This window comes from Elaeis guineensis, chromosome 13 (assembly GCF_000442705.2).
Source record: "Elaeis guineensis isolate ETL-2024a chromosome 13, EG11, whole genome shotgun sequence".
NCBI lineage: Eukaryota > Viridiplantae > Streptophyta > Magnoliopsida > Arecales > Arecaceae > Elaeis > Elaeis guineensis.
In genome coordinates this window covers 50,043,592-50,115,680 of record NC_026005.2, presented here as the reverse complement: position 1 = coordinate 50,115,680, position 72,089 = coordinate 50,043,592, and the positions used below count along the sequence as shown (strand labels likewise).

The window sequence follows — 72,089 nt, the reverse complement described above, 5'->3', positions numbered from 1 at the left end:
GACTAATTGATGAATACTTAATTTAAATCGCTAGAAACACTAAATATTATAATAATTGATGTTATTTTATTAAAATTTGATGCTCTCTAGTCTATTTTACAGATAATTAAGAGTTTGAATTTGTATGACTCAAATTAAACTCAAATTGGATCAGACTTGAGTGAACCAAGCAATCAGCTCCTATTCTAGTGTGAACACGACTTAAAGATCAACAGAGAAGAATCAATATAAAGATCTAAGGGTCCTTATTCACACTTTCACCTCTCTTTTCATGAAATCCTAATCTTTTCACTCTATAAATAGAACTCCAAGATCTCCATCTTCTTCAATCAAGCCAACCCTAAGTTCTCTTCAAGCTTCTCTCTTTCTCTCTCCTTTTTCTTCTTCTCCATAAGTCTAGGAGAGGTACTAACCCTAGCACGACATCATATTCCTCTATAGATCTCTTTTTCACATCCCATCAAATATAGAAGAGGTTCAAATCCTAGTGCCGCTATTCTTTCTCTTCTATATACCCACATCCATCAACTTTTCTTCCTTGGAGTTTCTAGACCAAACCTTTCAGCCATCCTGTCGCTGTCTGCATAGAGAAAGATGAAAGATTCAAGGAGACACATCCATCATCGGATGCAGTAAGAAGATCAACTTGGTTTAGTTGTCTTATATCATAATTTTATTTCTTTTCTTTATGTACGCTTCTTTATTTGATTAATGAAAAATAATTTTATTATAATTTTTATACTTCTTTCTTAGTTTCTTACAATCTATTATTCTGTTCTTTTGCATTTTCGAAACAATCAACTAAGATTCCTGTGGATACGATCCTGACTCACCCTATCTATATCATAATGAGTAGGATTAATTTTGATGTGTTACAACATGCATCACTAATCCAATAGAAAAACCTTAGCCCGAAACTGGTACTAAAGCTGATTTTAATTTGAGTGAAAAAGATAAAGAAAAGAAGAGAGTAGATGAGTTATCCAAGATATATAAATTAAGAGTTTCATTTTCTTTAGTCCTAGAAGCTGATTCTTCCCACAAAAAGCAAGGAGCACGCAACGAGAAACTAATAGAGTTGTTTAAGCAAATTTACATTAATCTACCCCTCCTTGATGTGATTCAGCACGTTCTAGCTTACGCAAAATTTTTTAAGAAACTCTACACCCAAAAGCGTGAGTCACAAACCATAATGAGAATTGTGCTGTTTGAGGATGTTAGTGCAGTCCTGTTGAATCCATTACCTCATAAAATGAAAGATCCTAGTGCTCCTTTGATTTTATGTATTATAAGAGGCATCACCTTTGATCGAGCCTTGTTAGACTTAGGGGCTAGTGTGAACCTACTTCCAACCTCAGTTTATAAAAAATTTGGGATTGGACAACTGAAAGCCACATCGATTATTCTGCAATTAGCCGATAAATCTGTAAAAATGCCACGTGGTCTGATTGAGGATGTCTTAGTTAGAGTGAATCAATGTTATTTTTTAGTAGACTTCCTCATACTTGATATGGAACCATCCCAAGAGCTGAATTAAAATCGCATAATTTTAGGACATCCATTTCTAGCCACTGCCAATACCAATATCAATTGTAAAACAAAAGCCATGGATATTTTTTTTTGAGATCAAAAGGTAAAAATTAATATTTTTAATGCCTCAAAATACAATCAAAAGGAGAAAAACTATTCGGTAGTTGACTTAATAGATGAAATAGTTGAATTCGATTTCTCTTTAAAATTAATAAAAAATAATTTTTTGGATGAGCTTATTGAAAAAATTCAAGTCCAGGAGGTAAATGCCCAGTTTGATTCACCTCACCTATCTTACCCACTAGAATTTATCAATCTAGTATTCAACACGAGGTAGGTGAAAGAATTTGCATTGGTCTGGCTGAAGACAATAAACTTAACACTTTCTGGGAGGTAATCCAGCTCTGCTTTTTGATATCTTTTGCATTTTATTTAGGTTAATCGAGTCTTGCTTAGTATTTTTGATAGAGATTTGAAGATAATATTGATCAAATTGGGAGGAGAACCAATTTTGAAAATATTTCTGGATCAGGTGACATCTCTCTTTTTTTTTCTCTTTGTATGCATCTTTTATTTTTTCTACTCTATTGAGGACAATATCGATTAAGTTGGTGGAGAATAATAATAATAATAATAATTTTAAGTTCTCGAGTAAGTTAGTATTTAGCATTTAAGTACTTGATTATACTTAAAAATCGAATCAAACCAAATATTTTTAAAAGAAAATTGATGCACAGACCAGAAAGTTTGTGAGATATTGAGGGATTAAATATTAAGAAAATCTAATAAAGAGTTAAATTTAGAACTTAAACAGTTTTCTTTGAGCATTTCTAAATATTCCTACCAGTATCAAAGAAGAGTTTACTTTCTATGAGCTTATGTAGGATAATTATATGTTTCTTCATATACATATATAAAAGAGAGAGAAAAGAGTTTTCAAGTACTTCATGCTGAGTAACCGGGCTTCTTTATTTAAGTAAGCATTGAGCTTCATATCAAAAGATATGAAGGATAAAGAAATTTTGTTATAAAATTAATTTTAACTCGTAGTCTGTTTAATTCGAGCAAGTAAGTCCGAGGAGTATTCTATATCTGATGCTCTAAAGCCATCTGATTCAGAAGTCATTGGCTGAAAATATGATACATGCGTCATACAGAAAGCTTAAGGGATTAAGATACTCAATAGCAGTACAATATTAAAAAAAATATAAAAAAAATTAATAAATGAAAGATGGAAGTAACAATATACTTGTCCATGTGAAGATTAATGATTTAGAGATAAAGGTAGGGATAATTTAAAAAAGGTTCAAAAAAAATTTAGTATTCTTGGCTTAACTTTCACATTGATTAGTATGAATACCCTAATGACATACCTTACTCACGCTCTACTGAACATTAGTGGCCTTTTTAAAAATTATCTGATAAAATTAGAAACTCTAAGTTAAATAATACTTAATTCTAAATTCTTTCTTTACTCGAGGACGAACAAAGATCAAGTTAAGAAGTGTGATAAGTCATATATTTTTATATTTATTTTAGATATTTTTGATAATTTATGGTGCTAACATCTTCCAAAAAAAATTTAATTTCATAAATAAATTAGATTTTTTTACAAAAATAAATAATTAAAAAAAATAAAATTAGAACATATTTATGAAAAATAGATGTCAAGTTAATTAAGTAATTTAAGCATCAAAATAATAAAAAATTAATGAGTAATTTAATTTATATTTTTTTCTATTTTTCAAGCACAAAATCTGAGCAAAATTAAGTCAAAATACCCCAAAAAATTATTTTTTAGCCTTCAATGCATGGTGGACTGACCAATCAGTCCATAGAATCAAGGATGTGATTCACGAGCATAGTTTGTGGTGCATGATGTGGTTCACAGATGAGCAACTCATTTTTGCACGATCGGACAGTTGAGATCACTCCAAATACGAGATCGGACGGTCCAAAATGTGCTTTACCATATCCAGCGATGGTGGCCCACTTTGAGTGCGCGATCCGACGGTCCAAATTGGTTTGAAGCAAGATTGGATGGCTGTGGTTGGCTACCGACTGAAAACTAAATGATGAAGGATTTCTATGCATGATCTGATGGCCGAAACTCGATTTGATGTCTGATCCGACGGTCAGAAGCGATCCCGACTGTGAATAGAAAATCCGATGCACTGATCAACGGTCCAAATTTAATCAATCATGTGATCCAATGACTGTCGTTGATCCCGACTATGATGAGGAGTTTAACGATGATTTTTGGGCTGATCTGGACAGTCCAAACAAGATCCAATGGTTAGAATTAAGGGACACGGGTTTAACATAATTTTAAGAGATTTTAGGACTCCTTTTACTACCAGAAAAGGATGAAAAATTCATCTACAAATAAGGAGATCTAGGAATAAGAGAAAAAGCAAAGAAAATTAGTGAAAAAAAATAAAAAAAATAAAAAAAAATTAAGAGAGATTTAGAGATCCAAGGAGAATAAGGAGAGAAGTCAGTTCGCTCTACAAAGTACGAAAGAAGAAGGAGAGGTTATTAACCATCTTTTCGATGAGACTGCATCGATCAATATCAGATCTTTATTACAGTTTTATTTTATTTTATTTTATTATTTTTTTAATTTTTTATAATTAAATTTTAATTTTAATTAATATAAAATTTATTTTTTTATACTTTAAATTTTTATCTTTTATTTTTATTGCAAGTAGATGCTAGGATCTAGTTAGTAGATCTTAGTACCAATTTATTTTTATACTCTTTAAATTCATATCTTTTATTTTTATTGCAAGTAGAAGATAGGATCTAAATAGTAGATCTTAGTACCCAATTTATTTTTCATACTTTTAATTTCTATTTTCTGACTTAAATTATTTTTTTTTTAATTTTATTTTATTTTTATAAAATCAAAGATTTAAATCAAAGTACTGTCTTCTCTATGGATTCGATCTAACTCACTGCTCTCTATGTATTTTTAATTTTTATTAAAGTCAAAATTAATTTGATAATCACAGTGTCCTAACGACAACATCGCGACCCTATCACTTACCTCCACGGGGTATGCAAGTTTCACTTATAAGAAAGAAATAAATACAAGAGGAGATACACTCTTAATTCTTATATACTAACCCTCTCTTTCAACCTAGAAGCACTCATCCATGCAATGCTCTCAAAGATAACTCAATGAGACCCTCTCACAGACCTATCATATTAGGATCCTCAACATTCTTGGATCCTGTGAAGCTCTCAACCACTACATCATGCCTCAACCTTTATCTCTAGACCACTCTCACAGCCATTCTAGGACACTCCTGATTGCTGTTGATGCCCTTGGCATTCTCATGGTCTCTCTCTGACCCACAATCTGCCTGAGACACCCTTGATCTCCCTGAGATCCACCCACGATCTCCTTGAGATGCCCTCGATCTCCCTGAGACCTGCTCTCGATCTTCCTGAGACGCCCTCATTCTACCTGAGACCCATCCTCGATCTCGTTGAGATGCCCTCGATCTCCCTGAGATGCTTTGCTTCATGCTCTTGGTCTCCCTAAGACCTGCTCTCGATCTTCTTGAGATGCTCTGTTGCACGCTCTCGATCTCCTTAAGATCTGCTCTCGATCTCCCTGAGATGCTCTGCTGCATGCTCTCCTGAGACCCGCTCTCGATCTCCCTAAGACGCCCTCTGCTATGCGATCTCTGTCTCCTTGAGATGCCCTCGATCTCCCTGAGACTTGCTCTTGATCTCCTTAAGATGCCCTTGATCTCCCTGAGATCCACTGCTAAGATGCATTGAGCCACACTCGCTTTGATCTCCACAGGCCATCAGGCCTCCTTTATAGAGCCAAAACCCACTCCAGATCAGAATCACAGCCCTGATCGAAGTCCAAAAATTTTCTGACCGTCCGATCACTTTTCCATGCTTTTCTGACCGTCTGATCGCACTCCTGTCCACCTGATCACGTGCGCTCATGACTGGCACCATCGAACTACACCCCGCGAGCTTCCTGGGCCATTGGATTGTGCAAAAACTCTCAAACATTGCGATATTTGTCATTTAGACCGACGCAATCCATAGAGGTCGCACGGACCGTGACATCCCATGCAGTCCATGATTCACCATGCCAAATCTCTTTGCCTGCATGCATGGTGCATGCCTGGACTGCACGCCCGCCTGGGCCACCTGCATCCATGCGCTTGCCTGGGCCTAGGCCGTGTGCTGGGCCAGCGCACACCTAGGTTGTGCGTCCTGCAAGCCTACGCATGCTGCATCTCTGAGCTTATTTTCAGGCTCCTCACATTGTGCACTGTGTGCTAGACTTCTCTGCATCTGGATCAAATTCAAGGTGCCATTTGACCTCCATCTAACTATGAGAGCTTCCATATCATCTCGCCTCTATGCCTTAGGGCAAATGCCGACTGTACATGGATGGGCAAACATGAGAGTCGAGCCACACCGCTCGATCCCATCTCTATCATGTGCTGTGACCTGAGACCTACTCGGAAAGCCTTCTGATGACATCATGTATCATCCTTTTGAGTCTCTCATCTCGTACCCGATCCATCTCCACCTAAAGCTCTACCTTGCACTGGACTCCCACTAGCATCCTCCATAATAGATGGTTTCTGTTTGCATAAAAGAGCATGGAACAATCCTTCATGATCGATCTTCATCTTGATTGTACCAGACTTCTTCATTTTTTTTAATCTTGATCACCACCGCTGTAACTTGGGCAACCGCACACTTTGATACCACCTGACTCTGATATCAATCACGCACTCCGATACCAACCTGGCTCGCTGGTGCCATCTGGCTCTGATATCTATTGTTAGAGATTTGGTATCACTTGTTGCAGTAGAAAAAAAGAAAAAATAAAAGGGACACACAATTAAATGCATGGCTCAGCTTGAGGCTTACCTTCACGGGACATACAAGCTTCACTTATGAGAAAGAAATAAATACAAAAGGAGACACACTTTCAACTCTCATATACCAACCCTCTCTCTCATTCTAGAAGTACTCACCCATACAATACTCTCAAAGATAACCCAAGGAAACCCTCTCACAGATCACCATATCAGGGTCCTCGATGTCTCTGGACACTTCCTGTGAAGCTCTCGGCCACTACATCATGCCTCCGCCTCTGTCCTTAGGCTACTATCACAATCGTTCTAGGATACTCCTGAGATGCCCTTGGTCTCTCTGAGATCGCTCTCGATCTCCCTGAGACACCCTCGATCTCCCTGAGACCCGTTGTTGAGATGCACCGAGCTGCACTCGCTCTGATCTCTATAGGCCGTCAAGCCTCCTTTATAGAGCCAAAACCCATTCTAGATCGAAATCACAGTCCTGATCGAAGTCCAAAAAGTCCTTGACCGTCCGATCACTTCCACACACTTTTTTGGCTATCCGATTGTGCTCTTGCCCACCTGATCACGTTCGCTTATGACCACCACCGTAGGATCGCACCCCGTGAGCTTCCTGGACCGTTGGATCGCACAAAAACTCTCATACGCCGTGATATTTGCCATTTAGACTGGTGTGATCCACAGAGGTCATGTGGACCGCGACATCCCATGTTGTCCATAGTGGACCATGCCAAATCTCCTCACCCGCACGTAGGGCACGCACCTGGACCGCGCACCCGCCTGAGCCGCCCATGTCCGCACGCCTACCTAGGCCTGGGCCACGCACCTGTGCTGGCCCGCTCATGCCTGGGCACCCCCGCATTGGGCCAACGGGCACCTGGGCCATGCATCCCATGGGTGGGCCTGCGTGCACTTATGGGCCCCGCCCTACTGCGGGCCTGTGCACGCTACGTCACCTAGTTTATTTTCAGGCTCTTCGCATCATGCGCTGTGTGCTGGACTTCTCCGTATTTGGTCTTCATTGCTATGGGTCAAATTCAAGGCATCAAATTTTAACAACAAAGTATCGAAATGCCAGCATATAACTCCTACTGACAGGATATCGAAGTACTAGTGTATAACTCTCACTGGCAGGGTATCGAAATACCAACGCATAACCTTCATTGGTAGGATATCGAAATATCAACATACAACTCCTACTGGCAGGATATCGAAATATCAGTGCATAACCTCTATTGGTAGGATATCAAAGTACCAGTGTTTAGCCCCCACTGGCAAGATTCGAAGCATAGTTAGGTTACAAGTCAAAATCCACCTCAGATCAAACACAAATGCACATTCTAATTTGAAAAGTCATAAACCAGATGATGTTGAAATCAAATAATATAATCGATATTAAAATCAATACGATCAATCACAAATCATTTGATATATCGAAAAAAAGGGCATATCAGTAATCCAAAATATAATGCATCAAATTTATAAATCATGAATAATTTAATATAAAAAATATTTTATAATTTACTGATAAATCTAAAAAAAATCGTATTACTTACCTCATATGTATTCCAACAAATCCATACAATTTCATAAATTTTTTTTCAAAATCTTCGATTGTTAGATCATATCATAGTATCTTTCTATTGGATATTTTCTTGTCAAGATAACTATACCCCTAAACATAATTGAGTCCAATAATCAGAAAGGATATAAATAATTAAGGAAGACATGATGAATCTTAATCATATCCTATAGTTTTGGTTGGTCCAATCATATTAACTTTATCTAATCAAGGATGATTAAATATAAAGAATCTAGATCTAATCAAAGTGGGTGCCAACACACTGTTCGACAATTATAGATCTAGAACCTTCACTAAGCTGGATCAAAAATTATCAAAAAAAAAATTCTTTACTCAATTAATCTTAAAGAGATTACTTTTAGAAAGAGAAATCCATGAAAAGAGATGAATATTTTAAAGAGAGAAAGAAGAGAGGAGAAGTAAAATTTTAAGAGAGAGAAAGTGCAAGCCCTTGAAGAGAGAAGGGAGATAGGGAAGAGAGAAGGGAGAGAATCACTCTCTTTCTCTCTTTTTTTTCTTTTCCTTTTTTTTTCCTTTTTTTCTTTTTTTTTCTCTTCTTTCTTTCTTCCCATGACTTCTTTGGCAAAATAAGGGACCGTGTGGTCCCTTTTTGTTCTTTGGATCGAAAACTACATCCGACATGGCGGCAGTTGGTTGCTATTGCGGCTGCGATGGCCCAGCCTAAGAAATCCAGATCGGCGATCGGCAGTGACCACCGGAGCCAGAAAAATAAAAAAAAAAGGGGTGGAACCACAAAAACAACCCGAAATAGGAGAAGATTTGTCTTAAGAGAAATCTAGCGATTGTCGAGTGGAATTAAGACTCTGATGGTTGGAAAATCTAGAAAAAAGATCAACCTAAATTTCTTAGGTTCTTACCTAGCTTTTCTGACGATTTTTATGCTGAAATCTGGTGGCATAGTGATGGCTTCCATGAGAGAAAAGTCTAGATTAGCGGCGAACTTCATGAACTCTGGCTTGGGATCGAAAGGGGGTGGAGGGGCTCTTAAATAGAGTGGGAAGGAGGTGCCAAAATCCTTCTTGGATTCGAATTCCATCAATGTAGTTTGAATACGATGGGAATTCTTCTTCCCATCATGTTCTTTCTTTCTTTTGTGCTTTTTTTTTGCTTTAAGATTAGTACATCTATTTTGATTGGATTGGGGTATTATATTTTCTTCTCCTAAAAAAAATTTCATCCTCGAAATTTTTTTGACTTGAGTCCTCAAAAATTCAAATTATTTTTGCCTCAAGTTATAATCATCCTCTAATTTTCAAAATTGAATCATTTATCATCATATCTTTCAAATCAAATTGCTGTTCTGATTAGTTAAACATAATTCAGGCCACTATATTTCTACTGCGCACTCTGATTTAAATCCATCAATGCACTCTGTATCAATCTAAGTTTCTTAGTTGTATTACAATCCATACAAGTTATCATCCTAATATCCTAATGTCTTCCCACCTACACTCATATTTGATTCTATGTTTTATAATTTGTCCACTTATGCTCTAATATCATATAAATTATCATGCTCGCGATCTGAGATCATAAGTCGAGGATCATGGCAATCATCACATACCTATGGAGAACTTTTTCCACAAGCATGCAAGGTATCTCATCACGATATTATAAAGCAACAGCAGAATAAAATTCAAATAATTTATGTTTAACATTATTTTTAAATAACTAAATCAATATCTTACAAAATAATATTTCATAATTTTTCATCGACTTTCAATAAATTTTAATTTAAAATAAAATATCAAAGTCTGCCTCTAACTCACTCTCCCATATCGAATCTCCGAATCAAGCTAATCCTCTGAATCTGTAAAAATAGTAAAATATAGAGTAATGAACTAGACCGTCTAGTAAGCAATGTACACTTTAGCTAGATAAATTCAATAATAATAATATATTAAAAATAAGCATGTAAGTTGTATCAATTCAAAATATACAACATTAATAAATCTATTCAAAAATTGATTCCTTTCAAAACACACACTCATCTCGACAACCATGAACTAAATCAAAATACCACTGCATAACCTCCAATGGCAAGGTATCAAAGTACCAACGCACAATCTCTACTGATAGGATATCAAAATACTAGCATATAACCTTCACTGACAGGGTGTCGAAGTACCAGTGCATAACCTTCACTGACAGGATATCGAAATACCAGCACATAACCCTCACTGGTAACATATCAAAATACTAGCATACAATCTCTACTAGCAGGGTATCAAAATATTAGTATTTAACCTCCACTGATGGGGTTCGAAGCATAGTCAGATTGTGAGTCAAAATCTAAGATCAAACACAAATATACATTCTAATTTGAAAAGTCATAAATTGGATGACATTAAAATCAAATAATATAATCGATATCAAAATCAATATGATCAATCATAAATCATTGACATATCGAAAAAAAAAGTATATTCAATAATCCAAAATACAATGCATCAAATTTATAAACTATGAATAATTTAATATAAAAAATATTTTATAATTTACTGATAAATCTAAAAAAAGAGTCATATTATTTATCTCACACGTATTTCAACAAATTCATATAATTTCATAAATTTCTTTTCAAAATTTTTGATTCAAAATTTTTGATTCAAAATTTTTGATTCAAAATTTTTGATTCAAAAAGAGTCATATTATTTATCTCACATTATTTATCCCTCTGTTGGATATTTTTTTTCGAGACAACTACACCCCTAAACATAATTGAGTCCAATAATTAGAAAGGACATAAATAATTAACGAAGATAATGAATCGTAGTCGTATCCTATAATTTGGATCAGTCCAATCATGTTAACTTTATCCAATCAAGGATGAACAAATATAAAAAATCTCAATTTAATCAAGACGGATGCCAGCACGCTGTCCGACGATCGTGGATCTAGAACCTTCACTAAGTTGGATCAAAAATCATCAAAATAAAGTTTTTTACTCGATTAATCTTAAAGAGATTACTTCTAGAAAGAAAAATCCATGAAAAGACATAAATAATCTAGAGAGAGAAAATCTTAAAGAGAAAAAATATAGAGAGAAAATAATTTTTTTAGAGAGAGAAAGTGCAAGCTTTTGAAGAGAAAAGGGAGAGAGGGAAGAGGAAAGAGAGTGAATCACTGTCTTTCACCTTTTTTTTCTTTTTTTTTTTCCCCTTTTTTTCTTCTTCCCCTTTTTTTCTTCTTCTTTCTTTCTTCCCATGACTTCTTTGGCAAAATATGGACCATATGGTCTTTTTGTTCTTCAGATCGGAAGCTGCATCCGACATGGCAATGGTCGGCGGCTGTTGGGGCTACGGTGGCACAGTCGAAGAAATCCAGATCGACAATCGACAGTGACCATCGGAGCTGAAAAAATCAAAAAGAAAGACGGGCGGAGCCACGAAAACAATCTAAAATAGGGGAGGGTTTTTCTTAAGAGAAATCCAATGATTGTCGGGTGGAATCGAGACTCTAATAGTTGGAGAATCTAGGAAAAAGATCAACCTAAATTTTTTAGGTCCTTATCTAGCTTTTCTGATGATTTTTAGGCTGAAATCCGATGGCATAGTGATGGCTTCTGTGAGGGAAAACTTTGACAGATCAGCACCGAACTTCGTGAACTCTAGCTTAGGATCGAAAGGGGGTGGAGGGGCTCTTAAATAGAGTGGGAAGGAGGTGCCAAAATCCTTCTTGGATTCGAATTCCATTGGTGGAGTGGTCGAATACAATGGGAATTCTTCTTCCCATCGTGTTTTTTCTTTCTTTCGCCCCTTTTTTTGGCTTTAAGATTAGTACATCTATTTTAATTTGGTTGGGGTATTATAATATCGGAGTCTACTCGAAATCTTCTGAAGTCGGCTCCAAACCTTCCAACTTCATTCTTTTTCATATTTTAGCCTTTCAAACTTGAATTTTTTGTCTCTAGTGCTTCTAAATGATATTTGTTTCTTTCAATTTCATTTATCTTCACAATGAACCATCCAAACTTGTGAGAACTTATTCTTTTAAATACTTTAGTTTGACTTCTTGAGAAGATTTGTTCTTAAGATAAATTCTTCATTTTGGATACTTGAAAAATCCTGTATTCAACCTGGAAACACATGATTAGAATCAAAATTACTCAAAGTTAGGTAATCATCAAAATCAATTATAAGATCAACAATCTCTTCTTTTTTGATGACGATAAAATTTTGAGTATATGTGCACTAAAAATATAATATATTGCAATTAATTTACTAATATGAATCATGAAGTGAAGAAATAAGTACTTATTAACATATACTTCATGAATGCTTCAATGTATCTTAAATTCATCTTAAATTTAGATTTCAAAAAATAGTATACTCATTTTATATAATTGCAATTCAAGCAAATGAGTATTACAAGTATTTCAATCATGTGATCAATATAAGCATTTCAAGCCTATAATCATCTCAAGTATATACTCAACATCATACTCATATGATCATCTCAAGCATATACTCAACATCATACTCTCCTCCTTTTTGACAGCATCAAAAAGCTTAAGAAAAAGATTTAAAATGAATTATCAAAATCAAGCAAGACGAAAATCCAAGACATTCAATTTTTAGAATTTAATTTGAGTTCTTTCTTTTTCAAATTTTCTCTATGCTTTGAGCTTTAAAGATTCAATGAAGATAGAGTTTTTCAATACTAAGAATTTTCAGTATCAAAACCAAGCAAAAGATATGTTAAATTTTTTAAAAGACATCTCTTCCCCTTTTTTCCAAAAGGTATCAATCCATTAAGTTCAGAAAAAGATATACATTTTTTAAATTTATCTAAAATGATATCATATCAAGAATATATCAATGCAAAATATATTTGAGACTAAATATTCATTTCTTTTGCCAAAGATGAAGCAATAGAGTTTAAGACAAAAATAAACTATTTTATACCAATTATAAGAGTTATGATACCAATTGTGATAATATTTTTAAAAAATTCTACTTGATACCAATTATAAGAAGTTTGAGTTTGTATCTTTGAAAATAATCATTTAAAGTAAAAAATAATTAATTTAATTCTTCTTGATTCTAAATATTTTGAGATTCAATCTAAATAGCAATTATCTTGATACAAAGTAGAAATTTTTAGCTTTTCTTCAAAAAGATCATTTCATCCTTTTTATAAGAAGTATTAAGTAATTAAGTTCAGAAAAAATATTAATTTCTTAGATTTATCTCAAATAATATCTTGTCAAGAAAATAGCTTTGCAAAATTAGATTTGAGATAAAGACATTCTTCTCTTTTTGCTAAAAAGTAGATTAATGAAATACAAGACAAACAATAAGTTATCTGATACAAATTGAATAAAACTGAAGTCTTCTTTAAATATTTAGCTTTAAGAATAAATAATAGCTTTCTTGAGATATTTTGCTTGATGTTAATTTCAAAAGATTTAAGAAGAGTAATTTTTAAGTTTATTTTTGATATCAATCAATCGAAATAAAGTATGAATATTCACTTTTAAGATTAAAAATAATTTTTTGATGTCAATTATTTATCAAAAAGAAAGATGACATGATCAAAATATACGAAGTATGAATAGTTACTCAAAATGAAGCAAACGATCGAAACCACATAAATGCTCAATTAAATCCATAACACAAGCAAAGTGCAATTGTTTGTCCATGATCTTTCTTTTAAGATTAATAATGATTTCTCTTATTAAGTTCTAAAATAATAATAATTTCTCCTATAATTTTGAATAGTGCTTTCTCCCTCTGTTTCATATAATAAATGTCAAAAAAATTATTTTTCTAAATTCTCCCTCTTTTTCTTTCAAAATATGCATAATCATTTAAGCACTCATTTCTCTCCCTTTGTTTTACAAGCAAGGCATAATTTCAATCAAATAGATAAATACAAATATAAGCATCAAATATATTGAATTTTCAAAAAAGATCAAATTTTTATGTATTAGCTGAAATATAAATACAGAATATGATAAAAATATGAAGACATACAAAATGTATGAGAGCTAATTCCTATATCGATATCAACAATGGATTGCTAGGATCACTAATGCTTTATGAAAAACATCCAAGCATCTTAAGGATAGGTCAAATTAATCCTAAGATGAAGGTTCAAGCTAGATAGAAGGAGAGGATGGTCTAATGTCTCCAAATGACTGATCTCGATCGTCAGCATTCTTTTTTTCTGAAATAAGTGCTTGAATCAATCTTACAGTCTCCAATCTAACCAAAAATAATACCTCTGTCAGATCTCATCTCATCTGTTGCGTCTCTAAAGTGTACTTCTGAAGTTTTGCACAAACTGAAGTCACGATCTTAATGAAAATTCTCTCGAAGGATGCATCATCATCTAATCTATTAGATAGTCATGAGCTGCTCTTTAGGTGACTAGTCTGCTAACTCCTCGATCCTATCATCTGCTGGCTCTGCTAATCTGATATTTATAGTTAGTACTACTTCAAGAGCCTCATCATCATCATTTGTTGTACCCTCAATATTATTTTGATTCAATATAAGTCTCATCCCATTGTTTTGCTGTAAGAGATGATCTGAGGTGCTTCCATCAGTCTATAAATATAGCATGCATCCAATACTATCAACATCCATCTCAATCTACATGTCTTTTACTTTAAATATTAGACTTTCGATCATTTTGATGCTTGATCCTTTCTTGCATGAGAAAACGACTTGGAGAAGTCCTAAATTCTTGAATTTTTACATCGGACTTTATCTTCTTTTGGACGAATCACTTTCGAAGTGCCATCGGAGAACAAGAACCATAAGAATCATGTAAAAATGGAGAGGAGAGGTCCAATTTTGAAGGGAGAGGGGTTTGAAAGAGGTTCAGCTTAAAAGGAAAAATGAATAGAATGATAGAGCCATGGAATGTCTTCAATTAAAAAACCCATCCCAGACACGAGTTTCAAATCTATTGAGAAAATATTGAATATGAGTTGACTCCTTATAGAACTATTTTTCTTCAAGAAGCCATGAGTCAACTCCTTGACTTCAAGAGTTGACTCTTTGATACAAAAAATAGTTTAAAAAATTTCAAATCAAGAAAATTGATCAAAATGAATAGAAATAAATAGACAATCAAATCAAGGATCAAGAATGGTATTCAACTCAATTTGAAAAATCAAGAATTAATCAAATAGGAGTTCATAATTAATCTAAGCATATAGGATCAAATCAAAATAATTTGGCAAATCTAGATGAAGGCTCTAAGTATTAGATTCAACTAGGAGATTTTCAAATCCTTAAAAGTTCAAGCTAAAATACAATGCAAATCAACACATCAAGTATGTGATCTTTTATGATTTGATGATGTATCTTGATGTTTTTCAAATTCAGTAATTTTTAAAATATTTCAATAGTTACATATTTTATGACAATGTCAAAAGTTGATTAGTGAGATTTTCACTCAGATATTTTCAGATGCAAACAAACTTATTTTAATTAAGTTTTTCAAATATTTAGCAAAATATGAAAAATTAAAAGAATAGCTAAATTTAGGATAAAACTTATGCTCATAGCAATCAAAATGACACAAAGACTTATGAGAGCACAAAGCTCAATATATTAAACACTCAAGTCAAGAAATTATAGCAAACACTGAAAAATTATCAAAATCAATCACTAATAGAAAATAACTTCAGCAAACAATGATAGTATGATATGTGAAAAATTTAGCACTTACCAAATATCATCATCCATCTATTTCAAGTCCAAAGCATCCATTTTTAAAAATTTGCTCTTTTCATATCCTTGGATGCTTGGCATTCCTACAAAATTACTTCTTAATTTTTAGTACCTAATCCATCTTGAGTCCAATGGAGTTAAAGCACATGGTTTCTTTTGAAATCTAAATTTGTTTGAGCAAAATATGATCAATTCTCTTAATATTATATTTTAAAATTTTGTGGCCTACTTGGTTACATCTAAAATAAATAATATGATAATTTTTATGAAAAACTTTTGTAAACATATTTTTAATATGTTGCTGTTTTCTTAAAGAATTAAAATCGATTTCAGCTTTTATTAAAAATAATATTTTTGTTATTTAACATTGATTGAAAATTTTGAAAATTAAAGATAAACTTTTCTGCTATATATTTCAAAATTTCAATCTTTTTTCTTAATTTTTTATTTTTTGCTATAAGCTCTTTCCTTTCTTTCAGAGATTTTTTTTTTCTTTAGGAGAAAGTTTTAATTTTTTAGATTACTCTTTTAGCTTAATGTTTTCTTCAACCAAAGATTTTTCAGATTTTCATTATTTTTTTTTCTTCAACTAAAGAATTCTTTTCTTCTACTAAAGAAAGATTTGATTTCTTAAGCTCCTTATTTTTCAGTCTTATATTCTTGAATTCATCCATTAAATTAGTAAAGACTTCATATAATTCATCAAAAATAAATTCGAAAGAGTTTTTAAGGATTACCTCATTATCATTAGTCATAAGGCAAGAATTTGAGATACATTCTTTCTATTTCTCAATGTTCTTTTTTTTTTGTCTTGCTCTTCCTTATTTAATGCTTTCTTTCTCTTTTGTTTCTTCTTCTTCTTTTTCTTTTCATCCTCATGAGTCATGAGGCATAAGTTGGGGAGAGCTTCCTTATCTTTTTGATTTACTTCCTCATAAGTTGCTTCCAATTTATCCCATATTTGTTTAGCTAAAATATAAGAGAAAATTAAATTAAATTCATTTAAATTCAATGATTAATAAAGTATATTCATGATCTTAATATTTAGCTGGATCATTTCTTTGTCATTCATCAATGTATTGAGTGTGTGTGGATCATTGATTATAATCTTCTACAAATTATAATCATATGCTTATATAAAGATTTTCATTCTAGCTTTCTAATAAGTATAATTTAATCCATTAAATAGTGAAAGATGATTTATAGAATGTTCTTTATTAAAAAAAGATTTTATTTGGGTTGCCAAGATCTTTGGCTCTAGATCGTTAGGTCAACAACAAATAACAGAGCACCTGCTCTGAAATTAATAATTGTCTAGAAAGATAGCAACCCAAAAGGGGAGGTGAATTGAGTTGTTTAAAAATTTTAATCAAATCTAAAATCTAAGATAGTTATATGCTTTAAATTAATCTAGCTTAAGAGATTGTGGGATGAAAGCAATACGCAACAATGAAATTAAAAGATAAAATAAGCTATGCAAGAATTAAGACAATACTAAATAAGAAATAAAAGCAAATCAAATAAGCACAATAATGCACAATACAAATATGATAAATTTATAGTGGTTTAGTACAATCCTGCACCTACGTCCATTTTTCAAGAATTTCTTAAAAATTTTACTATATTTCTTTTGATTACAGTATGTTTGTTTTATCTGGGATCACAAACAAATCCAATTAATTTTTCAGGATCACCAACCACAACATATATCCCAATTATTTTTTGAATTCATAATTAATCTAATTATTTTACAGACTCACCAATCAAAATCTAACAAGTCCATTTTCAGACTTGGACGGGCTTAATCTCTAATTTTTTTTTCTTCAAAAAAACTTATAAAGAAAACAAAATACATGATATAATTTTCAATATAAAATAAAAATAGAAAAAAAATTTCTCGAAGCTTAAAGAAGTGACTGTGAAATGACTTTTTTGAAGCTTCACTTCTCTTCAATTGATACTAGAGAGGATGTAAATGATGTTGGAGAAGATCATTCTTTGAAAGTTCTCAAATATGTGCACTAATTCTTTTTTTTTCTTCTCTTTTTAATGGTATTTAATGTCCCCCATTCAAATCAATGATTTTCTCTTTTTAATCCTCTTGGGTATCTTTCCAATTGATTATTTAGCCTTTTGTAAATTTGGAAGTGGCTGAAGAGTAAGTTTTGATTGCTGAAAGGACTGAACTAGCCATCAAAGTCAAAAATTAGATATTAAAAAAGTATAGAAAACTAACCATTATGGTAGTCCTATGCTTAGAGTCGACTCTAATTCCAATCGAGTCAGCTCGAAGTGCCATCCGAGTCGGCTCGATCTCTATAAGAGTCAGTTTATTCTCAGTTCTATAAAATTCAACTTTTTATCCTTCTGAAAGAGTCGGCTCGGATTATTTATGAATCGACTTACCGACTGTGCCAAGACATTCTAACGTACCGAAGTTGACTTGAAAGCTATCGGAGTTGGTTTCAAACCTTCCAACTTCATTTTTCTTTATATTTTGACCTCTTAAATTTGAATTTCTTGTCCCTAATGCTTTCAAATAATATTTGTTTCTTTCAATTTTATTTATCTTCATAATGAACCATTCAAATTTGTGAGAATTTATTCTTTTAAGTACTTTGGCTTGACTTCTTGAGAGGATTTATCCTTAAGATAAATTCTTCATTTTGGATACTTGAAAAATATTGCATCTAATTTTGAAACATATGATTAGAATCATAATTACTCAAAATTTGATAATTATCAAAATCAATCATAGGATCAACATTGTACTATTGAATTTTAGCAACCATCATTCATATTGATCCAAATAAAGATTTGTAGTACAACTTTTTTATAACTAATAATAGGAAGGTATATGATGTTGCAAGTGCTGTATAGGTGCTATTTTTGTCAAAAGAAAATCAACTAACATCATTAGGTTAAGAAATTTGCAATTTGCTAAATATTCAAAACGTATAACAATCATTTTTTTTTAATTCTAGGCATTTCATACATATTAAAATGCATGATCATATGAGAGAACTTGCTTTAACAATTTCTAACAGAATATCAAAATTCTCATGGCTGTACAATCTATACTTAGAAGTAGTATGATCATGACATCTTTTAATTAAGCATTTTGATAAGAGATATACATTGTAGGAGGGCAGACTAATAAAGCTAGAAGAATTTATTAAAATAATACTACACAAATGTTGCATCTTCATTTGAACATTCTTAACAAGCAATGCCTCCTCATGCGCAATCTCTAATTATGCAATACATGACACTAGTTAAATGGATTCTACTAAAAAATATCATTCTCCTCTATAACTTATTACTCAATATGATCAATCTACAAAAAGTTATAACTTTATTATTTCTCTACTTGATCATTTAAGGCATATAGATATCACTAATTTATTTCTTTATTTTTTTTTCACATGTGGAAACAAGCATAGAATGAACTTGCTTCAAGCTCCAAGCTCCAACCAAAATGAAAACAATGCCTCAAATACAAAAGTAAAAATCAAAATCTTCTGCATTAAATCAAAAGGGATCAGATGCCTCGTCATAAGCACATATGTATCTATCCTACTACAAACATTGAACTAGTTTGTCCAACAATTTATTTTTATTACTGCTCTCCTTTTTATTAGTGAAATATTGAAAGCAAAGTGGTCAATAATTATTAAATACCTTTCACTTATAATATATTTTCCATTCTAATTTTTGAGATTTTATTTATTCTTATAGTACATAAAATTATATTTGAATTCTTTTATCTTCCCACCAATCATGTGGGTGTGATTCGTGTTTCCATTATTCCTTTTCCTTCTTCTTTTTCTACCCTCCAGCTACCTGACCCTCCGTTGTAAATTATGTGCATTCTGTTATTTAGACACAACATTTTTTTTTTATAAAGGGGAGATCACTTTGTAACCTTCGTGCTAGCTGACCTGTCTTATCTTGCTCACCTAGAAAAATGCCAGCCAGTTATATATATACACATATATTGCATGACTTACATTCGCGTATCAGAACTAATGCAATGTAATGAAGCATCGTACCGATGACCAAGTGTATAAAAAATCATACTCATTTGTTTGATTAATTAATAATTAATGCATCATTCACCAGAGTTGTGCTAGAATACAGCATTTTATATGTAGCAGCAAACGTCATTGATCGAGGACACCCATAAAACAAGGTTGTGGACCCATCTGATTAAAATAACATCCGAAGAATGGCTGCCCCCCATTAGAGAATGAGAAATTTTTTACTTCCTAAGATTCCAAGTACCTAAAGACCACACGGGCCCATGGGTTCTACTAAAACCAAGCCGGCCGTCTAATTTGTTTGGTCTTTCCTTTTTATGTTTTTAATTCTCATGTCATGCTCATGATCATGTGTCGTTTGGGCGCCGTGTTTTTCTTTACGTTTTTTATGGTCTCGCGTGAGTTGCATGGAATGGGGCAGTTGACATTCTAAGTTTGTGCTTCTAGGGGCCGCAGAAGAGCCACTTTATCACGGAGCGGCAAAGTCAAATGTGCCCTTTATACCCCCCAAAAGAAAAAGTCATATGTGTCCTTCTCTCTTCTGACCTCCGGAGGTCGTCCTCACGTTGTCCCCAGGTTATACAGGATGGTTCTCTCTCTCTCTCTCTCTCTCTCTCTGTTGATGAGTCATGCAGGGAGATTGTAATTGGCAATTGATCCCATCTTGTCACCCCCACAGTTAGCTGGACATTATACCCTACGTTCCATGCATCGTGTAGCCATATACACAACCAATCACAGCCACTTATTTTTGTAAAAATAAGCACTTCATAAATAAGGTCTATAAAAATGAATAATTACGGTTGGTTGTATGCAATTATGTGACGCACATGATGCAGAATATAATTTTTTTAAATTAAATTATCTCTATAACAACTATATAGTGGCTATTATTTGCCATCATGTCCAATATCAAATTATAATAAAATTATTTGATATAAAAATAATAATGATCTAAATAGTGGTTAGGAAGGTATTATAATCAATATATATATATATATATATATATATATATATATATATATATACAAAATTTATGCCATTTCATGAGATAAATTTGTAGGTGCAGCAAAATTGATGAAAAAATTGAATTTTTAAGAAGGCATGATCTAGAAAAATGGTGCAAATAAAAGATAAAAATTATTATGTTTGTTATATAATTGCTATTATAAGATAAAATCAACTAACAATAATTATTTATAAACCCTTGATTAATTATTAATATACATAGCATGGCAGACCTCTTTGAAATTGCAACAGCTATTTTAATGTTATGATCTTATAATTTTAAACTATGCTACTATCACCATCGGATTTGTTCATTATTTTAATTAAAATATGCTTCCATCACCATCCAAGCATGGTGTACAATGATGTCTAATAACAGCTCTTGCAAGAAATTTCAAAAGGGATTGTTGGATGATATGCTGACAATGAATATTTGAATACATAGACTGCTATTTCATTATAATAAAATTATTTTAAAGAGAAATGCCTTTCTAACAAAAAAATATAAACACATAGCTATGATAGTTTATATACAACTTTGCCTTCTATTAGATCACTGCACCACATGGCTCAATTGCTTGTGGTACATCCAAATAAAAATATCATCCAAGAGATTTTTGTTTTGTACTTGCACTATTTAAAAAAAAATGGAATACTTGACTAAATAAAGAATACTTTATAACTTTAAATTCTTTTTGGGTAAGCTATAAATTTAAATTATCAATATCAGCTGAAAAATATTTTTTTATTTGTTAAATAGTCAAAAAATTTATTTGCTTAAGATTGATTTGGATTGGCTATCCTAATTTCTCAATTAGGGATGATTACTTTTCAGTATAATGACAGGTAATAATTATTATAACAACATTTTATCTTTAGACAATTTCGATTTGGGGACCATAAGCTATATTATCATGGTGATTACTTGCCACCATTGGATTAGGACCTCTTTTAAAGAATTGGTTAACCAGCTAAGCTAATAGTTGTTGGTTGCTGTAGTCAAAAAAATTGTGTTGTTGAATCTTAATTTTTCTTGTCTCGTCTTGATTAAGCCAACCACAACTTTAGTAGATATTGGTCTTCATTAGAACCACACATTGAGGCCACCTAAGGTTGGTGAGCAATTTGTCAAAGTGCCCATTGTTGTTGGTAATTTCCATGGACTATTTGTCATGTAAGATAAATGCAGATCCTTCTCTTAGATGTATAATGTGCCATCATCTATGGGGGGTGCTTACTCTCCGTTTCATCCCCTCTGGACCATTAATCATGGGAGCTTGTGGTTCATTGATGACTGCCATTAGGGATATGGTTATCAAAATAAGGTATACCATATAAAATACGTAAAAATATCTTCTTTGATAGTTGTCCATCTTCTAATGGTGGCCATCAAATGTGCCTTGGATTTTATGGTGCAAACCCCACACGTAATGGAATTGTGCTTAAATCAGATATTCAAATAGATTTTAGGTATTTTGGGATTTTTGTTTTAACGATAGAGCCACGATCGTTTGGAAAGATTTTATTACCTAAAAACTATAAAATTTATTATTTTTAATTTGATCTAAAAGTGATCTAAAAGTTTTTAGCTAGATTACTCAATGTTTACAATTTATCCTTATCCACCCATGCGAGGTAGGAAACATAACAATAAAGAAAAGGAAGATGCTGAAATTTCCACATTTATAAAGTTGAGATTTACAAGGTCTTCTTGATTAATATGATAAACTAGCTCACTAAATTTGAATAATAATAATTAAAAATATTATTAAAAATTTTAATAATAAAATAAAAAAATAGATCAATATTTTGATATTATATTATCCAATACATGAATTTATATAATATAATACTAACCAAAATAGATATTAAAAATTTTGTTATAATTAGAGATGGTAATTGCATAGGATCATAATAGATCAAAGAAATCTATTGATCTAAATCCAATTTATTTATTAAACAAATAAAAAAATTATATTTAAATTTAATTATTTTAATAAATAGATAATTTAAATTGATCATCAAATTAAATGGGTTAAAAATTATTTTTTATCAGAAATTTTTTATGCATCGTGGATAGTGCGAAATAGCGTGCGTTATTTACAGGAATTGACTCACGCATGGGTTGGAAGAAATGTTTTTTTTTTCATATGCCGTACTCTAACTTCGCATACGAACAAATCAGCATGAGCGGTATGCGCATCTTGCATCGCCCGCGGTGCACAAAAAAATTTCTCTTTCCGCTGTAACGGGTTATTTTTTTATCTTTTATATATATAAATTCTATCTTATAGGCTACCGCTACAAATGGACGTCTCCCGGAGATTGAAGCCTTCCGTTTGGAGGGTTTTCCTGGAAAGGTTGGAATGGGTTCGGCCAAATTATATCTTCATTTACTTTTTTTAATTAAATAAATCTCATTTTTGTGTCCACCCATAAATGGTTAAGATGTCTTATTCATGCCGTCCTGTATCCAACTCCAACCAAGCAACATTAAAAAAAAAAAAAAAAAGTCAAAAGGAACGCGCGTCGTCTGCTGCCAGACGTTTTCAGTCCGTACGGTGACAAGATCCTCCATTCATATCTCCGCCGACTGTCCAAGGGACCACTCCAGATTATACATCCTTCGAAATGGACGGTCCATATCGCTCCACAAGGATTCCCCGTTCTCCAGATGGAGTTCTCGACCTCATCGATCCCCCTCGCTGGAACATTCCTTGTCCCATCTCACTCGTCCGATCAAAATCTACCGGTCCGCGAGCCATCTTATTGTTTAGTCATAAATCCAACACCCTCCTCCCCGTCCCTTCCGTCTCATCATCCAATTCTCTCGCCTCCTCGTCTCCGATGCGCGACTGAAGGGCCGTTCACTTCGTTGCGGTCAGAGCCGAGCCCCGAGCTCTCCCACTCCGCCATTAATGGCGTCCTCCTCCCTCGCCTGCACCATAGGGTTCCCCACCCTCCCCCACCGCCGCCGCCGCCTCTCCAAACACCCCCAATCCCATTCCCTCCCCTCCCGCCAAAATCCCATCTACCCCTCCCTGTGCTCCTCCTTCTCCAAATCCCTCCCCCGCCTTCCATCTCTTTGTGGCGCTTTCCGCCCGATCTCCCCCATCCGCGCCTCCGCCTCCTCCGGCGGCGCCGCCGCCGCCGCCGCCCCCGCCGCACCGTCCAGCCCGCCGTGGCAGGGCGCGGCCCTGAAGCCCCTGGCCGCCACGATCGCCACTGGCGTCCTCCTCTGGCTCGTCCCCGCCCCTGCTGGCGTCTCTCGTAACGCATGGCAGCTCCTCGCCATCTTCCTTGCCACCATCGTGGGCATCATCACCCAGCCCCTCCCCCTTGGGGCCGTCGCCCTCTTGGGCCTCGGCGCCTCCGTTCTCACCAAGACCCTCCCTTTCTCCGCCGCCTTCTCGGCTTTCGGCGACCCCATTCCATGGCTTATCGCACTCGCCTTCTTCTTCGCGCGGGGATTCATCAAGACTGGCCTCGGCAACCGCGTCGCCTACCAGTTCGTCTCCCTTTTCGGTAGCTCATCCCTTGGTCTTGGCTACAGTCTTGTCTTCAGCGAAGCCCTGCTTGCCCCCGCCATTCCTTCGGTCTCGGCAAGGGCCGGCGGGATCTTCCTCCCCATTGTCAAGTCCCTTTGCGTGGCCTGTGGCAGCAACGTTGGCGATGGGACCGAGAACCGGCTCGGATCTTGGCTGATGCTCACCTGCTTCCAGACCTCGGTGATCTCCTCCGCGATGTTTCTCACTGCCATGGCGGCCAATCCACTGAGTGCTAACCTCACTTTCAATACCATCAAGCAAACAATTGGGTGGACTGACTGGGCTGTGGCCGCAATAGTTCCTGGATTGGTTTCATTGGTGGTTGTGCCATTGCTGCTTTACTTGATCTATCCACCAACAGTGAAGAGCAGCCCAGATGCTCCAAAACTTGCCAGGGAGAAGCTGGAGAAGATGGGGGCGATGACTAAGAATGAGATTATCATGGCAACGACACTGCTCCTGACGGTAAAGTTGCTTTTCTCGTCATTGATTTCAGACATCCGTTTTTCTTTTGTCAAAAAAATTAAGTATGCAAACAAATGCTGGTTGCTAGTATAAATCTGATTTGCTAGATATTGGTTAGCTGCTGTTTAAGCCGCGCAATTTTTGTTTTTTAGCTAATTATCTTGGTTGCAATTAAGTTGGAAGGTTGGGTGAATTCTAGTACTGAATTTTGAAAGCAGTTCCTTCAATTTTTGAAGTATTTCATAATGATACTAACAACATCATTTTCTTTTTGGTTAATGTTTATTTAGCCAGAGAATCCTTTGTGGGCACACGTTAAATGGTTGGTCTCACCAAAATTAAAAAAGAAAGGAGCAATTGATGAGATAAATTATGTGAAGATATGAGAAAAATGGAAATTATATTGAACAATATGAGGGACAGTCTTTAGTGCTTGCAAATATAAACATGGTTAGTCCATCCTTTAAAAAAAAGAAAAGGGAAAAAAAGAGACATTTTTACCAGATGTATGTTTACACATTCAATCAAACATCTTACTAAATGTGAAGGGAAAGTGCCTGTGGACAGGGAAGGTGCACGGCAAAGTGAGTTACATTGATATTCATGAAGAAGCACAATTTGTTGTTTGGTCTCTTTTGGTGATTTTTCCCATGAATTTTCTTTCACTGGAGAAAGGTGAAGTAATCCAGCTTTTGTCTTTAAATTCTTAGGAATCTTATGAGGTGTCATCACACTATCTTTTGATCCTACCTCTTGATTTTTATAATGTCATCAGTAGACAAATGTGCCAGGCTATTAATAGGCATTGGAACTTAATTTTATATGCTTTCTAGATCTTCCTTCTGTTGTGCTTCTGTGGCTTCGGATGTCTTGCTATTTCCTTTTTTCCATGAGACCATATGCTTAGCCACACCTTTAGCCGAGACTTCACTAGTTTGTTTATAGGCAGGCGTATGTCCATGTTTTTTAGGTTGACAACCTCCTTGCATGTATGGTTTTCTCGTTACTAAACAGTTGCTCTTGCTTTTTTGTGTTTTTCCACTTAATGGCTCAACTTCTTCATCCAAATTTTTATGTATAGATCTCTGCCTTTTTATGCTATATAAGGTGACATGTATCATGCTTTGCACAATTGCATTTGTTTCACTTGGCTGTACTTTATGCATAATGGAGGTGAATTTCTCCTGGTATATCAGCAATTCTCTGCTCAGTTTTGTTTTTTCAAAAAAATTGAAGTCTTCCACTCCAATTCCAGGAGACTTATCTCTTGTAACCTTGTTGCCAGAGTACCACTCTCCTCTGCTCTGCAATCTCAGGTGTCTAGGTTGAATGATATTATTAGAATATTGTTCTCCACTTCCCATTTTCCTCACTTAGTTTCAACTGAGGGCCTGAGGCCATAGTGAACTGATACACACTTCATTATTATTCACATGTTTTATTCTGTCCCTTGCTGGTTTCACTAAATGTTTGGTGTTGTTCTATAAATTCTGTTTCTATTCTTGCTTTTGGATTTTCAGTGCATGTATGCTATCTGCTTTTACTCCCATAATTTCATGATGCTTATATTCCAATCTGCTTTCTGTTTTTGTTCAAGCTATAGAAAATTTAAATGCTACAAACCAATCTACGAACCTACTCTCTAGCATTATTTGTATAACCTGTCATTTCTATAATAACTATAATGTTTTTCCTAGTCTCTCTCCTATTTAAATTATACTGTCAAACAGTCATTCTACTCCTACCAAAAGTTCTTCTCTAGAGACTCAGACATCTGATTTTGCTCCTTCCTTGCATGGTATTAATCCATGCGTGTAAGTGTGTGCATGCGCATGCATGCCACACTTATCTAGAATTTAGGAGAGGTGTTAGATATATTGGAGCATTGTACATGTAGGTTGTGCATCATTGCTATTATTAATTATATGGTTTCTTTTTATTACATTTTGTTAGTAATCGCATGTCATACACATGTGAATTCATACTTACACTTTCTAAATTGTTGGATGCGTTTGTTCATTACATGCTTATGATAGTTTCTTTTTTTTTTTTGGTTGAGAAAATTTTCTTATGACAAATATTAATAATTTATTCTGGGGATTTGCTACATGGAAAAAAAAAAGCACTAGAGAAACTATCCTATGGATATTTATTGCTTCTTAACTGTTATGGTTCTTTTGTGTATGTAGATGCATAAAGTTATTTAGTTTTAAATCCTCTTGTTTTGATGCTCAAGATGTTCAAGTTTTTCATTAATCAACATATATGAGGAAAGAAAATATACACTTTTTTCCCCAATTGTTCCTCCTCAGAATCTTTTTTCTTCCTCAGAAATATCTTCCGTACTTTCATTCTAGTTAGCTCATCCAATGCATCACCTGCATTATCTGCATCTGAAGATGCAAAAGCATTTAACTCAGTCATTGATTTATGCTGTTGAATCAAAATTTCTCATTGCAAAGGATTGTTGATGTTTTTTCAAGTCTGAATAATAACCCTTTCCATTGCTTCTCTTTCATTTCTTTTTTTTCTTTTTTTATTTTTGCATTAAACTTGAGTAGGAACTTGGACCCTTTTTCTCTCTTATAAACCTTGTACTGTCACTGGAGAGGATCATTCAATAAATGTCTATTGCTCACCAAATTTTGCCTCTCTAGACCGAGTAATATGTCTCGTTGATGATTGCATGAGTTTTTCATTTTGGCCATTCCCTTGAATTGTTTTTACTCATAGCTATAATTTTATTTATTTAGCTATGTTAGTTCATCTGTTTCAATAAAAATATATCTCATAAGAAAATTCTGTCTTTTTGCTGTATTGAATCTTATGCTTTTATATGTTCTGTAGCCATCGATTGTAGTTTTCTTGTGCCTTATCAATATCACCATCTTTTTGTTTTTACCTCATCATTTTAAGATATGATATGACTGCACAGAATCTATTTTTAGATGCATCTACACCTTTACAATAAATGCACATAGCAATAGCATTACTGCCAAACACATCTTATAGTCAAAAAGAATTGGCTGAGGGTGAATCAACATTTTACCACTTATTTGTGTACTTATTTACATTTGGTTTTACAGGAGCTTCAATTTAAACAATTGTGTGCAAACCCTTGGTTTTGATTTCTCCAAATCAAACATTACCATCAATTTTGATTGCTTAAGTAAACCTTAGACATCTCTTGCATATAAGTTATTTCCTTTCTGGATTCCTAGAGATAATGTTGGGTTTGCTTGTATTGTTCTAAAGTCTTTGGCCCTTTTATACAGGCTTCCAATTTATATAGTACGTGATATTACCTTCAATATCCTTATAAAGGGTATTCGTACTTGCACTAATGTTGGTCTGGAGATATGAAACCAAAAAACTCTACCACTCTGTACTGTGAACACTGTTCATATATTGAAGAGTTGGTGGTTGGTCCTAGGTTTGCTCATGGAGACTATTTTGATTCAAAGATGTCTAGATAGTGAGTCAATGGTTGATGCTCAAAGTTGTCATCAAAGTCCATGCCTGATACATACCTGGAGATGATGCTTGCCATCTCCAATGTGAGACATCATATTCGAAAGACTTTTTACAATTTCCTTTTTGATTGCTTGGGTTGTATTGATTTTGCAAGTTGAACAAAATGCTGCCCTTCATTGACATTTCAAATCCCCAAGTATATGATTTAGTTGTTGCATGATTTGATGTGGTGTATCCAATACAAATTGATTGCACTGTTATGATATGTGAGATTTGTTTACAATATATATCATGTCAAATGTCATGATAATACATAAGAGTTCTTCTGTATTAGCATGTTGCTTTCATCGTCCATTTACCTAAAAGAAGATTATCTGTATTAACCCTATCAATCAGGATGACACTGCAAAATGGTGATTTCTTAGGTGATATTTCATACAAAGAAAGCAACAATTTAAATGCTTTTACCTTAAATATTTTCTATTTGAATTTGTTGTCTGCATATGTATAATATAAGTCATAGTCCTCGTGAATGACAACTATCTATTCTTTCTCCTCTTCTCCATTATTTATGAGCAGGAAAAATACACCATTGAGAAACAATGACTTATTATTTGTTTCTTTACGATTGTCAGTGCAATATATATAGCTTTTTCTATCAGCCCAATAAGCAAACTTTTATGGTGACTACTTTGTAAACTCTGTAATTCCTATTATGGGTTTGATTTTTGTGTTTTCTGCATCTACTTAAAATAAGCCTTAAGATATTTGATGTTCTTCATGATGGATAAACAATATATATCCTAGCAAAAGCTAAAGCCGGTGCAACATATACATATCCACTAATGCGTGTTTGTGGATATGTAGATCCATACACATAAATGCATGTGTACATACATATCAACGTACCTACATATACATATTTATATATAAGTAGCTGAGTCTATCAAATTTGCCCATAGATGGAATATTGTTTAGTTTACATGAAAGTTTTTATCACATTGTAATGATCAACATGGTTGTTTTAAAAAAAGATTTTTTTTTTTTAATTCAAGAAGAACATCTCTTTGTGCCCTGTGCTCACACTGCATTACTCTCTCTCTCTCTCTCATGCGTGCACTTGTGCGCGCATACACACACACAGAGTAGCTGGAATCTTTGACCTAGAATAAAACACCTGCTTTGGTGTCTTCCTGAAATCTTGAACCCATTGTCGAAGCACTTCCTTGCTAGAGGTATTTCTAAAATATCTCCACTTGCACCCGCGCCCATGTCCAATTGTGGCAACTAAATTTCTATCTCTTGCTTATTTTTCTAATTTCATTTCATTTTTTATTGTATCTCATTAATAATCTGCCTTGCCTGCCCATCTCCCTCTTATCTTTTCTTTTATATTCTAACTATGCTCCCTTCTTGATTAGCTTTTGCCTTGCAATCTAAGATTGCCTTGTAAAATCTCCTCCAATAATTGCACCTCCATCCATGCCTCTCCCTCCCTCCCCTCCCCCAATTTATTTAGTGCACTTAATAAGATTATGGTACCATTAACTAAATAAAGGAAGCTCTATTGGAGTTGTCAAGGTGTTTAATATCTATTAATTCATTCTATTTTTATTTGCATAATATTTTTTATAAACATTACTTTGTTTTTGTATAGTGGTAATTTGTATTTCTGCCAAGTTTTAATAACCATATCTCTATACAGGGGTGGAGCTAGGATTTTTCAATTTGGAGTGGGGGGAAGGCTTGGATCGAATATACTTCACCAAAACAAAGTTTTACATAATAAAATTAAAAACTTACGGGTGATATTTAAGTTGCCCTCGATGCTAGTGATAGACATTATTTATATAATTGAATAAAAATAAAATAAAAATCACCCGACGTCAAAGTTACACATATGGATAGTAGAAGTATGATGAATATAACTAAATAGAACACTTTGTAACTCTATTACATAGCACGACAAAGGAATTCAATAGACTTGTCATGGTATCCTGTATAATATCAGAAAAGAGATTAAGGGATGAGTAAAAATGCTACTTTTAGATTCCCAAAATAATGGGGAATGTTGATAGCTTGAAACTTAAAATTTGGTCTTTGCCTTTGACATCATCTACGAAAATAAGAATTAAATTAGTGTACAACATCATGGTATCATGTAATAATTTAATTAGATACTAAGGTATTTCGGAATGAGCAAGAGCTTTGAGTTTTCAAGATTTAGATCTTTTGTTCATGTTTTTTCTTGATCTTTGGCATTATAGAAAATGATATTATGGTTCTATGTTATAATAAACTAATGGAATAGGGGATATTTATAAGAATAACCTTTGACTCCTTGCAATTGGAGAAAAAAAGAATTGCTGATTGTTGTAGACTTTGAATTATTATTTCCTTTTTAGGATAATATTTCTGATAATTTTTCTTCCTATTTAGAGAGAGATGCAAGTGAGGGGAGGAGGGAGATTTCTTCTACTGATGGCTTGATGGCACATGGAATTAGGATTTAAATGAGAGGATAATTGGAATTATTGTTTCCTTTTTAAGATAATATTTCTTCTTATTTACAGAGAGATATGCAAGTGAGGGGAGGAGGGATTTTTCTTCTACTGATGGCTTGATGGCGCATGGAATTAGGATTTAAATGAGAGGATAATTTGAGTACTTTGATTTGTTGTTAGTCCGTTTGATTAAAAATCTCTTTCCCTTGTGATAAATTTGCTATTCTATTTTTATTTGATAAATCTTTCTTTATCCCTTATAGCATGAGATAAACCAAGTAATGGGTGTTTTAGTAGAGTAAGAAGTGATTGCAGGTAGCATGAAGAGAGGAGATGCACGTGTGAGATAGCAGACATAGGAACCTTAAGTCAGAGGGAAAGAAAGAGGAAGGAGTTCAGAGAGGGACTCTAGATTGTATGAGAAATTTGGGATGCAGTTACTAATAAATAGTTTGGATGGGACTGAATTAGAGAAGAGAATCATTCTCCGTTATTTACACCAATTAAGATTACTTTATAGAGTAATAGTGAGTAAGAAACCAACTGCAATTGAGATTTAGGAAGGATTGTTAGTTATTGGAGAGAGATCATGGGGTTGGGGGTAATTCTAATGGCCCAAAAAATTTAGAGGGCCAAAGTGATCGCCAAGGGGATTTCATTAGGTTTAGGGGACCTGTGATTATTTTTTTTTTTACCTGGAAGATGCAAGTCATGTGTCCATATATTTTCAACTATTCTTATGTTCCATATTTTTCACTTACATATTTGAAGTTTACTGTATTTTATATTTTTTATTGTACTTTTAATTGTATTTTATATTTTATGCTTTTATTGTAGTCTCTACTTTATTTTTAGTTAACACTTAACAGTCTTATTTTTTCGAGCTTGTATTTTCATTCTTATATTTTTATTATTGCATTGGAGAAGAAAATAGATTTCCTACTAGAATGTTGAAACTTTAACTAAAAAGAGTAGAGAATCAGCAGATACAATGATATGTAGCAAAATCAATATGCCTGTTTACAAGAAATTAAATGGAAAGGCAGTAAATCCAAGAATATCAGGGATGGTTCTAGACTATAGATGAGGATAATAATAGAAATGGAATAGGAAGAATAGTGCATGAAGTAATAAAAAGAAATTATAGATCTGAAAAAGATCAGTGATAGATTAATAGCTATTAAAATTATTTTACAGAGGAGATTATTAATATAGTTAGTGCTGATCCACTGCAACTAGTTTGAGAGGAGAGGATTAAGAAACAATTTTGGGAGGAAATGGATGAATTAATACAAGGTATTCCTGAAGTAGATGGAATACATATTGGTGGATATTAAACTTTTTTTAGATGGAGATTATTAATGTAGTTAGTGCTTATGCAAACAATGTAAGTCGTCTTAGAGGAGAGGATTGAGAAATAATTTTGGGAGGAGATGGATGAAACAATGCAAGATATTCCCGAAGGATATAGGATACTTATAAGTGCAGACTCAAATAGGTGTGTAGGGAAGAGCAATAAGGGATTTGAGAGAATACATGACGGATTTTGTTTTGGGATAGAAATTTAATAGGAGATTCAATATTTGATTTTGCAGTAGCTCATGACGGAGCACTTGTAAACACATTTAAAAAGACAGCAAGCATTGATTAACCTTTAAGTGTGGATCAAATTTGTCATAAATAGCTTACCTTTTAAAGAAAGATCTACATGTAAGAATTGTAAGGCAATACCGATAGAGAGTTCAACTACTCCACATACATGGGTTGTTAGTCTTAGATTTATATGCTAAATGTAGGAAGAAAAGAAAAGAAAAGAAACAATAAATACCAAAGATAATATGATGGAACTTAAAAGGGAAAAATGCTATATCTTTTAGGGATATATTACCAAAGGAAGGAAATTGGAGCTTAAAGACTAAAGCAAGTAAAACATGGGACCAAATGGCTAATTGTATTATGAAAGTAGCTAAAGAATCTTAGGTGAGTCAAAGGGGAAAAGTTATGCAAATAAAAAATGCTTGGTGGGAGAATAGTAATGTATGTGAGAATCAAAATAAATGGATGTATTGTAGACAATGGTAAAAAAACAAATAATATCGAAGATTTTATAAGATATAAGGAGGTTATGAAAGATGCAAAATTGCAAGGCTAAATATGTAGCATATGATAAAGTATGTCATAGGTTAAATTTAAAGTCATATGAGAATGAAATTTATAAAATAGGTAAACTGGAGAGATAATATAAAAATATTGATTAAGTTAGATGCATTAAAAGTGAGGATAATATGATATTAGTGAAGGATGAGGAAATTAAAGAAAATGTTATTTTGAAAAACTGTTAAATGAGAATTCTAATAAAGAAATCTTCATAGAAGAAGAAAAATAAGAGAGGAGCCAAAATTCTCTTCATACAAATCATAAAAGTGAAGTGGAGATTACTTTGAAAAGAATGTAATAAAATAAGGTATTATGCTTAGATGAAATACTTATGACTTATGAGGTTTAGAAAATTACAGAGATACTGGGTTAAATTGGGTTACTAATTTAATGAAATTTGAAAGCTAAGAAAATGCCAGATGATTAGGGGAGGAGTATTGTAGTGCCTATCTATAAGATAAAGGTGATATCCAAAATCCTTCTAATTGTTGGGGAATTAAGCTTATGACTCTTTGAAATTCTGAGAGAGCGTAATTGAACAAAGATTAAGAAAAACAACAACTGTTTTAGATAAGCAATTTGGATTTATGCTTTCAAAGATGAACAATGGTAGCTTTCTTTTTTACTTGGACAATTGAATAGAAATAAGATATATGAAAAGTCTGTTGTGGACTTCATGGACTAAGAGAAAGCTTATTATAATTTACCAACAAAAATAATTTGGTAATTTTATGAAGGATGTATATAAATGTTATATTGATATGGTGACATGTATGCTGGGGTACTACAAGTGTCAGGAGTTGCTGCAGTGCAAGTGTATTTCCAATTACTCTAGGCTTTCTCAAGGATCAGCAGCATGTTCATTTCTTGTTGTGCAAATTATGGATGAAGTGAATGCTAATATTCAAGATGTACTAGGATATTTATCATTTGCGCATGGTAAAATATTGATTGATGAAGAGAGAACTGGTTTAAATACTATATTTGGCTAATGGAAGAAAGGTTTAGAGGATAAAGGATCGAAGATTAGTATAACAAAGACAAAATATACAGAATGCAACTTTACTGATAATGGAAATGAAATTACATTACCAATTAAGTTTGATGATCAAGAGATACCACAAGATGACCAATTGCATTCCTTAGGACCTATTATCTAAAATAATTAAGAGATGAAGTTATATGTAATAAAATTAGATCTGGTTGGATGAAGTAGAGAGAGACATCTGGAATATTATGTGATAGATGTACACCTTGAAGATTTAAGAGAATTTTATAGAACAGTAGCCAGGCCTGCCATGTTATATAGCTCACATTGGTGGGCAATAAAGGAAATAAATGAAAGCAATTTGAATGTAGCATAAATGAGAATGTGAAGATGGAATTGTGGTATAATTAGAAAGGATAAAATAAGAAATGAGTATATTAGAGAAGCTGTAGAAGTTGCCCAAATTAAGGATAAAGTGATGGAAAATATATTGAGATGCTGTGGACATGTAAAATAAAGATATAACTTATAAGGAGTCTCTAGTAAGGAGAGGTATGTTGTTTCTTATTGATTATGGTAAGAAAAGGAGGGATAGACCTATGGTGGCATGGAAAGAGGGTGAGAGGGGTGATATAGAGAATCTTGCAATAACATTAGAGATGGACCGAAATAGGAATATTTGGTGAATGAGGATCCATAAAGCTGACCCCCAAATGGTTGGGAAAAAGGTTTGATGATTATGATTATATTTTTATTCTATTCTGGTATATTCTAATTTTGCTTACATATATATATATATATATATTACCTAGTTTCATATTCTATATTATCTTATGTTCCGTATTTTTAACTTTTTATATTTGTCTTAGTTTTTAGTTTATTTTTCTATTAATTTTTATTTTTCTTTTTTATGGTTTTAATATTATTTATTTGCTTTAGTTTTTAGCCTATCACTATATGTTCTATTTGTTTTTTGTTTTAAAGTCTTCTATTTCTAAACATGCATTTGCATCATTTGTATAGTACTCTATTGTTACTTTCCAATATTGAAGTTACCTTTAGATGTTTCATCAATTATATTATGACTTCTACACTACATGATCTATCAGCTGCTTTTTCTGTTACACTCACATTTCAACACTCGACCATTGTGTTCTATGTATTAGTTATACTGAAACAGTCAACTGGATATTGTCATGAGAATTGCATCCATTTTGCATCTTAGAAATGAATTTTTAGCATTATGAAAAGAAACAAGAGTTTAGATATAGGATACTAATGGTGGCATTAGATCCCAAATCCTATTAGTTTTGAATATTTCATAAAAGAATGTCGTTATCCAGTTATGTTCTTGACAATCTAGGGTATTAGGAGGGGCGAACTAGGGACAGACCTATTTTTTGGCATTTCTTTTATACAGTGTTTGCCCTTAGGTTTGTGTGCTACTACACTTGTCAAACCAAGCCTTGACCATTACTTCAAGCGATGGCCCCTTCAATGGCCATTTTATGTTTAATCCTTGACCTATGTATATGTAGAAAATAGGCATAACAGTGTTCAAAAAAGGATCTAACCAAGGTTCGCCATCTTGGTATCAGCCCCGTACTAGTACAAGCCTATTATAGTGTCGGTATGGTACCATATGACATTACCGGTATTGTATCAGTATGGTATAGTATGCCCTGTATTGGGCGCCTGGGCAGTATGGCAAACCATGGATCTGACTATTTACTATGGATTAATCATACATGCTATGTTAGGAATAAATTAAAGTGGCAGTCAAACAAAGAACACAGTGCTGAGTTCCCCTGTTGAGAATCTTTAAAAAAATTCATGATATACAATATTGCATATGCCCAAAGATCAACATATGAAAAGTTATGTAGGTTTCTTTCCTTTGCATCAAAAGTGCGCGAATGAAATTTTTTATCAGGTGCCAAAATGCATGGCAGACAATGTAAATATAGAACATGCACAGTTGATCATGATTTTTGAATTGAAAGCATAAATGGATTAAAATTCTGCAGATCTGGATAAACCTAAACCATGAATCCAGATCTTAAGATTAAAATTCATATTTCATGCCTACTAATGCAGACAAAAAACTTCTAATTTCTTTCGTTTCTAAATCATGAGTCATTTTAAAATGCTGAGTCATTTTAAAATGCTGCAGATTATGATTAACAACATGGATTCTGGATTTAGCTGAATCATTGTGTATTTGACATTAATATAGTTTAATCTCAAGTACTACTAATTAGATATTAGCCCAGTTTAAATGTAACAGTTGTGTATGAAAAATTAACTCAGCAAGTAACATAGTGATATTTGTTGAAGGAAGCAGTTTTCTTAGGCAGACAAATTATCTTATACAGAAATGCTGCTTCTTTTACGAGATATTATTGTTTAATTCATGACAAATTCAAAACATGTAAATATGTTTTCATGCTTCCATGATCATTTGTAGTTTGGCTACTTTGGAGAGGATTGATTAAATACAAATAGGATAGGTATCTTGATGTCTTTGAAAAGTGGTATATTTCATGTACTCTTTTGGCATAATTCATATCCACTGAATCCTTCTGGTTTTCTTCACATTCATTTTGTTGATCAAGTTTTTGTTTATGATGGAAGAAATGGAATGCTGTTTTTCACCTTTCAGATTACTTTTTTACCCTATTCCTACTCTAATGGAGATATGTTTAGGAAATCATTCATTTCTGTGGTGTGTCGAGATTACTATCTATCATGTAGACTCGTTTGTTTAGTAAAATAGTAGCAGATGATTGTCCATAAGTAGGCAAAAAGTGTATTATGGAAATAGCTCATTTGCTTAAACAATCAGTGAGATCATTCTTCGCTGATTCACATGCTAATGTATGTGCCAACATGGAGACAGACATGTATTCAGAGACAGTGGCTGTAATTTATAATTTTTACAAAATGGACATTTATTTTGCCCATGTCAAATGTTCTCTCTGATGCAGGTGGGACTTTGGATATTTGGAGGGACACTGAATGTGGATGCGGTGACCGCTGCAATTCTTGGCTTATCCATTCTTCTCATAACTGGGGTTGTAACATGGAAGGAGTGTTTGGCAGAAGCAGTGGCATGGGATACCCTTACTTGGTTTGCTGCACTTATAGCAATGGCTGGGTATCTTAACAAGTATGGTTTAATCTCCTGGTTTAGCCAAACAGTGGTTAAGGTATGATATATGATAGTTTTTGCTCTGTTTTCTTTTTTAGCCTGTTGCTTTTCTTTGAAACAAGATAATAACTGCATGCATTTTAATATTCTTGACACCTCCATATTACCTAATCTTCTTTAATCTATACTGATGTTTTATAGATGATTAAAATAGTATCTTTTGTTGGTACACATCCAACAATGCACCAAATTATTGATTTTATGCCTTTGTGAGTGATCTGTATAGTCTGGTAAGGTTGTGAAAACTTGGTTTTAGCCTAACATGAGTTTCCTTTTGGTATTCAACTCTAGTTTTGGTTGAGAATTAGGAAAAAACTGTTAGTTAACTTTGGAGAAAATTAAAAAAATAACTAAATGAAGAAATTAAATCAGACATGATTTGGGAATTTTGTTATTTTGTTTTGACGTCATTGTTTCAGTAGTTTTCTTTGAGCCTAGTGTTTCAGAAATCAGCATATGTGACTGCATATACAGATGCAATCCTCTAACTAGACCAGATCCCTTGAATGCAGAATGCAGATTTTTTATGTGGCTGAGTTTTATGGAGCTGAGTAGGTGGCCTGTTTATCATTATGCAGTTGCATATGCAACCACTCTTATGTGGGCCCATTTTAGCAGAGTGGTTTAAGTAGCTTGTTTAAACTCTGCTTATGGGCCCATTTGGTTTTTTGTCATGAAGGTCAACTATGGAACCTATTATTCTTCTTCAGAGGTTCATTGAGAAATATGGACAAATGCGGCAAAATCTTCATATGGTTTTCATTAATTTAGAGAAAGTATATGATAGAATCTCTAGAGAAGTCTTATGGCGGGTGATAGAAGATAAAGGAATTTCCGTTGATTATATTATTGTAATTAAGGACATGTATATTGGAGTGGTTACTAGTGTGTGAACTATTGGTGGTAATACTACTAAATTTCCAATCTTAATAAGTTTACACCAAGGATCTATTCCACATGGGAGTCACTTATCCATAGGATTAAAGCAGGATTGATGAAATAGAGATACAATTGGGATATTATATGACTATAGGATACCTGCTAAGTTGAAGGAAAAATTTTATAGGATAGTATGCTACCAGCCAAGGTTTTACGTCCGGATGGGATGGGGGGCAATCCCGTCCATTTCATCTCATTTCTATGAGAAAGTGGAAATGGGTTAGGGTCAGGATTTCGAAACTCATCCACGTGGGGAGAGAAGAAGAAAGAGGAAAGAAAAAATGAAGGAAATATGAAGAAGGGAAAAAGTGAAAGGCAAGAAGAAGAAAAAAAGGAAAAAAAGAAAGGGAGAAAAAAAAGAAAGAAAGGAAAGAAGAAAGAAAGGAAAGAGAAAGAAGAAGGAAAAAGAAAAAAAAGGAAAGAAAGGAAGGGATAAGAAAAGAAAGAAAAAAAGAAAGGAAAGAAAGGAAGGTAGAATAAAAAGCAAGAAGGAAAGAGAAAAAAAAAAAAAAGAAAGGAAGGAAAGGAGGAGAGATCAGAATGCATGATTGGGACCGCTTTCGGAATGGGACGAGATATCAGGACATCCCATTTCATGAAAAAAACTAGGACAACTCTGTTCTATGGGATTTTAAACCTTGCTATTTGCAATGCTTTATGATATAGAATATTGAGTAGTTAGAAAATAGTATGTGCACGTGATGAGTGTCATTGAGATGAGAATATTGAGATGGATATTTGGTAATATAAGAAAAGATAAAATAAGAAATTAAGTCACTGGTAAAAAGGTAGAAATAACATCAATTGAGAACAAATTAAGAGAAACACAACTCAAATGGTTTGGATAATACAATGCAAGCTAAGGGATGCACCGGTATGGAAGATAGATTTGATACATGTTGAAAGAAGAGGGGATGAGAGAGATCAAAAAATGACATGCGATGAAGTAGTAAGGAAGGATTTGATGCTGTTACATCTTTTAGAAGGTGTGGCCTTAAACAGAGTGGAATGGAGGAAAGGATTCATGGGGCCGATTCCAAGTAGTTTAGGATTGAAAATTAAGGGGGTGTTTGGTTCGTGACCGGAATCGGAATGAATTCGAATAGGAATTAGAATGGCCATATCCTCCGAAATGTTTGGTTCATGATTGGAATTAGAATCAGAATGGAGATTTGAATCTTTAAGGGAGAGTCAGGATTAGGTTCTAGGGGGATTGGGCCATTCCTATTCTGCTTTGGAATTGGAATATGAATGGGACCCCTCCAACCAAATGGTTGGATTGGTAGTCACTCATTCGCATTCCCATCTCATCCCATGTCACAACTCCCTCCAACCAAACACCCCCTTAATTGAGTTGAGTTGGTTTCAAGTAGATTGTTGAGTGGCTTGAGTCAAATGCCACTTTCAAGCGAGTTGGTTGTGGGTTTCGGCATGTGTTGTTGAAAAGACACTAAGGACTCAGCTTTTGCAGCTAATCCTACTCTTTTCCTTCAAAATTGGCAGAATCTTAAGTTATGATCTCGATTGGAGGAAAGGTGAGTGGTTTTAGCCCTGAGGGTGGTGATTATGACTTTGGCATATGGTGGTGGATGATGAATGATAGAAAATAACAGCTTTTGGATTAGTTTTTTCTTTCCCCCTTCCATTCTTCCTATTCATCTGATTCAGATCCCTGCTTATTCCCCACCTCTCTTTTCTCTCATCCAGCAGTCCCACCCTCTATTTTTTCCGCAAAATTTACTATTTGTAATTTCTAGCAATTTGTGTGTATTTGTTATTTAAAGATTAAAAACTAATGATCATATATATGCTTGCATGCTAGTATTCACTCTATGCTTTCTCGGCTGTTTATCTCCTACACCTGTCTTTCAAATTTTTGGCTAAAACAAGCAAAATAGTTATTTTGAAATGTAATGTTTAAAAATATATTGAGTGTAATATAATATTTTATTTTGACAATCTAACATATGATGATGTACACACATATGATACTTGAGATTAGGGATAATGAATCCATTGTCAGAAACTTTCATTCCCTCATATTTTGAAATGAAACTCTGTAATTCTAGGGAAACCTCCTAAAGATTTGCTATATCTAAGTTTAATCTTATAACAAAATTCTTACAATATGGAAAAAGATAAGGAAAGAACAAATAAATTGCCATAGTTTTCTCAAAATGCTATAAGTTTGGTTTCATAAGTTGGTTTTGGCCAGAAGTCTGAAACTAAAGCTTCCAAATTTCTTTTGGTTGAAACTGAAATATTTCAATTTTGGTTTTGGAGTTAGAGGAGAAACTTCAAACCTCAAGTTTAATGCGTCCATGAGGCAATGTACTGTTTCAGTATTTGGTCACAGGTATCATTTATAATTTCTGATATATGTTGTTATTTTGGGTACTTGGACAAGAGTCATCTGACATGACACAATCAATATATAATGTTTTGTGACATGCTTGTGTTAGCCTAGAGTGTTGAATCCTGGTAAAATATTTTGAGTTGCTGGTTTATAGAGACCTTAATTCATCGTAGTGTCAAACAATTAGACCAAACATATGGAAAGAGGCATTTTCCTCAAGTGTCACATCCTTTTCTTCATTCTACTCAACTAGAATCTAAATTACCTGATCTAATATTAGTGCATGTTACAATAGCCAGCCCAATCTGAGGTTTTAGTTTAAGTTATATTTCTAATATTAGTTGAATTTGTTCGAGCTGTATATATGATCTTGAGCTTTTCCTGACACGTTCTTATGTATCTGTGAATGAGGTATTTGCTTTAGCATAATTGCCCATGCTTGGATCTGCTGTACATGTGTGAGTGAAAAGACATATGATATCCAATATTTGCTTACTTTAAGGAGGGCTGCTTGAGGCCTATATGCGTTTTAGGCTAGGCTAGCTCTTGCATGTGCAAACCATCTTTCTCATGCATTCATTTATGTGACCATGTTTAGGCCCCAAACATCTAGTTAGGCACCTAGAGAAAAATGCATTTGCAGTTGAAGAGAAGAAAGAAAAAGAAAATAAGTAAAAGAGATGAAAAAAAGAAAGTTAATTAAATTTGGGTTAATCTTACTTTCGACAGGATGAGAAGAAAAGGTGGAGGCCTCATGAATGTAAGGAGCTGCTCTCTGATTGTCCATGCGAGGCTCTCTCGGAGGCCTCTCTTAGTGACAATAGAACACCATGAGAGAATCTTCAAAATCAATTATCTACATATATATAAGAAATAAAGAGAACAAAATAGAAAAAGAAGAAGTGGGGAATGAAGGAGAAGGTGAACCATCTAAAAGTCCTCTCTAGAATTAGTTAAATTTTGTAGATATTTAATGGTTCAACTGGGGTTCAACCAAAACAAGGTTCAATTTGGGAAAAAGGAGATGGCCGCGACATTTTATAGTTGTTGGTCCAACATCATTGGAGTTGAACTTAACTTTATGCAGTAAATGGAGAAAAAAGAACAAAGAGTTGTTACTTTTTTCTTGATGATTGCCCCAAGTAACTTATCTTTCTCTATCTATAAAGCAAGGATGTTAATCTGAGCTAAGAAATCTATCTCCATGGATCTTAAGCTTCCAATGATGATGATATATTTAACATCCTGGCAGTTCAAGGTTTCTATATCAATATATCACTTGAGATTTTCTCATCTATGCTTTATAACCTCAAGTGGGTTTTTTAAACATATACATATAAAATCCTTAAAATAATCTTGATATAGCTATTCATATCCCTTTGACAATTTCCCTACTTTTCGTCTTGGTTGAGAAAAATTGAGATTTTGGTTAATCTCAAAATCGGCCACCTATTGAATGACCAATCTTAAATTAAAAACTAAAAAATGGGTGGTGAAGGCTTAGTTGTAACATCAAATTCCCTTTTCTCTCCCTCTTGAAATCAAACTTCAAGCCACACTATTTTTAATTTTGAAGTATTTTTTCCTACTTTTAAATGTTGCATCCTTGGAGATCTAAAATGTATAAGGCATTGCATCCTAAAGGTAGAACTTTCGTTAGTCCATTAGGATTGTCCACGAGGAAATCACCATCTCAGTAGTATCACTTTGATTAGTGTGCATTTCCTAACCATCTTTTACTCCTTTTATTTCATTCTTCTTCTCATTCTGTCTCTATCTACTCTATTTCATCACCTATCATGGTCACCTTCATTATTTATTCTGCTGTGTCTCATGTTCCAACTTTATAATTAAATCTTGTGGTACGGGGTTGTCCTGATTTTTTCATGGATTAGGACGCGCCGCCATCCCGTCCCGTTCCGACACATGGGATAGGTGATGTCCCAAGACATCTCGATTGGGACATTGGGACAATAGTGGGATGGTCTTGTCCTAACACATGGAATGGTACTCCATCCTGATGTCCCACGGGACATCCCACTAGAACTTGAATCGTTGCTTTATGTGTTATTCCCTTTCTTTTATTTTTTTGCATAGAACCATAAAAAATCCAAAAAAAACTTGAGTTGAAAAACTCTTTTTCTTCTATGCTATTGTCTTGCATGGGTTTTTCCATATTACTTTATTCTGGGCAATTCAATAGGACAGAGAGTTCCAGTCTGCCAGAAAATCCTGGGAAACCTGAATTTGGTTTGTTCTTAAATTAAAACTTGGTTAAATTGCATTTCCGTAATGTCTCCAAAGTTCTCATAGGCAGTTTCCTAGGTGCCTAGGCAATGCTGCCTAGGTACTTGGATAACCTAGCTGCCTATGCGCCTGGTGCTCTCCAGCCCTTTAGGCAACGCAGCTACCCAAGTGCCTAGGTTGGCACCTCAGTCAGAACTTGGCTGCTTAATCCAAACCTTTGTCTTGAATGCACACTTTGTTCATTGGTTTATTGAAAATGTTAAAGTACTTCATAAAAGAATTTGAGTCCATTTATAATGATGCTTGAACATATGTTTCTAAGAAGCTCTTTATCATTTGTCAATGTGATGTTCTTTGATGCACCTTTTATGAATCATATAATTTTATTAACTTTTGTTTATTTTTTTAATTTACATTGTTGTCCACCTGGCCTCCTAGGCATTCCACCTATGCCTTTAAAGGGGTCAATGCTTACCTTTGCAAACTTTGGAATAGATTGATGTTGCTTAATAGATTTCTTATTATTTTTCCAACCTTTGCGTATCGAATTTAAACTATATCATATTAGCTTCTTTCCTCATCATTAGTATTAAACATGTCCAACATCCTTCAACTTCAATAAGCAAAGGCAATCGATACTCATCAGCAAGGATAAGGGACTCGGTTTGTCCTGGTTTGTCTTAGCAATACCGTGCCGAATCACGGGGATACTGGATCAAAGGATGCATCTAGGACTTGAGTCTCTCTAGGTAGGGTCGTCCCATGGTCTGGAGTGACTGAAATGGTTGTGCAACACTTGAGATAGCCTGGTATCTTGAGTCACTAATATTTTTTATTTTTTTATTATTCTTTCTCTGTTCTTTTTTATTGATGGTGGTTTTGGATTGTCCCAGTACGGTACCAACCTAGCCCTAGACGGGGACTAGTTCTTGGTTCCAGGATTAAGACCTTGCTCGTCAATCACCAAAACGTAATTTTCATTGCACAATGAACCATTTTCACTCCATAAAGTTATATTAAACTCTAAAAGTAATAAGTTTGGAATTTGGTTCCGTTTCTTAACTTGTATAAATATAGTGTTCATGCAAATTCACATTTGTGCATGCCCACATGGCCACATTAGCTTTCACTACTGATTGATATGATTCTGGAAAACTAGCTATTAATGAAAAATATTTGGCTTAATTGAAGTTTTTCATGACCATCCTATGAAAGGTAATATACTTGAATTGATTTTATGAGCATCTTATGTGATTCTTTCAGTGAGCTTTATGTGCTTCAAAACTACCATTCTTCTTGTTTTATTTTATTTTATTCAGCCAGTTGTTAAAAGTTGTGGTTTCATTCCTTAGTGACACAATAACTCCTATTAATCTGTGGAGACTGCCTTTGACGAATCTATATTGCTGTCTTTTGTTGTTAAGGAACCGCAAGTTGCTTTCCGTGAAATCTGCAAACAAGTTCAATGTTCTCGGCTTTCTGTTAATTTAGGATTCTGAATTTGGATGAAAGTTGGAGTAGGGTATTAACAGCAATAGTTGATTATGTAGAAATCCGAATTTTGATGAAACTTTACTGTTTGGCATATTATCTTGTGATGACACTGCAGATGTTCATTAGTACTAGGAAAACTTGTTAAATAAGGATTCATAAAGCAAAACCAACCAGGAGAACTATTGATCGTTGTGGTTTTTATTTTAGATACCTGGACTGCTTCTGACCACGTGATGTCACCAGTTCAATTCAGACCTCTTGAAATTGGAGTTATAATATAGTTTTTACATGGTGTCGTTTATAAATGTGGGCATGTACAGAGGGAAGCCCTTATCTTTTGCAACTGTATATTACTATGCTATTATGAAAAATTATGTTATGTCATTTACGGGTGAAAATTCTGCTTCCACTAACGTGAAAAACTGCTTAATTTCAGATTGTAGGTGGCTTGGGTCTGTCATGGCAGCTCTCATTTGGTATCTTGGTACTTCTCTATTTCTACTCTCATTACTTCTTTGCCAGTGGGGCGGCACACATTGGAGCCATGTTCACTGCCTTTCTGTCAGTTGCGAGTGCATTAGGCACCCCTCCCCTCTTTGGAGCAATGGTACTCGCATTCCTTTCCAATCTTATGGGTGGTCTTACTCACTATGGCATTGGGTCTGCTCCGGTCTTCTACGGTGCAAATTATGTCCCACTGGCTAAGTGGTGGGGCTATGGATTTCTCATGTCTATCGTCAATATAGTCATCTGGCTTGGTATTGGTGGCTTCTGGTGGAAGACCATTGGCTTGTGGTGAGGAGCATCCTTCTATCATAGCCATTTTTTTTTGCACAGGGCACAGCTGCCTTTTCCCAAAAATGTTCTTGGGAGGGTCAGAAATTTTGCTTTCCTAAAACCTCGAGTAGAATAATTTATTTTGTTAAGTATTGGTGGAGAAACTAGAAGTTGCTACAAGTTTCATAATTATGAATTTGTATACAATTTTTTTTAGTATTGCTGGGAGTATATTGTTCACGTGATTTTGTTGGTGGGTAAAGTTTCTCCTATATGCTCTACAGCCTCATTGGCAAACATTGTAGAAAATGAACTTAATTTTGATTAGTTCATTTTTATCATTTTTTATTATGTGTGAGATTTTATGAATGTTTTCACAGTTCAGTTCAGGCTCTGGACAAGATCATGCATGTTCCAGTCCCATTTGTATTTTTCGGTTCATGATGTTAACTTTTCTGTGGGTTGGTACCTATTGTTGCTATTATGAGAACTTTTGTCTGCTATGGTCAAGCTTCACTGAAAATTCATTCTCATTGTTGTCATTGTTAACCATTTCTCATTTTAAGCTTTTAAGTCCCTTATTTAATTTAGTAGGGGTTTAGATCTTGAATCATCTGTAGTATTTGTTGTGATTTCACAATGTACTAGAGTGCTAAAGAAAAAAAAATTGTCATCACATAGCAACAGGTGGCATATGTAGCCTTGTTCTGAATTGCTATCTTGTTTACTCGGAAGGGATGGAACAAATTGTTGTACTACCACACAAATTAAACATCCAAAATTTTATATGTTTTTATTATGGAACACATGAAGTGTCAGGCGTTGATCGACGAGATGAGAGCTTCCACTGTATTATATCTTTATGATCACTTACGGCAACTTTCTTCTCACCTACGTTAGTTTGGGATCCGGGCTGTGTGGTGGGGCTGTCTAAAATGCGAAGGGAAAAAAAAAAAAAAACACCGATGATTTTTTTTTTTTTTTTTATATCAACTAAAGAAAAGTTTGTATATAATTTTGTTCCAAGAACTTGCAAGCTATTAAGTTTTCCCACAAGCCGTATCTTTACCATGTTGAAAAAAGCAAATATTACACACACACACACACACACACACACACACACACGTATACATACACATATATATACATACATACATACACACACACATAATATATATATATATATATATATATATATATATATATATATATATATATATATATATATATATATATATATATATATGTATGTGTGTGTATGTATGTATGTGTATGTATATATATATATGTATATATATGTGTATGTATGTATATGTATGTATATATATGTATATGTATGTATATATATGATAAGATATGAAGGAGAAGAAGAGATTGAATATTATGGTGTACTGATAGATATCATAGAATTGAAGTATGGATCCAGTAATTCTATATTCTTGTTTCAGTGTGAATGATGGGATATTAACAATAAAAAGATCGATATTCATATCGATTCATATTTTATCAGTGTAAACTTTGCATGAACATGGTACCAGAATGAGCCATATATATTAGCAACTCAGGTGAAATAAGTAATATATTTGAAAGATCTAAAGTATCAAAGTAATTGGCATGTCGTACAAAGAATAACACGTAGAGATGTATATGATATACCAACTTGACTAGAGATGGATGAAAATTCAGATTTATATGAAGAGGAAGCTTTTCAAGAGGAAGAACAAACATTAGCCGAGCTTCTTGTTGATGAAGAACTTGTAACAGCTCCTTTGAATAGGGTTGATTTGCCGTCCAACGAAGTTGAAGCTAATTTTATATTTAATCTTGATGAGTCAGAGGACGACAATCAGTTCATAAATGATGATGAGATAGAAGATGATATATTAGTCGATTATTGTGATTCGAAGGAGGACCTACACATCGAGGAAGATATGGATATTGATAAGTAAATATATATTCTTTGTTGAATCTTCTCTTGCAATAATGGTATGCGATATAATTCTATTCATTAGAATGTAATTTATTTTTTACTATTATTTTTTAATATTATATTCATTTATATGTCAAAAATTATAGATATGGCATCAGGAGACAAACAACATTGTTCGTAGCCTACCCCTAAGGCTGAGGCACATTCACTCATTTCCACTGCCGCACCAGCAGAGTCCCCAAAGGGTCTTGCATTGGCAGGTCCTAGTGAGGCAGGTCTGAGTGAGATGATCTGAGTGGTATTATTATATTTTTTATATAATAAAATTTAATTTTTTTATATGGATAGCTATCATATTAATGATTTATTTATTATTATTTCAGGCCAGTCTCTACTGGTGGTAAGGTGAAGACGAGGTCCATCAAAGAATCTCGCTCTAGAGCATTAGAGATGCGAGCACCTAGGATAGCATCTCTGTATTGAGATACGACCTGGCTACACCAGGCCCATTAGAAGATGGTGCAAGCTGTGGCAAACCGAGCTGGACATCATATACTGCAGCTATGGCCCCGTGATGCTTTTCGATTGGTGTTACATTATACAGGCTCAGAGAGAGATTTTCTACATCCAGTTATAGATAAAATAAATTATACTATAAATATTTAATTAGCATGATATTTTTTTAATATTTATTATTGGTAGGATGTATTTGATATTGTTGATTTTGAGGAGGATCACATGTGGCGAGCTGTGGATGCTTATTTATGCTTGCATTTCAAGGAGTATCGCCACTGCATTCATCAGCACTCATACCATGTGATGCAGGACCATGGAGTGGAGGCAGTACGGCAACGGCCGTATGACAGCATCACTATGGATGATTGGGCTCTCGTATGCCGGTATTACAAGGATCTGACATATCAAGTTACAAATCCAAACTTTTTTTTTTTTAGAGTTTAATGATTGAATCATTTATTCTTAAATTCAATTTGTTACCTACTAATTTGACTGCTAACTGTACAAAAATGATATGCCCAAAACACCATGAATCAGATAAGACAGACCGTGTTGCATTATAGAGGTTCGAGGTCGTTCACTCGTCATATGGAGCAGATGGTAAGTAATTTTTAGTTAGCATATTTTAACTCTCTAACTATTTAAAAAAAATTTAATTAATTATTCTTAAATTACAGAGAGATGCAGAGAGTGGCGAGCTTCCTGGTAGGATCGATATCTACCAACGGACTCACTAGTGATGGTTAGGGGGGTGGATGATGGGGAGCCAGGAGCTTTTTATAAATTTTTTTAATTATTTTTTTCATTCACAGTTTGATTTTTAGTATGAAATTAAAATAGCTATAACTTTAATTTTCAAGATCGTACGATAGACATCAGGTCCCAGCTTATCTCTAAGGGCTCGACCGCACCCATAAATGATGAGATCTGTGATCAGGTGCTTGGTACGAGACCTTGTTATGTTAGGGGTCTAGGACATGGAATCAGTGCTCGCTCATCCTCACGCTCATTCAGGATGGACATCCATGCTGCCTGCAATGCTCGACTGATGGAGATGCAGAAGCAGGCTATTGAGAATCGATAGCGGGCTGAGTAGCGAGCTGATGAGTTAGCTGCATGCGTCGATGAGTACCAGCTGCTCCAGATCCAGATAATGAAGCGGATGGCATAGATGGAGCGGATGATGCAGTAGATGAGCCAGCAGCAGGTCGGTCCAAGCTCTTTCGAGTGCTTTTCTTCTCGAGCCCATTCTCCTCCTGCAGATGCCGACACTTGACGGCCTATTTATATTACTTTTTATTTTTATTTTAGACCTTTTATAATTTTAATTTAATATAATAAAATGATAAAATTTATTTATTAATTTATTATATAAATTTTTTATTTTTATTTTATAGATTATAAATAAAAAATATTATAAATATAAATTAAAAATATATATTCATAAATTATTTAAAAAAAAATTATGTGTAAATTTTTAGCAACAAAATTATTTTTGATGAAATTTTGGTTGCCAAAAAACCTATTAGTGACAAAAATTACTTATTGTAAATATTTTTTTAATAATTTAAAAATATTTATTGGGTATAAAATAATCCCAGCCGAAGTTCGTAAAAGGCCAACCCTTCCAGGGCTCTTCCGGCTTCCGACCTTGTGTGGCGTCTTTCCAAACTCTCCCGACCGTCCGAGCTTCCATAATACCATCCGGACTCCTCCAATAATGATCTCCTCCATTCATCTACCGGACTGCCCCAAATGCTCTCTGAACTTTACTATCAGCCGATTCTCTACAGTGATCGACTATTCTCCGAATCTCTTCCAGACTTCTTCCGGCCACGAACGACTTTACTCTGGACTTCTTCTGGACTTCGTCAACATCCGAGTTTCTCCAACAGCAGGACTTCTGCAGTAACTAGACTCCATCCAAATTTCTACGATGGTCGACCGCCTTCCGGATTTCATCTGAGCTCTTACAAGAACCGGACTCCATCCGAACTTCTACAGCGGATGGATTCCAGATGAATTTCTACAACGGACGGGCTACACCGGTCAAATCACTACTCCGGACTTCTATCGCAAGCGAAATTCATCCGAGCTCCTACAAGAACCGGACTCCGTCCGAACTTCTACAGTGGATGGATCACAGACGAACTTCTACGACGGATAGGCTCCACCGGATCTCTACTCCGAAATTCTTCTGGACTTTGTCAATGACCGAACTTCTCTAGCAGCGGGACTTCTACAATAAGAAGTCTCCATCCGAGCTTCCACGACAGCCGGCCTTCGTCCGAGCTTCTACAATAAGAAGTCTCTATCTGAACTCCTACAAGAGCCGGACTCCGTCCGAACTTCTACGACAGAATTGAATTTCGAACTCCTCCAACGTTCAATCTTCCCCAGTGTCCTCAAGACTCCTCCAGCGGACGAACCTCCACAGCACCATCCGAACTCCGCTGTCGGACGACCCTCTGCCGGATTTCTCATGAAATCGGACCTCTCCGACGGACAATCTACAGACGAACTTCCACATCAGGCAAATCCCAGATGGGCTCTCCTAGCAACTGGACTCTTACCGGACTTCTCCAACAGAAAGTCTCCGTCCGAGTTTCTACAGCAGATGATTTCTGCCTGCAGCATCAGCGTCCAAGGCATCCGACAACAGTAGACTCGTCAGCAACCTCGAAAATATCTGAGCTTCTCCTGGATTGCTGAGACAGAGAGCCATTCCGCTCCATCATACGTTCCAACCGAGCTTCAGCCGTCAGGCCCGAACTCTCTGGTAAGTCACGACAATGGCCAGTACCTTACTCCACTCTCTGTAACAGATTCCATGCGACCCCACTACTCTCTGGCAAGTCACGACAACGGACACCACTCCACTCTCCATAACAAACTCCACGTGGCCCTAAACGGCCCCCTGATACCACTACTCTCCGTAACAAACTCTGCGTAGCCCTGAACAGCCCACTACCAGATGGTTACAGACGTCGCTGTCAATCAGTTACGCTCTCCGTCTATAAAAAGGGACCCCCAGATACGTTCTTCTCTAAGCTCAAAACTTTATCTCGAAACTCTGCTAAAATTCTATTTGAGTGCTTCATTTCTGTTGAGGCAGAGTACTGACTTGAGCGTCGGAGGGTCTTGCCGGAGCACCTCCAACTCCGATTTAAACTTCCCTTGCAGGTCCCGATGGCGGACGTGATCCCCTCGACTCCAATTTCTCCGACGTCGGCAGAATTCTGCACCAACAGAATTGGTGCTAGAGGAAGGGGCCTGTGTCTTCGCAGTACCCTTGTTCTTAAAGGAGTACTCAACGGGACTGTCTTTGGTTATCTTCTTCGACACTTTCTCTTTCTTCCCCTGTCAGATCTCTACCTGATGCCTCTCCGAAAGGCATCCACCAGGTGATCCACGGCCTCCACGGCCAGATCTCAGCGAGCCCCGCAAGCTCCGACCTCATCTCCAGTTTCCCAAGCTCCTCCTCCTCCGACAACGGCAGTCGACGTGGAGCAGTTTGACTTGCTGGTTCAGCAAGTCAGGAGCCTTACCGAAGCAGTGCAGGCCATGCAGCAGCAGCCATAGCAGCTGCAGGCATCAGTGCGGCTGGAAAGACCATCATCGGAGTTTTAGAATCCGACAACCGAGCGGGCCACTTGGGCCAGTCGCCCTGTCTTTCCCAGAAAGGGGAAGCAGAAGGCGGAGAGCCCTTCGTCCGATCACGATTCCACCCCCGGAGGGTCCCTACCTTCGTTCCACTAGAAGACCCTCGAGACTAACAGTCGAGAGGACCTCCTGGATCAAAGATTTCGGGAGATGAACCGGTGGATTGAAGAGCTCCACCATGCTCCCACTGCTTATGGTGAGGATATTTGCACTGACCCTCCTTTCTCTCAAATGATCATGCAGGAACCAATCCCGCCGAACTTCAAGCTCCCCCAATTCAAGAGCTATGACGGAACCTCGGATCCGGTTGACCACCTGAAAGCCTTTCGGACAATGATGCTGCTCTATGGCGCACCAGACGCCATCCTGTGTCGAGCTTTCCCATCTACCTTGAAGGGAGCAGCAAGAAATTGGTACTCGGCACTGAAGCTGGGTATTATCTTCTCCTTTGATCAGATGAGCCACCAGTTCGTTGCTCATTTCGTCAGTAGCCGGCATCCCCGGAGAGGTTCAGAGTCCCTCATCAACATCAAGCAAAAGAAGAGAATCCATCCGAGCTTACGTCAATCATTTTAACGCTGCCACGTTGGAGGTCCGAAACTTGGACTAATCAGTTGCAATGGCCTTCCTGAAGGGCGATCTTCAAAAGAACGATCTTCTATTTTCTCTGGAAAAGAAGTATCCCAGGGACTTCACTGATTTGCTGGCTCGGGCCTTCAAAAGAACGATCTTCTGTTTTCTCTGGAAAAGAAGTATCCCAGAGACTTTGCTGATTTGCTGGCTCGGGCTGAAGGATATGCCCGAGCAGATGAAGCCTTCAAGATGAAGGACGAGGAGGCCACGAAGGAGTGGCAGGTGGGAGACTCCAGCAAGCTCGCAGCTGAAAAAGGACCGAGTGAAGCTCGGCCACGTTCTCGAATTCCCTCCGGACACAAGCGTGCCCAGACTCCTCCCTGGGCTTGTAAGCAGAGAAGCCTAGACCACAGAGTTCGGCGAGGCTCTCCCCCAGGAAGATTCCATAGCTATGCTCCTCTCAATGCATCGAAAATCCAAGTGCTGATGGAGGTCAGGGAGCAGCTGCCAAGGCTGGAAAGGATGCACACACACCCCGGGAAGTGCAACCCTAACAAATTCTGCCTTTATCATCGTGACCATGGCCACGACACGGAGGAGTGCATTCAGCTCCGAGATGAGATCGTGGAGCTCATCAGATGAGGTCGGCTCGACAGATTCATTCAACGCCGACCTGAAGATAGGAAAGATTGGCCGAGGGTCCTGCCACAACTGGAGCTGCAAAAGAGAGAGGAGCAGCCTGAAGATCGGCCTCCAATTGGGATCATCAACTCCATCTCTGGAGGACCCCGATGGGGAGCAGACCTTCCGCGACTATGGGATTCGAAAAATCTATGAATGTATTACCAATAACTCTACCTTAAATAAAAGTTTCTTTCATATTTGCATATCTTTTCTTTTGGCATGAGCTCGTAACGACAGGGAGTAGCTCCTTCCGACAATCGAAACTAAGCGTGTTAGGAACAAGAGGAGAACCTCGTCCTAACATGAGCAAAGTCGAAGGCCCGATTATTTAAAGACCGGATGGAGGGAGAGGCCCTTGCAACGACCCTTATGTGCCCTCACAGCCATGTTAGGAACATGAGGAGAACCTCGTCCTAACATGAGCAAAGTCGAAGGTCTGGTTATTTAAAGATCGGATGGGGGGAGAGGCCCTTGCAACGGTCCTTATGTGCCCCCACAGTCATGTTAGGAACAGGAGGAGAATCTCGTCCTAACATGAGCAAAGTCGAAGATCCGATTATTTGAAGACCGGATGGGGGGAGGAGCCCTTGCAACGGCCTTTATGTGCCCCACAGCCATGTTAGAAACAGGAGGAGAACCTTGTCCTAACATGAGCAAAGTCGAAGGCTTGATTATTTAAAGATCGGATTGGGGGAGAGGCCCTTGCAACGGCCCTTATGTGCCCCCACAGCCATATTAGGAACATGAGGAGAACCTCGTCCTAACATGAGCAAAGTCGAAGGTCCGATTATTTAAAGATCGGATGGAGGGAGAGGCCCTTGCAACGGCCCTTATGTGCCCCCACAGCCATGTTAGGAACAGGAGGAGAACCTCATCCTAACATGAGTAAAATCGAAGGTCTGATTATTTAAAGACCGAATGGGGAGAGAGGCCCTTGCAACGGCCCTTATATGCCCCCACAGCCATGTTAGGAACAGGAGGAGAACCTCATCCTAACATGAGCAAGATCGAAGGTCCGATTATTTAGAGATCGGATGGAGGGAGAGGCCCTTGCAACAGCCCTTACGTGCCCCCACAGCCATGTTAGGAACAGGAGGAGAACCTCATCCTAACATGAGCTGAAATTGACTGTGTCAGGAGCAGGAGGAGAACCTCGTTTTGACACAAATGAAGATCCGATCGTTCAAGACCGGACGAGGAGGAAAGCCTCCTCAACGGCTCCTCTACACCCCTACGACCCCATTAAGAGCAAAGGAAAAACCCTCACTCGAACACAAAAAAAAAGGAGAAGAGAAAAAGAGAAAGCGACGAGCCACACCAGTGATAAAGAAAAAATAAACTACATCAAAGACACAAGGAACCTCGTCTCAACGAGGAAGGAGACTCTTGTCAAAAATCCTCAGTCTCTAAGAGGGAACCCAACACTGGCAGGAGAAAATCGACTTTCTCAAGGTAACGAGAAGTTCGGGCCCTCAAGCTCGAGCACTGAGAGGAAGCGTCAAACTCGAGTGGCCTCGAAAAGACCTTCAGTCATGAACAAAAGGGACAAATCAACACGGCGGCGATCAGGAACCTTCAAACAACGTCAACATCGAACAAGACAAAAGATAAAAGAAGTTCGGTAAACGATAACTTAATGCAAGAATGGATAAGGTAATGGAATTTTTTTTTTATTTCATTAGTGAAGTGTACATTACAAAACCTTTGAAGGCCAAAAAAGAAAAACGACAAGAAAAGGAAAGAATACATAGAATAAAAGGTAAAGAAGCTCTAAGGAAGCCCGACTTCTTCAGACTTTGAACTCTTGGTTCCAGCCATCATCGAGGATTGCTTTAAGTTTTCGACTTCTTCTTCCTGTTCTTTCTTTCTTAATAGCATCTCCTGATACATTTGGTGGAACCGCAGACTCTCACCCTCCGACTCCCGAAGCCTCTTCCTCAGAACTTCAGATTCTGCCTCGGCATCCTTGACCGCCTGCTGCTCGTAGGCCAGCTGAATCTTCAGCCGCTGTAGTTCGGCCTTCTCCTGCCCAAGAGCCACGGACAGTTCTTCCATGGTCCCCCTCAAGGAGCGGAGCTCGTCGGAGCCTTGTGTAGAGACGGCTTGGACTCTCTCAGACAACTGCCTCTGAAGGCGGGCAACCTCGTCGGTCATCGTCTTGAGCTTCCTTCAGTAGTCGTCTACTTGCCCGCACCAGCCGACTCGGTAAGCGTTGTAGTTCACCTCGACGTCCTGCAGCTGCTTCTGAAGGTCGGAGAATTTTTTCGACCAGTCTTGATCACGGTCAGCCTGAGTTGTGAGCCAGGAAGAGCTCCCTTCCAACTAGCCGATCTTCTCCAGTGCAGCCGCCAGCTCGATCTCAAGGAAGCTGATCTTGAAAGTCTGAGTCCAAGATCGATCGCTGGCACATTTTCGAAGTTCCTCAAGCTCCTTCACGAAGTCAGCCTTCCTCCGGGTGTAGTCCATGAAGCCCTTTTTATGAAGGTCCCGAAAGCGAGCAGCCTCCGCAGTGACTTCCGAATGGCTCTACCTCAGCCGGTGAAGTTCGTCATCCAGCTTCTTTGATTTCTTCGTCAGGTGATGAACTTTTCTTTTGAGGTTCCGGACCATCGACTTCAGAGGAATCCCCTGTGGTAGGGGAAGAGCTTCGATGGGGTACTGTCGTTGGAAGACAAGAGTGCCACAACGTAAATCAGTGCCAGAAAATAAAAGAGAAGAAAAAGAATGCAGAGTAAAAAAGAGGAGCCCTCTGTAAAGAAGAGTCCGATTTTATTGATTAAATAATTTTTAAGTACAAGAGAACGAGAAAAAGTTGCAACAAAAGAAAAAAAAAGAGAGAATACAAAATTAGAGGTTTCGGACCTCTGGGGCAGAAGTGAGGGAGCTCGGCACCCCCGGAAGGTCGACCGCGACAGCCACAACAGTTGAGGAAGTCTCAACTGGAGGAAGACCGACAGCAGCTTCAGAAGGCCCGACTTCATCATCGGACGTCTCATCCAGGAAGTCGAGGTCCAGCTCGGGAAACTTCTTGACCACCTTCTCTTGGCAGAGCTCAAAGCCCTTGATGAAGGCGGCCTGGCCGAACTCGACTTTCAAATCCCTCATCTTGGAGGAGGTTTTGAACTCCTCCATTGCCCGGACCATTGCCTCCGAGACCAGGGTCGGGATCTGTGCCTTCAACTCGTAGACCTCGGCCTCTGCTTTCTTTCTCTCCTCCTCCAAGGTGGCCCTCAAGTCTGCCGAGGTATGCCCCTCCTTCTGCAGCGCCTCTTGGAGGCTCGCAACCTTGGCAATCTTCTCCTTGAGGCGGACGGCCTCGGCCAGGCGACCTTCCTCTGCCTGGGCAGCCTCCTTCCTAGCATCGTTCATCACCTCGATGTTGGCGATGAGCTGGTGTCCAATCTGTAAGAGCGGCCAGGGAGTCAATATAAAAGCCGAGGAATAAGCAAAGTAAAGAGGCAGGAAGAAGGAGTAAATTGACCTACCTCGAAAAAGGACCCCAGAGAGTCCCAGACCCGCTGCTCAGGATCGGCGTGGACAATCCTGTGGACGATCTCGGGCAGGATGCACCCGTTGACCAATCTCTTTATTAGATCCCTATTGTTGAAGGGATTCTCCCCCGAATCTTCTTCGGAGTTATCGGCCCCCTCGATGGCAGTCTTGCTACTGTGGCTCTTACGGGCCAATATCTTCTTTCTCCTTCTCCGTTCGGCCCCTGGTGCCTCCTCGGGTCGGGCCTCTGGAGCGGAAACCTCGGTCGGGGGACTCTTTGAAGAGGCCCGGGGGACTGCGGGCTCGACGTCAGAGGAAGCATCGATGGCAATGGCCGCTTGAGCAAGCACGACCGGGCTGGCCTCTTCTGCCCTTGCCCTTTTCGCCGCCCCCGAGGATGCTGCGCCTTTCCTTTTGTGGATCTTGAGACCCTGGGCTAGCATTCGAGCTGCATCAGCATCCACATCTGCAGTGAATGAGGATCGACACAGCTTAACAAAATAACAAGAAAAACGGGGAAGCAGCGAACGACAAAGAAAAAAAATATATATATATATAACAATATCGACAGGGTTGAGAGGGCTTAGGCCGATGTTGAACAAGAGTTGTTCCTTCAGGAGATTGGAGAGAAGAGGGGCTGGATAAGCCTCGAGTTTATTAGAGGCTTCAAGGCCGTCCTGTCTCAGGCTAGAAGCTTGACGGACGGAATCCCTTAGGGAGCCCCAGGGAGGCAACCCCAACTCCAAGGTCGGGCATCGGACGTTGAAGTACCTCTCCTTCCAGTTGTGGATAGAAGAGGGGGCACCTTTCAGCAATCCCTTTCTACCGAACTGAGGAGAGAAGTACCATCAGTCTTTTGTTGAGGGATGATGCTTGAAGGTATAAAAATTTCTAAATAAAGAAAGGGTTGGTCGAACTTCAGCTAAACTACAGAGGGAAAGAAATCCTATCAGAAATTTAAAGGAGTTCGACGCTACAGAAACTAAAGAAATGTTTAAGAAGTAAAAGAGAGCAATAACAAAAGGTGGAAGCGAAAGTCGAAGCCCGATGCGAAAAGCTTCTTGGTATAAATAGAAGCAGTCGGGAGGAGGGGTGCTAGCCCGGCCAGTTGGCCCAGGAAGCTCCAGCTCGTACTCCGGAGGAACCCTGTACTGAATCCTAATCAGTGAGAGTTTCTCCAGAGTCAGAGAGCTGGGGATGGTGTTTGGTACAAAGACCAGATGAGGTTTATCTACAAAACTGGGATTTTGGGGGGCTGGAACCGATGGACTCCTAGAACTGCTAGAGGAGGAAGTGTTGGAGGATATTTTGAATCAAGTGAAAACCCTAAAAATCCTGAAAAAAATTGGAGAAAATAAGAAACGGGGCGCTCGCGGAAAATCGAACAGGCAGAATGTAAAGGAAGAAAAATGGAAGAAGAACAGCAAGAAAAAATACAGGAGGAGAGTTCTGGAACTAACCTAGGCTGGTCCGAAGGATGCAGAGATGCAGAGTGGGGACGACTCGAAGAACGCCTAAGGCCGAAAAGGATGCTGGGGAAGAACGGAACTCTCAGGAAGGAGAGACCGAAGAAGCTTCCAGGCAAAGTGAGACCCCTGAAGGAGGGAGGTGGGTTTAAATAAGCGACGAGGTCTGACGCAGTAATGATTATTGCAGATCTCCTCTGGCCGATCTGCAACCGCCACGTGTCCCACTCACCATGGCGGTGACTGGAAGTGGCTGACGACTGGCAGAACCATTATTGTGTCGTACCTAAAGCAACACTCCAGCGAAAATTTTGAAAAAATCTTTTCGGATCACCTCGATTTGAAAAGGCTCCAGCACCAGCGCGCCAAACGCCAAAATATCTGGAAACAATCGAGTACAAAAATCGAGGGAGGCAACTTCGCCTATAAAAATTTCTTCATACTTCATTTGGAACCCAAACTCAGAAGTAGGGGGATTGGTGTTGGGTATAAAATAACTCCAGCCGAAGTTCGTAAAAGGCCGACCCTTCCAGGGCTCTTCCGGCTTCCGACCTTGTGTGGCGTCTTTCCGAACTCCCCCGACCGTCCGAGCTTCCATAGTACCATCTGGACTCCTCCAATAATGAGTTCCTCCATTCATCTATCGGACTGCTCCAAATGCTCTCTGAACTTCACTATCAGCTGATTCTCTACAGTGATCGACTATTCTCTAAATCTCTTCCAGACTTCTTCCGGCCATGAATGACTTTACTCCGAACTTCTTTCGAACTTCGTCAACGTCCGAGTTTCTCCAACAGCAGGACTTTTGCAGTAACCAGACTCCATCCAAATTTCTACGGTAGTCGACCGCCTTTCAGATTTCACCCGAGCTCCTACAAGAATCGGACTCCATCCGAACTTCTACAGCGGATGGATTCCAAATGAATTTCTATAACGGATGGGCTACACCGATCGAATCTCTACTCTGAACTTCTATCGCAAGCGGAATTCATCCGAGCTCCTACAAGAATCGGACTCCATCCGAACTTCTACAGTGGATGGATCACAGACGAACTTCTACGACAGATAGGCTCCATCGGATCTCTACTCCGAACTTCTTCTGGACTTCGTCAATGACCGAGCTTCTCTAGCAGCGGGACTTCTACAATAAGAAGTCTCCATCTGAGCTTCCATGGTAGCCGGCCTTCGTCCAAGCTTCTACAATAAGAAGTCTCTATCTGAACTCCTACAAGAGCCAGACTCCATCCGAACTTCTACGAGAGAATTGAATTCTAGACTCCTCCAATGTTCGACCTTCCCCAGTGTCCTCAAGACTCCTCCAATAGACAAACCTCCACAGCGCCATCCGAACTTCGTTGTCGGACGACCCTCTGCCAGATTCCTCATGAAATCGGACCTCTCCGGTGGACAATCTACAGACAAGCTTCCACATCAGGCAAATTCCAGATGGGCTCTCCTAGCAACTGGACTCTTACCGGACTTCTTCAACAGAAAGTCTCCATCTGAGCTTCTACAGCAGATGACTTCCGCCTGCAGCATCAGCACCCAATCAGCACCCAAGGAATTCGACAATAGTAGACTCATCAGCAACCTCAGAAACATCCGAGCTTCTTCTGGATTACTGAGATAGAGAGCCATTCCACTCCATCAGACGTCCCAGTCGAGCTTCAACCGTCAGGCCCAAACTCTCTGGCAAGTCACGACAATGGCCACTACCTTACTCCACTCTTTGTAACAGATTCTACATGGCCCCACTACTCTCTGGCAAGTCGCGATAACGGACACCACTCCACTCTCCATAATAAACTCCACGTGACCCTGAACGGCCTCCTGATGCCACTACTCTCCGTAACAAACTCTGCGTGGCTCTGAACAGCCTACTACTAGGTGGTTACAGACGTCGCTGTCAATCAGTTACGCTCTCCGTCTATACAAAGGGACCCCCAGATACGTTCTTCTCTAAGCTCAAAACTCTATCTCGAAACTCTACTAAAATTTCATTTGAGTATTCCATTTTTGTTGAGGCAGAGTACTGACTTGAGCGTCGGAGGGTCTTGCCGGAGCACCCCCAACTCCGGTTTAGACTTTCCTTGCAGGTCTCGGTGGCGGACGCGATCTCCTCGACTCCAGCTTCTCTGACGTCGGCAAAATTCTGCACCAATAATATTAAAATTTTATATTAAATTATTAACGATGAAAATAGTTTCATCGTAAATAATTGCTAATTTAGTAGTGATAAAAATTTTTGTCGATAATTATCGTATTTGTGACAAAACTTTTACATCGCTAATATTTTTTTTATAAATTTAAATTTTATAAAAATTTTTAATTAAATTAATAGTGATGAAAGTATTTCATCATAAATAATTTTTTAAATTATTTTTTATTAGTGATGTAATAATTCATCGTAAATTACTTTTTTTATGATGAAAATTTTTAGTCACAAATAGTTTTCAAAAAAAAGTTTTTTTTAATGATAAGAATTTTTGATCGGTAATATCGATTATTGACGATAAAATTTTTTTTATCATAAAAAATTATTAATGATATCATTATTTACGATAAAATATCAGCGATAATAATTTCGTCACTAATAACTATTACTGATGAAAATCTAGTATTAGCGATGAATTTTTTACGTCGCTAATATCCTATTCTGTTGTAGTGAATATTGAATATCATATATCTTGTATGAATGCTTAGAAATAAAAAAAAATCATGTAGTTTTGAGTTGTTTTGAATATGCATTGAATGGATGAAAATGAATAGTTTTAATGATATGATGCCATGTCTTAATTCGACCTATAGTCTAGAAGCTTCCCTATTACAAAAAATTTGATCTTATGATCAAGATCAACAATTTAGATTGCAAATGAAGTAGTGCGTAATACACTTTATCTCGCTATATATATTGCTACCCTCATTTTATGTTTGCTTGATGCATCATAAAGGGACCTCTAAAATAAATAATATTTCATATTTAAGCATTTTATATAACATAAATCATATTCAACACTGTCGATTTTTATTTTAAGAGAGGTGCATCATTGATTTCTATTAGGAAGTATTTGGATCAAATGTACAGGCGCTTGAGTGCACATGCCCTCACTTATTTATTCTATATGATATTATATTATGCATCATATACAATAATCATATAATATTAATTGAATATAATATTTTATTATAGATTATATTCATATAAATGATAATTTAAGATATATATTGCATCTATTGTGGTGCTAAGACTATATTAGTTTTAGTAAATGAAAATATTATATTATACATTAGTATAATAATAAATCTCATAGCATAATGAACAAAAGCTTTTATTGTTCAAATAGTAATAGAACTACAATCCCAAGAAATGTTACACTAATGATACTTCAATTACTAATACTATTATTATATTGTGCCTTCTAATACTAAAAATATAAAAATACTTTGAGGAAAAATGATAATGAGATAAAAATATCGTATTATTATGCACGTCATCATTATATTTTACATTTTATGATGATTAAATATGATAGAGATGGCAAAGTTCTATCCAACTAACCAAATTGCCTAGTCTAGCCTAAAAAATAGCTCCAAATAATACATACTTAGTCCAAAACTAGGTTCTGTTTGAATATCATAAGTCCCCCATCCTCCCAACCCAAAAAAAGAGACAAAAATACTATACTCAATTTAAGCCTAGGTCAAAGTTCAAGGTTGTAAATTCAGATACATTGGGTTATCATAATAAGCATAAAATTAGATAGAATTCAACCCAAACATAGATATTCTATGCCTAAAATTTAAAAACACTAAGTCAAGAAGCAAGTTCTAGATTTTTTTACTCCCACTTTTTCAATATTGTGAGAACTAATTAATCTCTTTCCCCTCCTCTAGTCTTCCCTAGGGTTTTAGTTTTGCACTATCCTTTTCTTTGTATTCTGAAGGCCATGCTTGATCTTTTTATTCTATTATTATATTTAACCCTCATCTCTCTTTCTTTACCTCATTGCCCTGATCCTATAATATTATAAGCTTCTTGATACTTGAGCAACCTTAATAATGTTTCCCTTCCTCTCTCTCATTGACCTAGACCTTAACCTCTACCCCTCTTGATTTGATGACCACTACTAGGTATGCTCTATCTCTCTCTCTCTTCCCCCCTTGGATACTCAAAACCTAACACTAATTGCCCATACTTTCTTCTTCAATCTAATTCGGGTGATTCCTCTTGATAGAAGCTTTTATATATATACATAAATTAAAATCAAAGGAAAGATTATGAATGCAACCTGTGGAACCTAAGTTCAACGCAAGTTGGCCAAACTAGATGTGGCCAGTTGTGAGCAAGAGGATGAGCAGAGCCACGAAAGTCCTCAATTCCACCCTCTATAATTTATTTCTTTTCCTTCTTAAACTCCACCACTCCACTCTATAATTTTTTTCTTCATGCATTCGAGCACAATGTCCTTCCCTACCCTTTCTTTCTTCTCTAGTGTATACCACAATACTTCCCACTCCTTTTCTTCTTTTTCTTTTCAGTGCAATTGAGATGGCAATCTCCACCTCTTCTTTTTGATGTGCACACCTATAATTCCTAATGCCTCCCCATCATGTCATAGTCCTTTCTCTTCCTCTTTCTTTCTAGCACACTTCTATCTCTCTCTCTCAATCTCTCTCCATTATAGTAACTTCTCTTTGCTATTCCTCATTCTTCTTTTTTTTACTTCTTCCTCATAATTTCTCTAATTTTAGTGGTGATTGTAGATTATGTAGGAGAGAAATTTACTAGACAAAAAAAGGGATAGTTTAAAGTCTATTTTCTAGTTAGATTTTTAATTACAGTAAACCCTAGCCTCATTATATTTTGTTTACGATAATAGCATACATTTGGGGTGTTGGAATTCGAGGTTTGGGGCATGCATGTGTGTTTCAAAATTTTTATTTTTTAAATACCGTAGCGAAATATAAAATTAAAATACTTTTAATCTGAATCATGCATGCATAAAAATATAAAACCATAAGGATCTAGTTCATGTATTGAAATTGACATATGCTGAAATTCAGATTGTGATCAAATTATATATTTATTTTATAATCTCTTTCTTCAAATCTGGATCTGCAAGAGAAGAGATTTTTTTCTAGCTATACAAGTGTCTGGCTTCTATGGGTATCCACTTGGGATCAGACTGGAACAGCTCTCTTCAAGTTGAATTTTTTTCTCTAAAAAAATTTAGCCTGCTGAATCTGAATAAAGTCTGGATCGCGATCAACACTTGATCTTTTTCTTTGATCTTCTTCTTCTTTTCTTCTCTTATCTTTTTCTCTTGCTTCGTGCTGCTATCAAACATCAAGAACCAGCAAAGGTGGGGACACCCAACAGCTTGGGCATGGAAGAACTTGGGATGCCCAACAATGGTGGGGCGTGTGGTGTGTGGAATGCCAAGGGAGAAGAGAAGGGAGAGGAAAAGAGGGCATGGGGGGTCTCCAAAGGTGAGCGTGGGCTACTGGTTGGATGCTCTAGGGATCTTAGGAGAGGTCCCTTTAAATAGACATGAGGATTGAATTCTATTCAATCTCATAATACAAGTCCTACTTGTATTGGATTTTTTAATAACTTAAGTTATTCAACTTACATTAGGAATCCTATTAGGCACCAACTCTTGGAACCCTTGCACCCATTATTTTACATCCTCTTTTGCACCCAAGGGATGCCCTATATGAAATCAAAAGGCCTTCTAATTATGGGACATGCCCAACTTGATCAAATCAAGATGGCGCCCCATAAAAACTATCAAAAAAATTAATTATAGATTTGCACCCTTAATTCATTTGATCCAAAATCTTAAACATCCAACAATTAGAGTCCAATAAATCTTATTCATTTTGGTTATTAATAGATAATTAAGTTTGAATTATCTTATCAAATAAAAAATTCAAACAAAAAGAAAAAATTGGGTCCAACTATGTGCTAGCAAGGTTATCTTGAATCAAATCAGATTTTTCTAAACCCAATTGACACTTTATAAGCTCAATTGCTAATTCCAGACCTAATCCTTTTGTTGTGTGACCCTATAGATTCAAGTCTATCTGGTAATGAGATATACAATGATCTCTATCAAAATATCATTGAAACTTTTTTCAATGGATCGGAATAATTTCACTCTAACTCATCAAGTATTGTCGATCCAGAACAACCATAGTGAGCTCTCACAATCTATCAGTGACATCTAGCAGTATGTAGTGGCAACCCAATAGAACTGAAATGAATATCTAGGTGTAGTTAACATGTATTCAGTCCCTCTATCGTGAGTTCTGACTAGATTGCAGATCATGGATAAATCATCAAACCTCAATATCCATCACATGATAGATTCGATCAGCTCAAGTTCAATTATAATTTATATAAAATTTTTTTTTCTATCAATCACACTACTGTGACCACAGACTTTCAGACTTAACCTCTCAAATCCCATAGGACTACTCCTCTCTATCAAGATCGATAGATCCCATCTTGATGCGCACTCCACTCCTACAATGAACCAACTATCACTAACATCTACTATAAGAGCTCATTGAGATCCATGTTTATGTGTCAATCAAACTCAAGTAGCCTCACTACAAGCAGTAGTACCATCTCAGATCAAAAGATCAGTCATACAACTACAACATCGAGATAATTACTGATGAATGAATAGAAATCTAAGTGATCTCTCATATGGTCATGCTTAGTACTAGTTTTTCTTTAATAACTATCCACATTCATCGTCCAGTGTCTCTACACTATAGATCAGAGACTCATCTATCCTGAAGAAAGTGATCTGTACGTCAATCTATCTGGATCAATCACCGTCTTCATGATAATCCTATGATCAAGAGCATTTAGAAATAAAATATATGTTTCTAATTTTCAACATCTTGAGAATATATATCGAAAGCTAATTCCACAGACGATTCAAGGATACATCACACTTGAATGAAATATAAACTTGCCCTTTTATTGATCATATCAATGTATTAAGTATAAAATTATGTCCTAAATTTATTACAATGTGTCAGCCATATTGGTTTCTAGAACATACATCTAACAATCTTTCACTTGGACAAAAGCTAATTGATCATAAATCTAAGTCCCATCTTCTCAAGGTGGACTTTCATTTTCGGTTGGCTCAACTACTTTGTTAGCGGGTCTGCCATGTTGTCCGCGGAGTCTACTCTTCGCACTTCGATATATTTTTTTGAGATAGTTGCGTATACCGCTGCCCTATGTGCTTGAATTTTTGATGAGATCTCGGCTCCTAAGCAAGGGCTATAGTGCCATTGTCTTTGCAGTACTGTATCATGACATCTAATGATATGACATCTAGTTCTGCAACTAACATTAGAATCAAAATTCATCCTACATATCTACAGTATAGTCAGCTTTCATTGATCAATTACTTAGAACCTTTCCAGTATATCAAACAAGAATACATCCTGAGGCTGTAACAAAATCGAAGGTTTGTCGAACGAAGATCCGCTCGAAGTGCTAGCTTCTTGCAGATCCCTCCGGATGGTTAATCTAAAAATATTCTTCGGATCTCTTGGACATTTTAAGAGATGAAGAATATGAGGAGGAATAAGGAAGAAGTCAAACTTTTTGATCTTCCTAAAATCAAAATTAATATTTAATAGAAAAGGATCCTAAGAGAAGACAGATTTTCTCCTTCAGTACATCAATAATTGATATCCTAAAAATATCTCTATGCTAGAACATGAGAAGATCTTCTTCTCTTGATATTTTTTTAGTTTTCAGATCTTATGATATCTAATTTTTTTCATAGAAAAATCTCATGATTTATGGAGAAGAAGGATTCTAAAAGAAACCTTAAGAAAAGACCTTATTTTCTTCTTCTTCTTCCATCAGAATATGATTATATCATGTCCAAAATAAGATCACCATGCTCCAACTCTTTGGAGCATGAATTCACCATGCCATCTCTCCTTCTCTTTCAGATTTTTTATTATATAAAAAATATAAAACAAAGAGATATTAATATGAAAGAAAAAATAATAAGAGAAGACAATCTTCTCTCTTACCTTTCTCTCCACAAGACATCAACCTTTGATCTCTTGATTGAAGACTTTCCTCTAAGGATTTTGGTGCCTCAAACCTCTTAGGTCTTCCTTATTCTCCTCTAGTATTTTTTCAATTTTTTATAAATTTTTGACTCCTATATCATGGCATATGGGGTGGCCTTCTTTTTTATGGCAGACTAGGTCATAAGACCTAGTCTAACAAGGAGTCCTTGGGGCGTCCAACTCTTGGACACCCCCTATCTCATTTATTTCACGGATAGCATGAAAATAACCATAAAAGGGGCAACAAAAAGGAGAATAAATATGGAAAAAGTTGGCGCAAGAGAGGGAGGAAAGAGTCCTCGTGAAGAGGGACTCTTTCAAAAAGAGAAATAGGCTAAACCACTTTCCATAATGAACCAAATTAATTTTCATATTGAACCAGATCAAATCTGATTCAAATCTCTAAAATAAGTGGTGTGAGATTACTTTCCTTAGATGTGAAAATTATAGAAAAATTATCTAGAATTAATTAGTGGGCATGGGCTTTGATTTTCTTAGGTGGTGCAAGAGAAGATAGAATCCTAGTCTAACTAGGATTCTTACTTAGATTAGATCAAATACTTTGAACCCAACTTAAATTAATTGAAACCTAATTAATGATGATCCTAGTCCAACTAGGAGTTTAATTAAATCATATTTAATTTTGATTTAAATCTTAACTTAATTAGGAATTAGGTGCATACAAGTCCTAGTCAAACAGGGACTTGTTCTCCCTTACAATTGGCTTATCCAATAAATTAATTAGATTTAATCCAATTAAATCTAAACTAATTCTAATTGAATCATATTCAATTAAACTTGATCTCAGCCTAATTGCTCAATCAGATTGAGCCAATTAGCAATCCAATTGTTAATGATCCTCCTGCAACACTTGCATTAGGTCAAACATCAATCACATTGATTGTTTAACCTTAGAACGATACTCAATCATCGATTAACTATCTGATTAGGTTACAACCTCTTATGTGTGTGATCCTATAGGTTTAAACCTAAACTGGTAACATAGAAATCAATTTCTGTACCAGTCGAAGTAACCATCTAGCAATGGTTTCCGACGTCCAGATAGGTCGAATGTATGTAAAGCAACATTCTAAGAACCCTGACCTATGGTTACCGTATAATTCATCTTTTTGACCAATAATACTCAAGACAACTTCGAGTATGCTGTTAATCACTCATACAAGTCATCTCTATTGTGTCTCAAAATTTTACAAATCCCGTGACTCCTCACGAGGATTATCCAGGCCTGATTTTGCTAAATTGAAACACAGCGAGACATTCTCTTCCTGAAGTTAATCAGGAGTGGTCAATCCCATCTTGACTCACACACTGACTTCACAAGTACTTGACTATACCCCAAAACCTTTCGAACCTATATTAAAAATACAGGCAGTCCGGCACCAAAGCACAGTGAGTTGCTTGCAAGTCACCGCGGTGATCTCAGGTTGGAGGGACACATACCCATTGATCTTAGTTAACTACTCTTGATAGTAGAGTATTACATTGGTCATGTTCAATGTAGATGTACTTCTATATCTCACCTGGATGCCATACCAGTATCTCTACACCACTTGGTTACGAGGACAATCAACGTATATGGCATACAGCAACCTATACTTGATAAGTTATCGTCCTTGTTAATAACTTATCATTTGATCGTGAACAGTTTAAGAACCATCCGATAAATTCTTCTTTATCGATTGATTGTAGTTCTAAGGACTTCATCATAATTTAGGAGTTCATTTAAGAAAGATAGAACTTTTATGATGAACTTGCCAAATAACTATTATTATTAGATAATTTATATACTAATTCCAATCATCTACCACTTAGATGATAGGCTTTAGGACATATTTTTCAATAACTCCCACTTGTACTAAAGCCAATCAGAACGATATCAAATATCCTATCTTCCACTTGAGTTCGTAGAACTTCTTAGTTCCTAGGCCTCAGCAAATGGGTCGGTCAAGTTCTCCCTTTTCATCGATCTTCCAAAGATCGATGTCACCCTAATTTAAAATCAAAAGTGATAGTAATACAGAGTATGCCGGTCCTTCGATTTTTTAGCCAGATTTATGGCTCCAGTGCTACAATAGGACTGGACCATCGGTGGAGGGTGCCACTCCAAACCTGTTAATGAAGCTCAGCAATTACACAGCTTACATGGCAGCATTATATGCTACGATGTACTCTACATCACTAACTGAGTAGACTAAAGTATTCTGCTTGGAATCTTTCCAGCAAATTGCTCCTACAATTAGGGTATGATCCGACACTATCTTGTTGTCATCTTGATCTAACTAAAATCGAAGCATCTATATGTTTAAAGCCAGTATTTTCATATTTGAGTCACTGGATCTTAGTATTTTCCAAATACTTAAGGATTGTCTATACAATCTTTCAGTGCTTCTTACTTAGATCAGACTGGTATCTGCTCACTACCATTAGTAAGCATACCATATCTGGTCTTGAACATGGAGAGATTAGATGACACCCAAATCTTTATTCCTTGCAATGCTGAAATGCCATTCCTGATTAAGAGAATTTCATCCACAGACAAACAAGGAATAACACTACAGAATATTTTACCCATTTATAAACGCAGGATACCTCTTTGTTCATAACAAAGACATATATTCAAAACGTATGTTCTAACTCTGGGATAATAGCGAAACGAGCTTTATAGGGCTCCACCTTTTCGTCTGTGCTACTCTGATCCTTTTGAAAAATTCATTCACACTCAATGAATTTTATTCCTTTAGGTGAATTATCTAGTGTCCATACACTATTAATTTTTATGGACTTCAATTTAGATTTAATGGCTCCAAGCCACTTCTCAGAGTTAGACCACTGCATTGCATTTACTTTAATGGGCTCCGAGTTTGATCTAATCAAATTCAGTTCTGTAGGTTTACTAAATTATGTCGGTTCATTTTCTACCAGTCAAACTTTCAAGTTTAACTTGATAGGCATCAGTTCCTTCTTTAAGGAACTCCTTTCCAAAAGGAATGTCCTACTACTGATGAGCATCTTATGTTCTTCAGCATGATAGAATTAGTAACCCTTAAACACCTATTGGACCATGAACCAAGTTTATCTGTATGCAAACCTTTAACATAGGCCGATCAATTCCAAATTCAAAGGTGAGAGAGTCTAGGTCTATGCCCGATCCATATTTCATATGAAATCTACACAACAGACTTACTCAGTATATTTTCAGAGTAAAACAAGTAATCACACAAGAGTACAATCCTGAAACAGGCAGATTAGTGAACTCTATCATGGATTGAATCATGTCTAATAAAGTTCAACTTCTCCTTTCAGATACACTGTGTTCTGAAAAAGAATCCACAGAGAGAATCCAATTCTCTCTTAGATATGTTATCCTTTTCATTGTTTGAATCATTTGAATATTTCAAATGATTTGGCCAGACGCACCCATGCCCAGATAGGTCATCTGTAATGAAATATTAATATCTTCCTCTGACACTTAAGTTCACAGGTCTACATACATCACTATGTACGAGACTTAGAACTTTATCAGCTCCTTCATCTTTTTCATTAAAAGGTGACTTTGTCATCTTTTCAAGAAGATAAGATTCACAGGCTATCAATGATTCACAATCATTGATGTCGAGATTTTTCTCTCAAGCTAACCCATTTATCCTGTTCTTGTCAAGATGACTAAGCCTATAATGCCAAAGATAAACATTCATGACATTATCTAACTTGCGTGTGTACATTACACTTAACAGGTTGTGTAAATATCATTTCCTTATTGTCCATATATTATTATAACATTATTCATACTAATACCACAATAATCTTTCTTTATGAATGATGATCATCTTTAGCCAAAAGGCCAACAAAGATTATAAACAATGGACAATAGTAATAATTACTTTAAATGATAATATTTGAAAATAAGCTCTATAATTTCTAAAGTTAGAATTGGAATAAGACTTCCATCCCTAACATTCAAAAATTTCTCACCATTTTTAAATATTCTACTTACTTGTAGTCCTAGCAATAAATTGTATAAAACCATCGGTATCTAATACCTAGGTAGTGGAATTACATAGAGAAACTTTAAGGTGTTATCATATAACATCCTTGATGAGCAACCCTTGCTCCTTTCTCTTGTTCAACCTATTATGGTCAAAAGAAGCAAGACAATTCTTCTTCCTATGACCCTGTACTTTTGCCTAATTTGGATAAATTTTGGACTAATTATTTTGACTGGACTAAGAAGCCATAATACGAACCCATTCGTACTGCTGAACCAAATTCAACTTTCGATACTAATTAACGAAGTTGGGTCCCATAAGTCATCACTGTCTAACAGCGATTGGAGCAATTAAAGTTTAGCCTTATTTTGAGAAAAGAGAACAATGACCTAATGTATATGAATTATTTTAAGCCTAATGACTTGGACTTTAGTCTCAAGGTTCTTTCACTATTTTAATCAAATTGGTAGCCTCTACCTCCAACTCGAAAAATTACTTTAATTTCTTAGTAGGTACCAGAATCCACATAGACTACACATAAGCCCGACTTTGATCGGCCAACCCATGTGCATCTACAGGTAGGTTCATTAATCAATTATTTCTCCAAACAACTTCTAATAATTTAATTTTGCCCCAGAAACCTAATCAGTAGGCTTTGACCTTTATTGTAAGGATCCGGTTAGGTCCAACCATTAACATGACCATACTTGGTGCATTTAACTAACAAATGATTAAGTCCAACTTTGGTTGGCTAACCTAACCACCATTAGAGAGACACATCCAAGTCATCATATGATGAGTGATAATTTCATTAGTCAACAAGCACCAAGCCTTTGGGTCTGCAATGATTATTGAGTTAATAGACTCATTATCAAACACCTTAATGGGAGGCTATGACTCAGTTATCTCTATAACTTTATCATTTTAAGGACCTAATAATTTTAGAGGATTCAAAATTATCAGTGATTTAAGGATAGAAAAGACATGGACCAATTCGCTCCCACTGACATATCAAGTCAAGTCCTCCCACTGACTTCTTATGTCATTAACAAGGACTAGGATCAAATTTGATCCATGGGCACCTAGATCAGTCTCACTGAATGAAATCAAACTCTCTGATTTTCTATATGACATGGGTTAGCACGAATCAATGAGCAACCAAATCAAGACCTGATTAACCACATTGGCCAGGTAAGTATGATCGATGGGAGGGTCTACCAATGCTTGCCTTAGACACCATAAGAAATGATCAGGTAAGCATGCTCCCAATTAAAAATCATCGGTCAAGTTTACCTTAGATACCAACTGGTTTATCAGTTTTGATTTGGTCTGCCTAAAGACTCGGACTCAGCCGCTGAGCCACGATCAGTGTCCATTTGTTAGATATATGGACTTTGATCAACTACAACTATTGAAGTGATCTATAGAAATGACCTAATCCTAATTATCTTTTAATTAGATTTGATCAATTTCTTAACTTAGTCTATATTTAATCTAACCCTAGGTCTAACCCAGTTAATGATATGATCAAAGCTAACCCATTACCCTTCAACCCATGTTTTATGAAATTATCTTAGGATCTTTAAATCACAAACCTAGATCCTAAACAATCACTTAATTCTTTTAATTTAGTTCATGGCTGAGGGTTGGGGTTTGGCATTTTGAAAAATATTTTCAACTTTTGAAAGGTTTAATACAAGCTAGTGTTCTTTCACTAAATAGGTCGACTCATTTCAAAAATGGATCGACTTATTTCACTAACAAACACTAACAATTAAAATCAATCAAAAATATAATTCAGTCAACTTTTCAGTTGAGCTGGCATGCTAGTCGAGCTGGCTTGCTGGTCGAGCCAGCCCGTTCAGCAAATAGAATCTTCGCAAGATCCTATTCTTGGTTGATTTTAATCTATGTACATTATATAAAAATTTATGAAATAAAATAGACTTAATCTAAAACATTCATGACAAGATTTATTTAAACTCTTTTAAATTTTTTAGATCGCAACGTACTAGGACAACCTTTGCACTGTAAGGGGTAAACCTTACAACAGGACAACCTACAGTCCGTGCGATCATTATTTTATTTTTTAGATTTATTTTAATATAATTATGAATATATTATAAAAGAACCTAGATGCTCTGATACCACTATTGGAAAAGGTGCAGGATTTCATGCATGAATTTTAATTTTTTTTTTTAAATATAACACAGCGGAACATGTAAATTAAATAATTTAATCTATAAATACATGTAATCAAATTGCTAAACCCTACAATTAGGATCTATAATATGTCATATTATATTTATAAATTAAAAAATAAAAAATTTAATATTGATCAAATCAATATCTTAGATCTGAAACAGTTTCAGATCTAAAATCTAGATCATATGTAGATAAAAGAAGAGATCAGATCTCTTACCTTCATACGGGTCGAGAACTCTATGGTTATTTTTCTTTATTATCTTTGGAGCCACACATGCGTCTAGCCTCTACAGGTGATCCACATGAGGCTGCAACAAAATTGAAGGTTCGTCGAACGAAGATCCGCTCGAAGTGCTAGCTTCTTGCAGATCCCTCCGGATGGTTAATCTAAAAATATTCTTCGGATCTCTTGGACATTTCAGGAGATGAAGAATATGAGGAGGAATAAGAGAGAAGTCAAACTTTTTGATCTTCCTAAAATTAAAATTAATATTTAATAGAAAAAGGTCCTGAGAGAAGACAGATCTTCTTCTTCAGTACA

The 72,089-nt window shown here is 36.2% G+C and overlaps 1 protein-coding gene across 1 annotated transcript; it reads left to right on the top strand.

Annotated features, from left to right (window-relative positions):
* The first annotated feature begins 23,537 nt into the window (after positions 1 to 23,537).
* On the top strand, positions 23,538 to 45,245 carry LOC105052027 (dicarboxylate transporter 1, chloroplastic). The gene is made up of 3 exons (XM_019852903.3): positions 23,538 to 24,747; positions 36,858 to 37,079; positions 44,554 to 45,245. The coding sequence occupies exons 1-3, from the start codon at positions 23,653 to 23,655 to the stop codon at positions 44,914 to 44,916; spliced, it is 1,680 nt and encodes a 559-aa protein (XP_019708462.1). The 5' UTR covers positions 23,538 to 23,652; the 3' UTR covers positions 44,917 to 45,245.
* The last annotated feature ends 26,844 nt before the right edge of the window (positions 45,246 to 72,089 follow it).

What these genes read in the sequence shown, in the direction of transcription:
- LOC105052027 (XM_019852903.3), top strand. Translation starts at nt 23,653, where the DNA reads ATGGCGTCCTCCTCCCTCGCCTGCACCATAGGGTTCCCCACCCTCCCC. An exon ending in CAACGACACTGCTCCTGACG is followed by an intron (nt 24,748 to 36,857) that starts GTAAAGTTGCTT and finishes TCTCTGATGCAG; the next exon opens with GTGGGACTTTGGATATTTGG. An exon ending in TTAGCCAAACAGTGGTTAAG is followed by an intron (nt 37,080 to 44,553) that starts GTATGATATATG and finishes GCTTAATTTCAG; the next exon opens with ATTGTAGGTGGCTTGGGTCT.